The sequence below is a fragment of the Lissotriton helveticus genome, chromosome 2_1, assembly GCF_964261635.1.
Source record: "Lissotriton helveticus chromosome 2_1, aLisHel1.1, whole genome shotgun sequence".
Lineage (NCBI taxonomy): Eukaryota > Metazoa > Chordata > Amphibia > Caudata > Salamandridae > Lissotriton > Lissotriton helveticus.
Window position 1 is genome coordinate 2,033,389,803 of NC_136059.1, and position 72,089 is coordinate 2,033,461,891.

The following is a 72,089-nucleotide window of genomic DNA, read 5'->3' on the forward strand; positions in this document are numbered from 1 at the left end:
CAGAATGCGACGTATTTCATTCCTTCCTGGAAACTGTGTCTGGTGGTGTTGGGATCCTTGATGAGGGGGAGGATGAGCTGGGTGTCGTCGGCATAGGATACTATGTTCAGTACGTATTTTCTGATGATGGTAGCGAGGGGGACCGTTTAGATGTTGTTGAAGAGTGTGGGGCTGAGTGAGGATCCTTGGGGTACTCTGCAGCTGATCTCTGTGGGTTCTGAGAGGAAGGGCGGTAGCCTAATTCTTCGAGTTCAGCTAGTGAGGAAGGAGCGGATCCAGTCTAGGGCAGGTCCCTGTATGCTGGTGTCGTGGAGTCTGGCAGTTAGTGTGCATAGGGAGATGGCATAGAAGGCCGCTGAAAGGTGTAGTAGAATGAGTGCAGACGTGTGGCATTGGTCGAGGAGAGTGCGGACGTCGTTTGTGAAGTATAGGAGGGCGGCCTCAGTGCTGTAGTTGCTGCGGAATCCAGATTGGGAAGTGTTGAGGATCGAGTTGGATTATATGAAGTTTGTGACCTGGTAGTTGATGATCTTCTCAGTGACTTCGGCTGCAAGGGGGTGGAGAGAGATGGGGTCTGTAGTTCTTGAGGTCTGTAGGGTCAGCGGAGGGCTTCTTGTGGAGGGGATTGACTTCTCAGCTCTCATCACCTTTGGACCTCTCTGAATCTATTTTATCTGAGCTATCATTAGCTATTGTTTAAGTTTTTTGCATAAGCATCTTGTCATCTTCACATGTTGCAGATTTTCATCCATGGATTTGCTCTACCAATAGAGAATCTGTTGCTGTATTCCCTCAGAAATTTCTTGTCTCAACCCCATGACAAATTTGTAAAAAAAAATTGCCCTGCATCTCTCTCAGCAATTCTCTCTGCATCACTTTACTATTTGAAAATCCACACCAACCTCTCATAGTAAGCATTTACTGACTCATTGATTATTGGGTCGTTCTGTTAATTTGTAACCAATCGATCTCTTTAGGAGATACTCTTGTTTTCCAATACATCATTACTTGCTGGTACTTTCTTAATATCTGGTGATCAGACTCATGTTCTAGGATCCCTTGGAGGTTCTCCCTTCAGCCATACCATTGTGATTGTACACTCTGCCCACAAATCTGCAGGAACAACAATTTCAAACAATGTATTTAAGTCAATCTACAGAACCTTGGTAATCTTCACAAACCTTTCAACTTGCCTTTACCATTCCACTGACTTTTCTCTGAGTCTCGGAAAATAGTTTGTAAATGACAAAATATCTAGTCTATTCCAGGAAACATGACATAGCCCCCTCCCACTTCTCTCACAGGGAGCATATGTACATTTCCTATACAATCTGCTAACACAAATGGAGAAGCTTGTTCCTGTACTTTTTAACTGTCTTCTTCTTTGACCACCTGCCTTACCTTTTTTCTCAATCTTCCCATTTTCTCAATCTTCCCATTTTCTAATCAATCCCATTAATTACTTTATTTGCTGTTTCTTTTCTGGTGGTTTCATGTTTTCAATGTCTTTGTCAGTAAAAGACATTCTACAGGATCTCTGCAAATTATTTGAAGTTTGCATATGTATGCCATTTTTGCTCTCCTCATAAAATCTTTACAAATGAACAGTAGCTAACTATTTTTTGTAACACTCTAGTCTCGATGGATGAAGTGTCCCTGGAAATAATTCCTCTAATTCTACTTTTAGCCTGTTCACATTTAAGAAAATATTTTTCTCTGGTGTAGCATTTACTTTACAACTAGGACCTGCAAACAATTCTGAAGAACCATTTGGATTAGGAATTGCAGTCGGGAATGAAACCAAGTCCTCAAATTCTGATTATTTGCAATGATACTATGTCCCAGCCATTGATCAAATTCTTGTGTAGTTATCTCTACTAATTCTCCTGCATTACTCTCATTCTGTGACCCATTTATGATATCTGCACTCGTTCCATGCTGAACATTCAAACTAGTGGATTCTGAAGCTGGAAAACTCAATTATAACATTTGGTCATTCACATTAGTATTCTGGTTAATTAATTTAATTGGCTTTGGACAATAAAAACTATTTGGAATTCCATACATTTTTCTCTGTACTGACTCAGTCACATTTTGATTCTGCACCACATTCATATTTACAATATATGATCAGTCTGCATTGGAAACATAGGTGTAGGAACTAAATGAGTTGAGAAATGTGGCATATTTCCACATACTGTATGTAGCCCAGTAGGTGCAGTCAGGTAATGAACCATTTCCAGATTTGTAAGTGGGCATAACAGGCTGTATCATTAGAGACACAGACAAAGCATCTGGTGAGTCTGAATCAATAAATTTCACAGTACCTGGTATTTCTGTTCTCCAAATTACAGGAAGGAAACTTATTTCTTCTCTTGATATCTCAGGTATTACTGCAGCATTGGTCTTAAAGGGGTGCTCATTGGTACTACATCCCTTCCTGCGGCTTCATTAATAAGGAAGTGGATGATTCAGTAACATCTCATTCAATGGATCATAATCTATGTCTTCCTCTTCCTTGTCTTTCTTTTCACCCTTTCTATCTGAGTCCAAATATTTCTTTTTCTCTCTCCTCTTCCCTGTCATCTCATCATCTGCTTCTAGTTCTGCTTTCTATAATTTCTGTTGAGTATCCCATCTAGCTTCTGCATAATGATTCATTGTCCTCTTGTATCTACCTTGGTATTTTTCTCTATCCTTTTATTGTGCTCTATTGTTAGAACTGGGGGTCTCTAGTTGGCACAGGTAGGTACTTGTGACAAATAGGAACCCTCTCCTCTAGTCAGAGTAAGGGGGAATACACTCCTAAAATAACCCCTGCTCACCCTCTAGGCAGCGTGGCGCGAGCAGTCAAGACTTATTTCAGAGGCATTGTAAGTTAAGCATTTGTGACCACATACAGTAACCCAGTGACAACACTACAAATGGACACCACACAAGGTTTTACATCAAAAATATGTATACTTTATATAGAGATACCACAAGACCAATAAATGACAAAAAGAATCCACAGTACGATTAGATTTCAAGAGTTCTGGTTAAAAAAACTTAAATCAAGGTTCTGTGCGAGTCGGTAACCCAGACGGGCTACAGCGTCGTTGAAAATAACAGAGTCTAGAATCCAGCGTCGGTACGGGCCCACTCAAGTGTCGACAGACTCAGTCACAGTACCTTTTACTTGGGGCGGCCGGAACGGATGTGCGAGCAGGTTCTGGTGATCTTCCCGGTGCAGAAAGGAAGCGTTGCAGGACGCGTTGTACCTCGATGCGGTGCAGGCAGCGGCGGTCACATCCTAATTGCACTGGAGGGACTGCCGCTGCCCCTGCGGATGGTCCCTCCTCCTCTAGGGTGGCGGATGGACGCAGGTCCGTCTGCCATCCTAATGAGCCCCTACGTTAGCCTGGTGATAATGGTAACTATGCTACCATCACCTGCCTCCTAATGTTGTGCAGTGCCCTAAAAGAGTTACTTGGTTAGTTCTGGCTTGCACGTTGTGTTCTTTCAGGCTTGTGCCAGCATTGAGAAATGAAAAATGGATTCTATTTTTTCCAGGAGTGCGATGTCAGAGTATCTGTCTCCTTGGCAATCATGCTTCATCTACCCCCAGAGGAGGGCATGTAACAGAGCTGCCTGTCACGCTCCAGAAGGAGTTAATTCAGCAGAGCTACCTCTTTTGTCTGATGTTGTCTGAGCCAGCCCTATTACTGGAGAGAAATGCTGTTTGTAAACCCCCTCTGGAGAGGAGGCTGTCAGTGAATTCACAATGTGCATGTTGGCAGAGCCTGAGAAAGTTGTTTACTGACTGAAACAAGCTCTCGTTGCTAGACTCCATGTAACACCGCAGCACAGCTCTTTTAATCCCTCTCCTTGGCATTTTGGAGGCGGACATATTTGTTTGAAATACTCCACTGTGTAAGCCAAGATCCCTAAAGCCGGGGCTTTGCTTGTTTGAAATGCCTTTTCGAAAGTATAGCTCAACTAAAGCCTCCCTAATGAGCTGGAAACACGCACTTTGAAAGATAAAGTGTTTGCATTTTTTCAAGCAATATGTTGCACAGGATTCATCTGCATTTCTTTCTTGAACTGTTTGCTACCAGTTTTCACCCCGACACTGTTTCTCAATTTGACAACTGAAAGATCAGCGTTCTTGATTATCTGTAAATCACAAATCCACATCTTGGCAGTCTTTATTCTTTCTACAGTCTTCCACCGCCTCGGCAGCTTTTTACACTCTGACACCCGAGAGCGCTGCTTCATTTTGTATCCGATGTGGTTCAGTAATGTGGAACCAGGCAGTTGAGTTGGCTGCTCTTTAGGCAACCTAAGCATCTCATTTTCCACGCTGTCTGATTTCTCACTATGTCACTCTGGTAAATTCTCTCCTGTTCTATCCTCCCTTGACAGCCAATGGCAAAGGCTGAAACAATTGGGCTGATTGACAAACGTGTTTGAGTACGAAAAGTAGTACTATACGAGCATTCTTCTGTCCTCTTACACGCCAGCGTGAAATGACCCTGACACTTTCAAATCATTATTAAAAGTGCAAAGAGGCACAGTTTTTCTAATTGTAACAACTGTTTTCGAATATTCGCTGAAAATTCTCATTTTAAAAGTTTAGGTGCCAATTCACAAAGCCATGTAAGACTATGAGTATTACAGGAGAAATACTTCACTTGACACCCAGGAATTGGCAAGTTGAGAGTTGCGAGGAGCTGTTTATGTTACAGTCAAGGGAGTGCACAGTAGAGTATCTACTGTGATGATGATGCTATTTTCATTTCGATATTGAGTGTCTCCTACTCCTGGTTTCAATGATTTGAGGTTGGCTTTAAACTTTAAATGATTAATCTTTTCCCCACTAGATGATCCCATCGGCGTCTTTTACTGATTCTTGCAGGACACAATTCCGTGACTGGTGTGGGCTTCCTGCACTCAAATTTGAATTTGTTTATTGTTTCAATTAATTAAAATTGTTAACAAAAGAAAAAGGCTGGTTGGAGAACACTCCTTCCAGACACTTTTTTGAAGATAAATAAAACATGATCATTTCATTTAACGAAACTGTTAGGAGTCCTAACTTTACGACTCCTAAACTGAGAAAAATCCTAACTTTAAGACTTTCGGTATTCACAGAAGGCATTTAGGAGTCCTAAAGTTAGGAGTCCTAACTTTACTACTCCTAAACTGAGAAAAATCCTAACTTTAAGACTTTCGGTATTCACAGAAGGCATTTAGGAGTCCTAAAGTTAGGAGTCCTAACTTTACTACTCCTAAACTGAGAAAAATCCTAACTTTAAGACTTTCGGTATTCACAGAAGGCATTTAGGAGTCCTAAAGTTAGGACTCCTAACTTCTGTGAATACCGAAATGAGTAAGTGCCTTCTGTGAATACCAAAAGGAGTAAGTTCCTTCTGTGAATACCAAAATGGTAGTAAGTTTAGGATTTTGTCTTAAGTTTGTTCTGTGAATCGGGCCCATGCAGTGTATAGTCTATAGTTCCATTTTAATGTGTTAAGTTTTTATAGTTTGTGATCTATCTACAGGTGGATGACCGGCAACAATTTCACATAAATATTTGTTGCTGGCCTTAAAGAACAAGGCATTTATATATTAATTTGTAAATGTTTCTGGGATTTGAATATTTAAAAGGTGGTTTCATTTTGCATCACTAGTGCATTTTAAACTAAAATATTGTTGCACAACTATTGCCAAATATGAACTGCTAAAATGCTTCAACAAAGTACAGCAAAGGTCAGATGGTGCACCATTGTGTTCTCTACTAAGTGTTAATGTATTAAGTATAATGTTGGATATCTAATTCAGAAAACTCAGAGCCTTTTAGACTATGTTGTTATTTCTTATCAAATGTTCGACAATCTATTCGTCCTTCCGTTCGGTATGGAGCGACCAAAGTGTAATGGGTATGACAGTAGCTTTTGATCTACCTGGTTTGGATCCAGGGAACTTGGGCCCGGGAAAATTGTTTTTAATAAAGCAAATGGATGTTCTTTTTGGACGCTAAAAACTATTTCTGAAGCATGTGCGATAGTGAAGAGGGCTTATGTAGAACAGCAATGTTATGCACACACTAATATTATACCGTTTTTTGAGGCCCAAATGGAAGAGATATGTAATTTAAGCTCTAAATCTGCTGAACCCCATTTGCCTAAACAGGGTATGTCCTTCCTGAAAATACTAAATCAAGAAATTAATCAACTAGTTCGAAAACAGTATATACAATTCTCTATGGGTAAACATCAGGAAATCAATCACCTTAAGTGAGTAAGAAGCCATCGTAAACTTAGTGAAAAGAGAAGGGAGTTTGACGCTAAGTGGATTGGGCTGAGTGAAGCTGCAAGGGTCCAAGATTCAAGATAGTACTGACACTTGATTGCGTAATATTGTGATTCAAGGCATAGGGCTCTGCCTATACCAATCCCAGAAAAGGAGTGGGTGACTATATCTCCCTAATATATAAAAACAACAGCCCAGTAATTCCTGTGACATTGGGTGTGGTGGAGTCTTCTCTTCTTGAATTTGGCATCCCATCAGGGGATGAAGTATTAGGTTTTATAAAGAACGCCAGAACCTCAGTTGCACAAGGGCCGGATGGAATTCCGATTGTGCTAATCAAAAAGTCAGCTGCATGGCGAGCTCTTTTAGCACCTCTGTTTAATTTCTGTTTTTGAACGAGTAATATTCCCCCCTCTTGGAAGGGGGTATTATAATCCCTTTGTATAAAATGGGCCCAAAATCTTTGCCAGCTAGTTCAGACAGATTGCACCGTTGGATGCTTCAGGCAAATTATTTGCAAAAAGTATACTGTGTCATCTGCAGCAATGGGCCCATGACCAGAATATCTTACCACCAGAACAAGCTCGTTTTAGAAAGAACCATCGTACTATCGGGGTCGTCCAGACCATTGTAGAGAAATATGTTTTTTCACGAAGTAAGCCAGTTTATACGCCATTTATTGATTTCTCAATGTCGTTTGACAAAGTGGATTACCAAACGCTGTAGAGACAGCTCTCCCATCTTGGTATACCACATCATCTTTTGGGTCTCATTATAGAATTACATACAGACACCTGGTGCCAAGTTCTGATGAGAGGTTCACTTGGATTATCATGCAAGATCAAAACATATAAATGGCTCAAGCAAGGTTGCCTGCTGGCCCCTCTTTTGTTTTATTTAAATGTATCTTATCACCCCAACACTTTGAACTCAGTGAGGGGGGATGCCCCTTGAATTGGTCCAATGTCTGTTGGTTCTTTATTATATGCGGACGACTTGGCAATTTTTGATTTAACGCCCATCGGTCTACAACGTCGTCTGGATGCCCTAACTAAATATGCAGAAGACCACTTCTTGAAATTAATATTGCTAAAAGCGAAATCTTGGTTTTCCGCAAGAAAGTGCTTAGAATAAAGAGATGTTTTAAGTGGTCGTTGGGGCTTGGAGAACTGGAAATAGTTGATTTGTACTTATATTTGGTGAAGTGTTTTTCGAAAACAGGGCATATCAAATGTTGTGCTAGTAAGGCTCTCTCACAGGCTGAAGCTTTAAACAGATTTTATAAAACTTGTGGGAGACGCCACTTCAGTCATGTTTTGTCAGTTTTTAAGGTTCAAATTCCCCCTGCATTAACATACGCTGCTGAGGTATTTGATATGAATCAATGGCTCTCTTTTGATAAGGCTGTAGGCTGAATCCTGCACCAAATCTATAATCTAAATTCTTTGGCTGCCCCACATGTTTTACGTCTGGAATTTGGTTTAGTCTCTACATACATTTTATCCTTGCCAGCGCTCCTGAGGTGGGGTAACTCCCTCTGCTGGGGGTTGAGGGCACCCTTAGGGATGCTTTGACAATAGAAATCTTTTATAAATTGAAAGTAAAATCAATATTCCTCAGGTCCTTTGCACAAGCAAATGATTTGTTTGGGCTTAGCCTGAATATTGACTCCCCTATGCCAGAGTCTGCACTGAAGCTGTTTATAAAGAAGTTTGCAACCTCTATCAGTTTGGCTAGAGACATTGCTTTAAGTCAGTCCAAGTCTCATAATGAGCTGGTCTGTGGCAGTCCTTTGGGGGATGTATGACAATACAATGCATGCTTTTACCACGCATGCCTTTACAACGCTGTTTTTACCTCGCATACCAATACAACGCATAGTGCTTTTGGGTGTTGGATAGTGAATTATTTAATTTACTATTCCAACTCCAGTCCCCGTGGATAGTAGGGAAGGTGTTGGATAGTAAATTATTCCCTATCCTAGAGCGCCCCCCAGCGCAATGCGTTGTAATGGTTTGCATTGTAAAAGTTGCATCGTAAAGGCACTGCGTGGTAAAAGTTGCGTTGTAAAGGTTGTTCACCTACTTGGGGGAATGGGCCACAGCTTTATTTAACTTGGAACCTTCCTCACGGGATTAGAAGGATGATACTCCTTTTGAGAATTAACTTGTTGCCCCTAAGAGAAGTTACTGGTATGTGGGACGAAATACCAAGAGAGGAGAGAAACTGTGAAATGTGTCAATTACAAATTCAAGAACTTAATCTTGTGCTATTTGTGTGTACAGAGCTACAAAGGGCCAGGCATATGTTTTTAAGATCATTACTTATTCAATTTAATATCCATTCTGCCCAGGAGGCCCGTTCATTTGTTTTGTCCCCACCAAATGAAATGGTTTGCTATATGATATATCAGTTTTTTAACGTTTCTGGTTACTTATTAGGACATTTTTAATTCTATTTTGTATGTTGTAATATCTAATGGTTGGATATTGAAGAATTTTGTATTGTATATAAAGTACTCCTTTTTTATCTATTTGTGGACTTTTGTGGACTTCTGTTGGAGTTCCATATCAAAATAAATTGAGAAAGAGAACTTATGGAAACAATTTCTCAAATAATGTATGGAGTGATTTCTACGTTATATAACACTTGTGGTATGCTCTTGTCTAGTCAATCCCTTATTTAAGGTCGAGCCTGGGAAGGCATGCTCTGTATTCAGTATATAGGCTTTAAACATGCCCTGCGCTTTTGGTTGGTTTGTTGGTTGGCCTGCCTTTCAAAATTCCTTTCATCTGGTTGGTCAATAGGTGCAATCTGTCCCGCCTTTGGGTGCTTGGTTCCTTCCCACTGGGCATCAATGATTGATTCTTTTGATTGGCCAGTTCTAGATATCTGTTGCCTCCTCGCTCGCACCCACTCCCTGCCTCCGTCTCATCATTCTTACCGTCAATTATTATGCTAAGTGCTATCCCCACACCACAACCTCTTATCATCGCAGCTCCAGCCTTTTCTTAGTGCACAGCATAAAACGTACACGGGCACAGCGCTTCTTTTTTTTTTCTTCAAGCAGTGTGGCATGCCACACTTTATCTTAAACAAAAACAAAGAACCTTCGTCAAATTCTATCTCTCTCTAAAGATGAAAACAATCAATCAATGCAAAATTAATCTTAACTTATATCCAAACCAAAAAAACTCATGAATTCTATTTTATGAAAATGTTCCTTTATTTTTAAGAAAGGTTAGTGCAAACAATTTAAATACATATATACACACACACACACACACACACACAGAGAACGCTTCCCGTTCAGCTGTTCAGGAGGAGAGCAATACCCAAGAAGTATCCAAAGATGATTATTAGCCTTGGATACAACTGCGAGGTTCAATTGTGGAGGCGGAAGGAACGTAAAAGTCACCTTCTTTTTCCCAAGAGATTTATCCATGGAGCCCCATGTGCCAGACGCTGGAGGAATTCCTTTCCCAGAGTAATCTTTTTCAAAGTGCAGGGCGTGCTACGAAATTCGTTTTATTAATTAAATTGTTTACTTACCTTCAATTATCCATACTCCGGTTTTTAGCATCCTCAACCCCGCCTCTCTGCCCCACAGAAACACCCTCCACCGGCCGCGGCTAGTCATGAATGAACCTCTAAGGAATAGATGTTCATGCATAATAAATGAGCTCTTGGAGAAATCAATATCCAGGCAAGGGGATGTCCCTGACGGTTTAAGGATCTGGTTTTCCAAGAAATCATTGTGACGTAGATGAACGGATGTAAGTAGCCATGCCTGTATTTGGGTAGCATGGACTATGCCTAAATAAGGACTGGATTTCAATGCCTATATAAGGGCAATGTGGATTGTACCTTTATAAGGGCATGAATCAGGAAATTCATACAGAATCTAAATCGATACACAACACCCACTCCACTTTCATATGTACGACATTACTAAATTCTAAACATGATAACATATCTAAAAATGTATCTACACACGAAGTGCTAAAAGCATGTTACAAACACATTGTAAATAATGTATTCAAACTATCACATTGGTGCTGTACACATTAAAGCAAGTATTCATTCATAGTATTTTTTCGACATTTTGAAATGCAAACATGAATGAATCATAAAAATATACATTTAAGAAATGGCTCGTTGATACAGAAGAAAAAAGGCCGAAACCATTTCATGTCAGATTACATAAAACTGTTCGTTTGTGGACAAGGTCATATATTGTCTCTGGAAGTATTCAAAGAATTCTTGTTCTCTATGAATAGTTCTACTGTAAGCAGATTACGTGTGCCAAAAAATTAAAAATACAAATTTGGAGAAAAAAAATTTATCATAGGAAAAAGTTCCAAAGTTAGTACCTTGTTTTTGAAAAATGAAGGTCAAATTCAAAGTCTCTCAGAACACTGTGTGCCAAAATCAAAAGTTAGTGTTAGGGCTTGGAGAAAACATGAAATCTTCTATGTCTGTAGGCAAAATGTTGTCTACCATTGTAGGCGAAAGTTGGATTACCTTGTTTAGAAGATTAATCGCACTTAGATGAGAAGCATGTCCTTCAGCATTGGTCGCATCATCAATGTTCAAATTGGATGGTACCTGCGCGCCTGATGTTTCCTCTCGTACCTTAGCATCAGCATCTTGCGTCTGTGAGATCTCAATGAATGCTGTCATCAGAATTGGTAGACGCGGACAACACAGAGCATGGGCCGTTACGCGGTCCAGCAAAGTATCAACATCCGTTGGCATGGCTGATGGGATGACTGCTGAGAGTGTTAGACAGGTGTCTAGCACACATTCTTCTCCGCATAGCAGGCTGCATAGAACAGGTAAGATGCAATCTTGCTAGATTGATTAATTCTCGTAGATGAGGTAACCCCAAAATGTGGAAGATGCACTCACGACACTTCATCGCCAGTAGAGTTGTCTCCATGGAGAACTGGGTGTCGTTGGTGATTTGGCTTGCCATATCGTAGCAGTAGGAGCAAAAATAGTAGCCCAGCAGTGAGTCCCAAAAGTAGGGGCAGTCCACCAAATACAGAGTGCACGAAGTTTGGAATGATTCCAAGGACTGCTTGAAAAGGTGCTAACAGTCCTGAATACACATTCTTAAATAGATGTACAATATAGCTCGTATCAGACATGTTTAAGATATGACTTAACATTTCTGAGTAATGCGTAGGGCAGTTTGTATTCAAAAGGGCATGTATCGCGGCAGAAGTCCTTGCGACTTGTAGATCATAGGTTTCTTTGGCCGAGGTCAGTGGCACCGTTTTTTTTCAAAAGAATGGCTTTCATTCTGCTTAGAGTAACAATTTGTATAGAAGACATGTTCAGTGAAGGCCATAGTGGGACTCCCTGACTGTCTTGGTTTTTTTAAACAATACTTGCATACACCAAGTGACCCTGGATGACACAGTTACTAGATATGGTATACCTGGCAACATGCCACAGCAGCTGTGGTCGTTCAACATGAGGTAACTCCCATTTAAAAGTTGTCCAAAAATTGGATCAATCACTGCAGCTGGTGAACCTTGCAGGTGACAGGATAAGTTGTTAGAGGAACCATCACAATTAATACGCTGACAACGGAGAGAACCACTTAGTGCATTTTCACAGTTTGAACCGCTAAGAAACACTTCATGCCCCCCACTCAAAATATCTGTAATGTATGGTAAATTCCAGGATGTCTTCTTCACCCAACCTTTCATATTGGCCTGCTGGTATATGTTTTATGCAATACTGAAAATGGAAAATTGTAACAGGCAGAGTGATTGTTCCATGTATTATCCATTCAGTAGCGTTTTTTTTCTGCTACCGTAAATGGCAATCTTTCCATTTTTTCAATGCTCAGCACCGTATAGTATGCTACCCTTTGTGCCAATTTGATCTGTTTATCAATGAGATTGAATTCTGAATACAGTGACATAGTGTTGATTAAACGCCAAGACACATAGCCTGCATGAAGGTTTTGTAACTTCCAGCCTAATAACATGATACAATGTAGTTGCTACTGACCATGTTGCAACATGACCAAGTCCTGTTCCATGATGTCTATGGCAGAAGACACTATGCTGTCCAATGAATATATCCTGGACGACAGAGTCGTTAACCCATTGTCAACCACAGAGAGAGATTTCCCTAAATTAATACGATCAATTTCTTGTATTCGATCTGCAGTCTCTGCTTGTGTAATCTTCCATATTTCGTTAAATGCATCATATATACCGGCATATATGAAACATTTTTGACGCAGTTTTCTTGGTCCTAGCAAGAATTCCCTAAGGTCAGCACCATCTTTAAGTAAAGATAAGTGTTGCTGTACATCCTTAAGTGTAGATCTTTGTAGCCAATCAAGGCAGAGCTTCCCTACACTGTATGTTGTTACTATTCCAGGATGCTGTCTTTGAACATATCTTGGGTCAGGCCTATTGCTTTTAACCCCTTCCATGCTCATGACGAGCTCAGCTCGTCATGCAGTACAGTGCTCCTGTGCTCATGACGAGCTGAGCTCGTCATAACCACACCCGTTTTTTTTGCTGTCCAGCACAGCAGAGGAATATGTGCAGCATCCATGTGGTTAAACCCTTGTGTTTTGTTCAGAAATCTATTTTGACCGTTGTTTGTGTCTGTGGGCCAGATCAACCATTTATTCCAATCTGGATCTGGTCTGTTGTGATGCAAAATAATATGTACGTCGACCTCCCCCTCAGAAGTGTTATCACTCTCAGGTGTAGGTGTAGGTGTAGGTATGGACGGAATGTTCATGTCTTTGATCTTGGCTAACCCAAGGCAAGACGTCTGTTAGACAGTGCCATTCAAAAATATAATTTGCTCAGGGATGATACAGGCTCTAAACATAGCTTCTACCCCCTGTACCTGCCAATCTTTCGTACCCCAGACAGTTTTTGTCTCAATGTTGTCTTTCCAAAAGTTGAAACCTAGTCTAGACAGTTGGGCATAAAAGGCTGCAGAATAAATCTTTTTGGTATTGGTTAACATACTTTTCAGTCCTGTTTTGTTCACATTCTTAAAGTAAAATGATTCTGGATTGGATACATTGAACACTGAAAAATATGGAAACTTATTCGCAAAAGTTTTTGAGCTACCCTTTGGAGGCGTAGGACAATGTTCCCATAGGTTATATATTAATACACTTCTGGGACTTGCAGATTTGTGCAAGAAATGATGACCATAATGGTTGTAACAATACATTTGTTCATAGTCTGAAGAACCTTCTAAATATTCATGATGTGTGAATACTGCTGACATTTCTAGATCTGACATCATATTATTAACAGTCTCGAAGTCCCAATCATCAGAAAAGGTACTCAATGAAATCTTGAATAATTGAGGAATCTTCAACAGCTCCGATGGGGCAAAAATGTTATATTCTGTTTTATCCCAAGCTATACCATCAGGTATAGGAACGTCTGTGATGTTCACTGCTGACAAGTCTCTTTGTTCACGATGAGATGATTCATGTGGCTAAGTTGATGTTCTTACTTGCTGTGTCCATTTTGACATATTTTCCATTTATCAGCATACCCGGAGTTATTACCAGAGATAACCAAAGTAGAAGAAAAAATATTCCCAACACAATTCAAAGTTCAATCCATGGTGAAACCCGATAAGTCTTATCCAGGTGATGAAAAAAGTCAGTTGCTTGTTCTTTGAAAGTTCTTTTCGCTGGCGTCATTTCAGGTTCACTGGGATCCTCAGAAATTGTATCAAAGTTAATGAGAGCCAGAGACAGTTCTGTCAATGGTTGGAATTGCATCCGGATTTGTTGAAGTTACTGGAACCCCTTGATCACTTGTTACTTCGTTGTAGACAGGTTTTTCATGACCAACTGTTATTTGGGTTTCAAGAGGTACAAGTTCCATAGCTTTGTTGCATAGTCCTTCTTTTTTCACTGCAGATTCCTCAATGGTGATGAATCTCTCAGTTTGAACCTCTTGGATTGTAGCTAGAGGAGAGCGTCTGCTACATTGTTGGAGTGCACTTGGCCTACTGCTTAGTATTGGCCACATAATGTGGTTTGATCAGGTCGATAGACACAAACTTGCTCTCCTTTTTACCAGCAAGGGGCGGCAGACAAACTGTTCTTGATCCGTGGATTGCTAGGACAGGTACTCTGACTAGATCACCAAGCTTTGGGATCCAGATAGGTCTTGCTGGGATGGTTGGGGTTTCCCCAGTGGTGGGTGGCTTCAGAAACATGTTGCTTTGTTTCGTTCTTAGATCATTTAAGTCCTGTAAAACAGCCAAACGATATTTGATATCAAATTTCTTTTGTTCCACCACTGATGTGTGACAATCAAGGTCCGAGACCAACATTCTTGTCCCAAGAAGGACCTCATATGGAGTGATACCCCATAGAGAACTTCTTGACAAGTTGTTAAGGCTACGTTGGACACTTATTAGATGTTTGACCCACCTGTCATCCGAACCTAATACCCCAGCTGTTATAGATTGCTTTATGTCCCATTTTTTTCTCTCCACAACCGAATATCCCTCTGGATGAAATGGACTAGAATATCGCAATGCAATAACCAAACTCGCCATGGCTTCTTTGTAAGCTCTAGAGCTAAACGCAGGACCCTGGTCAGAATGTAGCGTGCCAATTGTGTATGTGCCGATAAAGACTCTCAAATCTTTTATAACAGTTCGAGAGTCAGACGAGCACTGAGGCCACATCCAAAGGAACCTTGTCTTAATATATTTGTGGGACCACATTTGTCCACAAGGACATCTGCGTGTAGAAAGTCTAATGCTGTCTAACAAACGTATCTGTACTGGGCTGGCTGTGCTATAGTCAGGTATTTGGCAGCGTTCTGTGCTGCGATCTCTATTGCAGTCTATGCAGTCAATGACAAACATGTGAATGTGAGCATTTATTCCTGGCCACCAGCACATCTCTTTTACAGTTAATATTGTTTTAGAAATCCCTTGATGTATCAGACCCTCTCCCAAATTAACTTCGTATATCAAAACTACTCTAAGTTCACTGTTTGGAATTACCCTATCACTCACGCCAGGGATTCGAGCAAACGTAACGCTGTTCACATCAATTAGATATGAGTGGAAACTTTTTAAGTAAAACAGCACCGCTGCCTTTGCTAGTAGCATTGACAGCCAGCATTATTTTACTGTCTATTTTCATTTTTGAACAAGGGATTGTCGCTACGGAAGCCGATTGCACAGCCTCCTTTGTGGATTCATCAGCCAATGAATTCCCTTCAACGTGAACACCATCACGTTGATGACTCGGTGTATGTATCACGTGAGTGTTTTTCTAGTCCTTTTCGTAACTGAACTACTTGTTCCCAAAGCGTTTTATGCTTGATTGTGCCACCTGTTGCATCTTTGAAACCGTTTTGAAGCAATTCTGTAAGTACTTATTGTAGGATTGGACACAATAGAAAGATTTGCGATCCCTATTTTCAAGTGCCATTTTGAATGCTTGTAGTTCAGCTCGCTGAGCTGTACAATCTCCTAGAGATTGCGTTTTTGTGACCATAGGTCTGAATTTGCCATCGCACATATGACCTTTGACGATCGCAGGTTGTGCTGATCCGTCAGTATAAATTATACATTCATACTGGTTTAGAGGGAGAGGACATTCTTGTTCGTATTGTAGAAATGCTTGTGTTTTCAAATAAGGATCAAAAACGTATTCAACCTCAGTTGCAGTAAGAGAATTAACCCATTGTATCCATCTCGGATGTAAAGTTTTAGCATTTGGAATGCTTGCTTTTGTCACTGCCTCTAAGGCAGGTACAGGAGTTACGACTATAATGAGTCTCCCCGGTGCTAGAGCTCTTTGTCTTGCTGCAGCGGTTTGAACAGCTGTCAGAATTTTTTCTGTAGAAGTGAATTTCATTTCTGTTTGTGTGTACAAATGTGATTTGTATGCAATTGGTGCTTTTTCATGCACCTTCACTTCACTTCACTTCACTTTTGTTAAAAGTGAAGTAGGTGAATCCGCATTGACCCAGAATGATTTGAATCACTAGATTGCGTACGTTTACGCTTGTTTGTAAATGTTTGGTTGCTAACATGTCTGTTTGGAGTGAACGCAAAATTTCTGTGTGTTCTTTTTTCCAATGAATGATTTTGAAATCAGGTTTGATTAATTCGTAGAGAGGTTTAACCCTTTCTGTGTAGTTTAGAATGTAAGTACTTCCAAAATTTAGGAAACCTAGAATCAACTGTACGTTTTTCAGCATTTTTGGAAGTTGGAGCAGCGCACACTTATCTAAAAAGTTGGCTGCCAGGCTTTTGCCTTTACTTGATAGTTCATATCCTAGAAAAAGGACGTTGAGATGGGCAATTCTAGATTTTTTAAAATTTAACTTATACCCTTCTGAGGCAAATCCAAGTATAATGGTGTTTACCCTGTTCAAGTGCCTATCCAGGTCATCGTCTGTCAGATATATATCATCAACATATGACAATGCCTCGTCATCATAAATTTGTAGTAACTCTGTTACCCGTGCTGAGAATAACCCAGGACTATTCTTGAATCCTTGAGGGAGACGACAGAACTGACGCTGTATCCCCATCATTGAGAAAGCGGGCAAATACCTACTTTCTGGTGCAATGTTTTGACAAAAGAAACCATTTGAAATGTCTAATGTGGTTTTATATTTTCTACGCACAATGTTATTCATTAATGCTGTATATGTGCATTTTGCACTGCAAATGTTTTACAACAAGAGTTTAGATGCCTGTAATCCAATACTAGACGATATGTATTGTCTGGTTTGGAGACAGGAAACAAAGGATTGTTCATTGATGAGGTGCACGTTTCAATCACCCCTTGATATTCAAGTTTATCTAAGATCTCCCTGACCTGTATTTTAGCTTCTTTCTTAACTGGGTACTGCCTTTGTGCAGTTGGTTGCGTTTTCAACTGGATTTTGGGGTGAGGTGAGTCCTCATCCTATCCTACATGATTTGTGTGTAATGCTGGGGCTTGGGCAAATGCCCATTTCCTGGCATAAGTATTTTGTAAATGTATTGGAATATGATTAGAGAAGGCCGGCATAATGATGCCTTCACCATGTGGGCACTCCCTGACAAATTCTGGGGGCCATTCTTGTTCAGCCAGAAGTAGATTGTAACCCTTAGAAAGTCACTCTCAAAAGAGTGCTTTCACTTTTCTTTGTATGTCTCCCTCCATCCAGAGTGTTATTTCATATAACCTATGTGGAGAGCTAACCCTGGTATCTGCAGTTTCAACTTCAATGTCCTCATTCAAGTCCACTGTCTCCAGAAGTCCCTTCAGGTTCTGCCGAGCTATAGTTACTTCTGCTGCGCTGCCCAGCATTGTCTGAGTCCATTCTCCGTTCTTGAGTTGTGTCCTCAAGATCCTCGGCATGTCTGATTTTTAGACCTGCTACCTTCTTTTTGGTGAATTGAGGTTTTTTATTTTTCTGAACGTGTTGATCATCTTTGGATTTCACGTGTTCTTCCTTGTTTTCTGACCGTCCTCTTCTTTCGGACTTCTGTAACGAAGCCTGAAAGGTACGAGAGGAACATGTATCAGTATCTTGATATCTATCAGGTTTTCTTTAATTATACCTTATTGCTGAGGTTGTACCTCCTTTCAGAGGGTTCTTTTTGAGGAGACCTACCTCGGAAATGAGAACACTTCTCCTGAGAAGTTTGTTTGCTATTTTCCCACTTTTTGAGAAGGAGTAGGAGTGTTTCTAGTAAAGACCTTTTCAGGACTTTCAGACAGTTGTGGTTTCACTGGTTTCCCACCCAAACTGTCTCTGCCTAATTCTTCATAGGAATTTTCAATTATTCTTGCTAGTTGTTGTGGTTGCTCTGTTACATCAAGTTCCCTCAACTTCTGGCAGATCGCCACTGATGCTGCTTCTCCTTTAATATTAGATAAGATTATTGTAGAGACCTGCTTTAAATCTTTCAGTAGTTTCATACCTAAATTTAGAGCAGGCTCTGACCCATATTCATTTTGAATCTGTTTCAGGACATCAGGTATTACCGCCATAAGGGGAACACCATGTGTTTTAGTGTAGATTGCAGCGAAGACTGTACCACAAGTGGTTCAGTCCTCCAGATGTGGTGTGATCCCCATTGGTGAACAGATTGTTAAAATTCTGTGCTTTTCATGAGGGCTAGTATTAGGAAATACTGCTTCGATCTTAGTAATTTTTTGAGCTATCCAGAATGGAATTTGTTCACGTTTTGTGGGTAATTTACCCATGACTCCATGTAAAGTCTGTGGTGTCATTTTTAGTGTATTCCCCTGGTGAGATGTTTGTTGTGGAATAACTATTGTAGGTTGGACTGTAAGTGTCCGCATGACATATTGGACCAATTGTTAGTAGATTTTGATTGATTCTTTGAGTTGAGCTAGTAACTCTACATCTGACATGTTGTTAATGTGAGGATGTGGTGTATCTTAAAACCGGCCATGTTGCTCCTGGTCTACCTAGTGGACCAAGCCTGGTAATGTGATTTAAATGTTTTAGGGCACCGTTAAACCAGAGCTCATGCTCCTGGTATGTGAGTGGAATTTCAATATCCTCCAAAGGAATATATTCCTTTGGTGGATCATCTTCTTTGTAGACGTGAAACATATGTGTTACTGGATTCGCTTCAGGGAAGATTATCCATGAATAGAATACCTCTGTCTGACGATATTCATGTGCGTCTATCACAAAACTGCACTACCACCTCTTGATGATAGGCCATGTTTTATTAGTTTAATAGTGATGGCTTTCTTTGAATTTTGAAGAATGATTATAGCATTCGCATTGGTTTCTTGGAAACCTGTAAAGATAAAAGCTTCTTTGGCGTCGTTGCCTGCAGCTCCGCCGGTTTCGGTGTTGTTGTTTCTGTTTAGGGACATTTTTTTTTTTTGTTTAATGAAAACTGCAGAGCAAGTTTCAAGGAAACAAAGATAAGGTGCCCAATATTTTGGAACACTGTATCCTTCAATGTTGAACAAGCCAAAAAGCTAATACATAGGATTTTCCGTCCTACTCAGCTGTGGTGGATTTTATTAGGGGTGCGCGGAATTTGAGTAATCGCAAGAATCACAACAATATAAGTTAAGATTCAATTTTCATTGATTGATTGTTCTCATCTTTAGAGAGAGATAGAATTGGACAACGTTCTTTGTTTTAAGTCTAAGTGTGGCAGAACCACTGTTCTCTTAAAGTACTTAATACCCAGGTTCTGCACTATACTGGGCTACCCCATTGTTCCATACTGATCATCTTAAACAAAGGCGATTGCGCGCCCCTCTTTTATTTTTAAGCATCACGGCATGCAGCGCTTCATCTTAAACAATGGTGGCTGCGGATCTTTATTTTCTTCTGCATGGCTCGGCAAACTCTATTTTTTAATATTGCAGACTATTCATCTTTCCCCTTTTTTTGGAGCATTTTCATAGTGCAGTCTCCACAGATAACGTCCCTGCCACTCTGTGACCTCTTCATTAAGGATGGCAGCTGTGATAGAGCTCTCCTGACCTGACCCCACACAGGGGCAGCTTGCAGGTTACAGGAGGATGTTGCCATAGGGTGAAAGGCATGCATTTAGATGCCATAACTAAAAAACTTTATCATTTGCAATGCCACTAACGCTAACTTTCAATAATGCGAGATCGATTGTTTCTTTATCTTTCAATTTTCCTTGTGTGCTTACCTACCTTTGTCTTATAGCCCCTTTATTTGGTAAAAGTTGATAATAGAGTACTACATATGAGAACATGTATTGTATATGATTATGGCATAAATTTCCATATCTTTGCTGCATACCCTATTCCAACTATGTGATGTTAAAGTACAATGTGTGTAGTTTTTTATTCAAGCTCGAGATGTATTAACGGTACATTTCTGTGTAACTTTGTTTATAGTTTCCTAAAAGTATAACACTAAAGATAAAAAATAAAATAAAAATGTTGCCTTCGCAAACCATTTTTTTTGCTGTTACATCAGCCAGGCTATGAACAAGCTTGCGACTAGATCCTGGAAGAACCTCCATCTTCACCTCTGGACCTCACCCTCTATGCTGGAATTCAGGAAAGAACTCAAGACCTGGCTGTTCGACTGAAACTCTGCAGGAATATCCCAGCCCCTCGGCATCCTCACGGGTGATTGGTCGCGCTGGTTGATTGATTGATTGAGTGATGAAACTTTTCACTATTTCATGCCATTCTACTTACCTGAGGAGGGTTTCCAAAGGACACTTGATTGTTCGGGAGATTCTGGTCCTGATTTAGAGTTTGGTGGACCGGGTTACACATGACGGATATCCTGTCCGCCGTGTTACAAGTGCCATAGGATATAATGGACTTGGAATACAGCGAACGGGAAATGCCTCACGTTTGTGACAGAGTAATCTAGTCTGCCAAACTCTAAATCAGGCCCACAGTCTGTCTCCAACTGAGAAGAAGAAATGAATGTTCTTTTCTGTGTCCCTTCCCCAAAAGAGAGTGCTTATTTCAGTAACAGGTGTGGAGCGGTTGAAAGTTACCAGAAAAGGTTCAGTATGTTTTGTTTGATTGAAAAGTTTTGGCAGAAACTGGGTTTCAGCATTTGTTGACCATCAATGGTTGATTGCTTTTTTGGCATCGAGTATGAAGCTTTCTTCTGTGTCCAAAGGTAGTTTTCTCAGAGTGGAGTGCATCAACATCCTGAAAGGAGACTCACAAGACCTCTGGCAGTGCAATTTGCGAACCAGATGTGTAACGCTCCTGTTTATGTCACATAGTTTATTTTACAGACCATTCCAAGTTTGGTGTCGATGTCTTGCACTCTAATTCATTTTTGTATGTGTCTGATTATTTTTTTCTCCAAATAATTCACTAATATTTTGCACGTTGTGATTTGTTTTGCTGGTGTCCGATCACAGAGGTTCAATATTCTACTTATTATGCCCCCACATGTAAAGCCTACGTGTAAGACTGGGACAAGAAAGAGTCGAAAAACAGGTAATGTGAGGTAATGTCCTGGTTACTCATGGTAATATCCAAATACCATTACCTCAATTTCTGCTTCTCCCGTCAAAATACAGTAACATCGTTCAGAAAATAGGGTTTTTCTTTGTACAGATGTTGCTAAACAAAATCTAGAAAATGAAATAATCGCATTCAGAGCAGCACTATTCAAAATCACTTTTTCTTTGCGAACATTACTGATTAAATGTCATCACTGGGGGCTGGGGGTAGTATACCCTGGCTGTCCTTTGTTAAGGATTCTTTCCGTGCAATGGGAAGTGAGGATCTATGGACCACTCCTGAAGAATCCTGCGTAGCTATTTCTAAAAAAACTTTGCCAAATGCAGTGAAAGAGTACAAATTGATTAGAATTCTACAGGTAGTTATACCCACGAGCCTAACATATGGGTTTTTTGGATTTTAAGTCACAGTATAAATTTGAGCATGTGTTAGATTCAATACAACCGCCATTAGCAAAGAAGGTGTTTCTGCAACTTAGATACGGGACGCTCCCGCTTCACGCTATAACTAATAAGTAGACGGGCATCAACCCACCGCCTATGCCCTGGATGCCTAAAGGAGGAAGAAACAGTAATTCATGTATTGTTCTTCTGCTCAGCATATAAACAGGCTAGGTCTAAATGGGTTATACAACTATGTAGAAACTTGGGCATTAGGAACTATCGTGAATTCTTTAGGATCCTAAAATCTGATACCGACCCAGTTTATGTCGGTGTAATTTCGAAATTTCTCTTTACTATGTGGTCCAAACGAAGGTATTTACTAAAATCTGATCTGATTATTAGTAACACTATGGGCCCGATGTAGGTTGCCAATTACCTGTCGGTAACGGCCGATTTCGGCCGTTACCGACCGGTATTTGTGATTTGACATGTAGGTAGGCCTAATTTACAGAATCGGTATATTTACCAATTCGGTAAATTTACCGATTCTGTAAAATTCCGAATCTGTAAATTTACCGAATCGGTAAATACAGATGTAGGTGGCACTGAAAACAGTGCCACAGGCCATTACTGATTTGTTATTTACCATGTAACACTATTACATGGTAAATAACGAATTCCAGTGTACATGCACATCTGTGCATGTACACCTGTGCCATGTGGCACACAGACATGCCCTAAGGGCATGTCTGTGTGTCACATGGCAAACAAGCCAGAAACAGGGGTGCAACAGGGTGTCAAAGTGACACCCTGTACCCCTTGTAAATTCGGTAATTTTACCGATTCGGTAATTACCGAATCAGTATTTGCTATTGAATCCTATGGGCTTCAAGGCCCATAGGAATCAATAGCAAATACTGATTCGGTAATTACCGAATCGGTAATTACCGAATCTTACCGAATCGTTTTTTCCTACATAGCAATTACCGATTAGTAAATACCGAATCAGTAAAATTCGGTATTTACCATTAGATAATTTGCTATTACCTACATCTAGCCCTTAGTTCCTTCTTTTTTACCTGCTGTGATCACTCATTTTGTAACAATTAAGCCTGTAGCTAGGCATTGGGAGCTAAATCTATGTGAGAGATAGAACTACCTGTCTGCTGGCTGGTATATCGATTCTGGGCTTTTTAAAAGATATTGGATGTGTTTAATTACTTTTTTATTTATTTTTAGCATGAATTATATACTTAATGTATGTTTTAATTCTATGAATTTCCCACAAATGATGATTTTGTACTTCCCAACTTTTATAGTGGCTTGCTTACTTTTACATGTTTACACTCCAGTGTTCCCTACGAGCTTGTATCCTTTCCTTTTGGCATGGATTTTAATATGTTGCAAATTTAAATATGCTTTTATGGCTGTAATAGCCGAAATAACGTTTTTTGATGATTTCAGTTAACATGTGTGGAGTGGTTGAAAGTTACTAGAAAAGGTTCAGTATGTTTTGTTTGATAGCAAAGTTTTGGCAGAAACTGGGTTTCAGCATTCGTTGACCATCAGTGGTTGATTGCTTTTTTGGCATCGAGTATGTAGCTTTCTTCTGTGTCCAAAGGCACTTTTCTCAGAGTAAAGTGCATCAACATCCTGAAAGGAGACTCACAAGACCTCTGGCAGTGCAGTTTGCGAACCAGATGTGTAACGTTCCTGTTTATGTCACATAGTTTATTTTACAGACCTTTCCAAGTTTGGTGTCGATGTCTTACACTCTAGTTCATTTTTGTATGTGTCTGATAATTTTTTTCTTTCCAAATAATTCACTAATATTTTGCACGTTGTGATTTGTTTTGCTGATGTTAGGTCGCAGAGGTTCAATATGCTACTTATTATGCCGCCACATGTAAAGCCTATGTGTAAGACTGGGACAAGAAAGAGTGGACAAAAAGGTAATGTGAGGTAATGTCCTGGTTACTCATGGTAATATCCAAATACCATTACCTCAACTTCTGCTTCTCCCTTCAAAATACAGTAACATCGTTCAGATAAAAGCGTTTTTCTTTGTACAGTTGTTGCTAAACAAAATCTAGAAAATGAAATAATCGCATTCAGAGCAGCACTATTCAAAATGACTTTTTCTTTGCGAACATTACTGATTAAATTCACAAGGTATAACAATATTCTAGGCATTTTGAAAGTCAAAACATAATTCATATTGTGTCTTGCAATTTTTCTTTGCATTTCTGCAACATACAAGCCATTTCATTTTCTTCATACGCCTCACAGGCGACTGTTATAGCCGCCAGGGGGCTTCATTGTGCCTGGTTTTAATTTCGCGAGGTGCATATTTGCTCTTTGTAAGCTTTTCTGAATCCAAGGACCCGCTCTTTATTGACAGAGAATGTAAAAACGCACTTATGTTACAGCAAATTATAGATTTATGCATGGCTTAGTTATGCATACCTCATTTGCATCTACAGCGGTAAAACACTGTCTTTAACATAATTGGATTCATACCTCATCAAGAGTTTATTAAGGAAAAATAAGAAGGATATCAAAGGTTCAGAACAATTGGGTAAACAGCTTGTCTAAAGATGCAATCTACATAACAGACACGTGTTTGGCAGAGGCTGGCAATCTACCTTAAACACACTGAAAATTGCAAGCGCCTAGTTAATACAGGGCATTGTCAGTTTTGCGAACCCTATGTTATGATGTAATCTCACTGCATGTATTTATCCCCTTGCATATTTGTTAAACGCCTTTGCTTGTCATTTCTACGCATGAAATAACAGCATGACATAGCTCAAATAAAGATATGTTTTGGACAATGTGACATTATTTCTATCTTTGATATGAGCGAGGAGGTTATGTAGGAGAGAAAAAGACTAGCGCCCCAACCCTCTTCAAACATTCACTAATATAACATACCTTACAAGACAGTATAGTTAAGTTATTAAACAAAAAAAAAACCTCTGCAGCTGACATTATGGCCAGTCACTATTGGAATCATAATGCTCCCACGGACAGGCTATCATGAAAGTAAGCATTTGAGGTGCTTTATGGGCAAGGGGAGATTCTGGTGACCAGAATTTGTCAATTTCAAAGCTTTCTGGCCTTTACAATTTAGCAGTACACATCTTGAATGTAAGTTATATATAAAAAGTGCACCGTTGTTCATACAGAGATTATCTTTCTCTACCAGCAGAAACGTTATAATACTTTTGTTACTTTATAAAAACTAACAAATAAATACATAAACATTTGTTGGGGTTGTAAAATATATACTTACCTGTTTTAACACGTTTGCCTTTCGCTATCTTGTTTTAGACATACGAATAAGTATAGAAACCCACCTGGCATTGTAAGAATAAACATTTTGTGTTAGATATGCTCGAAGTCGAGCACCCTGCTTGTTCTTTCCAATTGGAATCGTGTCATGACTATGCAGGATTACGTGCTGACGAGGACCAATGATTCGTACGTGAACATGATTTCCCTGCCCATGAGTCATGGGCATAACGAACCGTCTCAAGTACTAAAGTGCTGTGCAAAAGTCCTCAGTTGACTACTTGTCTCGCTTTATTTTGTATTTATATGAAAACATCACGTGTATCTCAAAGGGGATCTTAAATAGGGAAGGCAGACAACGAACCACGGGGCACATGCATCAATATTGCATTTTGCGAATCCTTAATTGCGAAAAATAAGGAATCGCAATTAAGGAATTGCAAACTGCAATGCATCAAGAAATCGCTATAAAAATAGCGATTTCTTAAAATTCCTTAATTGCGATTCACTAATTTAGATTCGCAATTAAGGAATACCTCCCCATCCATTCCTATGGGCCTAGAGGTCCATAGGAATGAATGGAAAGACATTCACCTTTAGAAATTCGCAAATTAAGAATGCAATGTCAAGGGTGCAGGGGTGTCTAAAGGACACCCTGTTGCACCCCTGAAATCTGCTTAGAAGTACATGTTGCACACTCACATGCCCCAAGTGCATGTGTGTGTGTAAAATGGAACTTTGAAAAATGCACTTTAGTGCATTTTTCAAAGTTTTCGTAAATTACCATGAAGGTCAACTTCATGGTAATTTGCTCCCCACATTGGCGAATTCGCACATTTTTAGAGTTTGATGCATTGCATTTAAGGAATCTCAATTTGAGATTCCTTAAAAGCAAACGCAATTTAAGAAATCGCAATTTTGTGATTTCTTAAATTGCGAAAATTACAAAAATGTTAATACATCCCAAAAATGGGAATTGCATTCGCAAACGGCCGAATTTTGCGATTCACACCATTTGCGAATGCAATTTCCTTTGATGCATGTGCCCCCACAGCTGTAGACTTTGCGATCTCAGATGGTGAAATGGGTCTAAAGGGAGAACAATTTCACCCATACACATTTTTAATATAATGATACTACACCTTTGAGGCTGGTTAACGAGACCGTGAAAATTCACCTTTGCATTTATCATTAATTATCATTAATTGTTCAATACAAATAAAAAAGGGGCTTTGTCTTTACATCACACTGTTGAACACATCTCTTAATGTGGTTCCGGCATGGCTCCATTTCGTAACCAGGCAGAGTTGTAAGGTGGCCTGTTGGGGTTTGGATATACACTGAGAGTGATATGTGAGGAAATGGCTAAAGAAGACAGAGTTCTGGAACTTTAAGTGGATCAATTGGGAACCTGAATCTATAAAGAAGTCACAGACACACCCTTAATTAATGTGCGCTCACCCCCTGGTAGCTTGGCACAGAGTCACCAGGCTTAACTTAAGTGGCAATGTGGAAAATATTTGTCCAACACTTCAAACACTAAAACAGTGATAACACTACACAAAAAGGTATCATACCTTGTTAGAAAAATAGATCTTGACTTAATGAACAAAACAAAACTAAACAATAAATATCCAATAAGTTGAACCAGCGTTATGAATTTATAAAGAATAAACTGAAATGCACTTAAAAGCATAAAGTGCCAACCAGGACTATCAAATTCAAAAGTTTAGGCCAACTGTGGTGGAGTGCGGGTCAGATACAGGGACCAACGTTGGCCCTCGGCAAAGCTCCTTGGTTGCATCATCGTCATTGAAGACAAAATGTTGATTGCAGCAGAGTTGAAGCGTTATCATCGGTCCAAAAAGAAAAGTGGTTCTGAACAACGCAATGGCGGTGATGCATCGAGAATAGAGTCGATACGGCGTGCAGTCAGTAATGCGTCAGAGTTAATCCTTGAAATGATGGCGATGTGTCTGCAGTGGAGGAGATGTGCTGGTTCAAGTCCTTGCATTAACGGTGATGCGTATAGCAGTACCCCAAACCCTCTTCCAAGGAGTCCAGGTACTGTAGCAGGTGAGTTGAAAGTATTTTATGTCCCTGAAACTTCAACCAGGAGGCAAGTCCTTGGAGTCACTCTGGTTCTGGGTTACAGTGATGTGGGCCCAGTCCTTTTCAGTTCAGCAAATAGGACCACAGGCACCAGGTCAGCTCAGCAAGAAAGCAGAGGTCCAAAAGTGTACTGAAGGGGTAGAATCAGAAGTCCAGTCATCCACAAAAGGTAAATACACATATTGTTCTATAAACTTGAATATGGTCTATCTCTTATTTTTTAATGATGTTTCCACCCTAATGTTGGATACTAGGGTCTCATCAGTACTTAAAAGTCGACCCGGGGGATTAAGAGGGTAGGAGAAGGTTAGTGGTAGGACTGAATAGGAAATTGGTGCATCTAGAATCATATACGAGTAAATACTGGTTGTATCCCTGGGGAAAGACAGTTTCAATAGTAGTCGGCCAAGGTAAGGAGGTATCGGGTGCCATGTTGGACCACTAGGCCACATCCCTTTAATCATGCCTTTGTGGGTCTTGTTGAAACTCTCAACAAGCCCATTCCTTTGTGGATGGTAGAGGGTGGATAACTTATGAGTAACTCTACACTCCTTCCACATAGATGACATATATGCAGACATGAAGTTGGTGCCCCTGTCAGGCACCACTCCCTTGGGGAAACCCACTATGATGAAAATCCCTATTAGGGCCTTAGCTACAGGAGGTGTAGTTAAGGTCCTCAGAGATATGGCCTCTCAGTATCTTGTGGCATGGTCGAACAGTACCAGGATAAACCTGTTGCCAGAGGCTGTCTGGGGTTCTATGGGCTATACAATGTTCATGCTTACCCTTTCAAAGTGGGTGTCAATGGCAAGCAAGGAATTCAGAGGAGCTTTCAGCTTCTGCCCGGTCTTCTCACTGGCCTGGCAGGACAAGCAAGACCTACAGAATGTATCTGAGGAAATCTTCATCCAGGGCCAGAAGAAGTGGGGGACAAGCTTGGCAAAGGTTTGTCCTGCCCCAGATGCCCTGACAGAAGTTCTGCATGAGCCAGTTCCAGCAGAAAGGCCCAGTAGCATTAAGGAACTACCAATGGCTTTGTTGCCCCATGCACAGATGCCTTAGGCTCACTATACAGGAGGTTACCCTCCCAGCAAATGCAATGACTACTCTAGCCAACACTAGCTGCCTGGGCTTCAGCCTGTTACCTCATGCCCTCCAGGGTTTGTCACTCTCTCTGGGCCCTGCAGAACTCCTACCTGGTGGGTCTCTCCTCTACATGCTATCCAGCAAATTCAGGCAGGCCACCAAGAAAGCCAATGGGCTCCCGGCAACCTCCTCTGGCACCCCATCCACCTCTGTTGGGAGACATTTAGGGGCTGGTTTCCCATGCCCCTTGCCCTTCCCTCTCTTGGCATGTGTCTGGGTGACTTTTCCAGGCTTCAGACTTCCTTGTCTCCCTTCCTGGGCAGCCATGGACCTGTTGGTTGCACATATCCACTCAGGCAACCCCAGCATTTCCAGGTGTGATCTGAGCTCCAGTTCCCTCCAGGTAGGGTGCTTAAGGTCATTCCTTAATAAATAGTTCACAGGCATAATAGGTCAACAGCAACTTTACAAAGACCTGAGACCCTCCCACTCAAATGGAACAAGGGGCACTGGGTAGTGACTCTCATGGTTGTCAGCTACTACAACCTGGTGGATATATATTGGGTAAAATCTGCCCACTAATGGTGACCAACTGCCCATGCTTTGCAGTGTTGGAAGGAATATGGACTTTAGACACAATCTCCACGTCACCCAGGGACACTAGGCTAACCTCACTGACTCTTCCCCACCCACTGACTGAGACAATCTCCTCCCCATGAACTGCACCTGCCAACCCTGGTGTTTTCCCTCCAGTGGTAGTACCCTCTTGGGAAATTTGCCACCACCCTTGTAATCTCCATACTCATAGTACTCAGAGCACTTGGAGGTTTTCTTCTGATTCTTATCAGGGAAGCTCTTTTTCTGGTGGCCAGATTGGGGCTGGGACCCTTTCTACTGAAAACTGTTTTGGGGACTTTTTGAGAACTCCTTTTTATGTCTCCTTCCTTCCGGTGAGATCCTTTGCCACACTTTTGGTAGTCCCCACAGATGCCTTCTTAGACACTCTGGTGCTGACCTAGAGGTCCGCCTCCTCAAAAGGCTTCTGGAGTCAGTCAGCTTGCTATTAACCAGGTGCTGGTACAGCTCTGCAAACAAATGTCAAGCATGTGCTCCTTTAAAAACAGGTTGATCAGCCCAGTATATTCTTCTCCCTTGCTGCCCTTCACCCAGCCCTTGAGTGCCTTGCTGTATTAATATAGGAAATCCACCCAGATCTGTGTAGGGAGTTTTAGACTGCCCCTGTACTTCTGCCTGAATCTCTCAGGGGCCAACCCAAATTTCTTGACAAGAATGGCCTTCATAGGAGTGTACTGTGTCTTATCCTCTACCTTTTGTGTTAGGTGAGCATCCCTCCCCACTGTGGGCATGTACCTCCACAAGCTACCCCCCCCCCCCAGTCCTCCTCATGGACTCTGTGCACCCTTAGACCTACTTCATAAGATGAGAACCATTTGTCAATGTCATTTTCCACCACATAATTGGGCACCAAATCCTTTGCTATGTGGACACTACAGGTATGCTGCCACCATTGCTACTGGACTCCATCTGTTTGGCTTGGATGTCAAGCTCCATAAGTGTAAGCAAGCTCATGTGCCATCCTTTTCTCATCCATATCTAATTTGGCTAGCTCCAGCTCCCGCGTGAGATTGCTCTCCTCCCCTCTGTCCTCCAGCTCTTATGGGGACAAGCCTCTGGCAGATACACTACTCCCTATTCCATCTTGAGCAAAGCGATATCCCTGTCATCTGCTGGGGTAGAGTCGGGCTCTCCTGGGAGCTCAAGACACTGGTCCGGGTACTCCTCCTCCACCTCTGATAGTGCTCCCTTCTTTTTATTGTCCACCACACCATCATCTTCTGACGTGGCCTCCATCTTTGCACCTCCACAAAGGTCCTGTCGGCTACCTGGTGATCCAGTTTGGTGATCCAGTTTGTCTGCTCTCAATCCCTTATGTGTGCTGTGTTTCAGCAGCTCAGGCCTGCTGAGAGTGTTGAAATTGCAGGAATCCATGGTGCAAAAAAGGAAGTTAAGGCACTTAAATTTTGAAAAGGGGAAAAACAGCTGATTAAAAAAAGAATAAGGGGTATAAATATTTATAATGGTCTTTATATGTAGAACAGTAGTGTACACAAAGTAATTGTAGGCACTGCATCATCACAAATCCCACCCTCACCGCTGATCACCAATGTTAGAAATTGGGTTTCAGGTTAGCAGAGGTATACACCCTGTCCAAGTGCCCAACCACAATCCTAGTCAGGGTAAGTCAAAAACACACCCTAAATTAACCTGTGCTCAACCCCTGGTAGCTTGGCACAGAGCAGTCAGGCTTAACTTAAGCGGCAATGTGTGCAGTATTTGTGCAACACTTCAAACAGTAAAACAATGAAAACACCACACAACATGATATCACACCAGGCTAGATAAATAGATCTTGATTTAATGAACAAAACAAGGCCAAAATGACAAATGTCCAACACGTAGATCTGGAGTCATGAATTTTTAAAGAATAAACTGAAAGGAAGTGTTTAAAAGCATAAAGTGCGAACCGGAACTATCTGGTCACGCTAGACCGGGTCGAATCCAGAAGCTCAGGCCAACAGCGATGGATTGTGAGTTGAATACAAGGACTAGCATTGGCCCACTTCAAAGTACTCTGGTTGTGTCTTTATGAAAGACAAGATGTGGGATGCATTATCGTCAGTCCACAAAGGAAGGCAATGTGTCACTTCTGAGCCATGCAACGATGATGATGCATAATAAATGGAGTCGATGCGCCCTGCAGTTCGCGATGTGTCACTTGATCCTCGCAACAGCGTTTATGTATCCACTGTGGAGGAGATGCACTAGTTATGGGTCCTTGTGTAAACGGCGATGCTTGGATTCTGTTGGAGCAGCACTTAAATCCACTTCCATGGGTCAGGACTAGGTTGGCACCACTTGGCAGGGCAGACTCACAGATGGCAGAGGTCAGGATGTGTAGCAGGTGAGTTGGAAGTCTTTTATGGGCCTGAGACTTCAATCAGGTTGTATGTAAGCAAGCCCTTGGTGTCACTCTGGTTCTGGGTTCAAGTGATATGGGCCAAGGCCTTCTCATCCAGGCAAGTAAAGTAGAAGGTCAGCACAACAAGAAAGCAGTTCTTTCAGTGCAGCAGTCCAGCAGAGTGGCAACCCTTCAGCTGCACAGGCGTCCTTCTAACTGGCAGAGAATCCAGAGGTCAGAATTGTACTCAAGTGGTAAGGTCAGAAGTCCATTTCTTATTCCCAGTGGTGCCTTTGAAGTGAAGGAGACTTCAAAGAAGGCCTTTGAGGTGCACAGAGGTTGTCCCTTTATGCCCATGCTCCAGACTCACTACAGGGGCTATGCAACCCTTTGTGTGGAGACGGTACACTATCTATTTAGGTGTAAGTGTGAGGTTGTTCCCAGCTCATCCCGCCCATTCTTCTAGGATGGCCCATTAAGTCACACTTAAGCTCCCATTGTGTGTGGCTGTCTAGAGGGAATGCACAAAGCTCAGCTGTCCCCAGCTCCAGATGGGTATTGGAGACATGCTGCAGGTGCACAGGACTTAGAGAAGAAAAATGCAATTTTTCTAAAAGTTTGAAAAACAAAGGGAGTTAAGCTCAATGGACAAGGATTAGGCAGGGCGGTTGTACTAAGTTAGAACAACTGAGAATAAGCCAATACCTCGAATTTTTTGAAAAGCATAAGAACCTTCTGCTTTATAGACAAACACCTTGTGCTTATGTTTATCTCGGTATTTTGATTTTTACCATTTACTTATATCTTTAGTTTTTGAACTTCATACGTTAGCACATGTAGAATGAAAACAGTGTCTTTTCAAAATCATATAGCAAAATATTTCAGAAAACATCTAAAATTTACAAGTGCTCTACAAAAAACATCACACAACTCTTTGACCTTCAATTGTGAAAAAACAATATCACAATAAAACCCAACAAACAACAGTTACTTATGTCGTGTCTCACTAATTGTGTGCAAAAGAAAGACAATCGTCTTATGCCTTCCTTTAGTGTCTAAACTTAATATCCGTCCAATTTTTACAAATAGGCAATAAAGTTTGAAAAAGAAATTTAGTCTTTAGTTGTAAAGTGGAATTTAACACAAATCCTCAACAATTTATCTGGGGGTGGATGTGCCGAAGAGTTTCGAGTACTGATATTTTCTTCACAGGACCCTCATCAGGGCTTTCTCTTTCTCATCTGTAATACATTTTTGTGACATCAAAACATGTATTAGTTTCTCCCTCGATTAAGCATTCTTCTCTACATTTGCTTGTCTGTAAGCCATTGTACCTGAGTGATGTAGTTTCACTCTACCAAATTTCAGCTGGCTGTTCAACCGGTGTAATGTTGATTCAGAGGCCTCTCAGTTTTGTAGAAACAACAGTGTGGACTTTTTAGCAATAAGCATAATTTAAAGTTATAATCGCAGTCGCGATTTTGGACAATTTTGCATACCTCATAAATTGCAGCTGTAGGTTCTGTAGTCTCTTTGTGAACGAATTAATTGGCCCCTGCAAAATATGTGCATAGCTCTTTCTATTAGTCAATACAAGCTTGAATCTTCACTTTCAACGACAGTTTAGGTAAACAATGTTTGCGACCTTGTTAAAAAGCACTCTATCCAGCCGAATTTAGTCTATATCGGTTTTCCTGCGGATGCCTCGTGTCCTCGGGAAGAAATCGTTCTGTTTACAATCTGAGCATGCAACATTCTATTTAGCGGTTACAGTGTTGCAAAAAGCTACCTTCTAACTCAGTTCACACGGAAGGCGCCGCTTTCCGATCCTCGCACTTTCCTCGTCACATTTCACTTGTCACACTCGCATTTGCCTGCAATTAAATATGCGAGCCTAGTTACATATCGAGTTTCCCTATTCTATAATCTTGGCATTATTGTGAGCTTTTTCACTAGGTATTCACCATTAAACAAGGTATTTCTCAGTAAATATCAGAGCTTCAATATGCCTTTGGCGATGACAGCCATTCTGTACCCTTGCTTTGCTAAATCAAGAATTGGTGGAGGTTTCCAAATGTATCCACCAATCACGGCTATACCTGTTCTGTTCACCAAAATGGTGCATTTTAGGTTATGAAGTCTCATATTCTATTTAGCTCACTCATGCTGTTTAGTCCTGTGACAGTGCTATTGGACCTCATTATCAGATAGGCAGCTCATTGTCCAATCCACTATACTATCGCGCCTGGACTATGCCAGTGTGCTACTTTTAGGGGCAAACAAAGCTGAGATACAGTGACTCCAACAAGTCCAAAACTCGGCAGCAAGAACTCTGGTTGGACTTCCTCATCGGTGCTCGGCTAGAGCCACGATCAGAAGGCTGCAGTGCCGTCATATCAATGCCCGGATCCAGTTCAAAGCTCTTTGTCTGGCGTTTAAGATTCTAAAAGCCTGGAGTCCGGAACTTTTGCACCCACTTCTGATCCCGTATGTTCCCCAGTGAAGTTTGCGCTCACTGGGACAACACTTGGTAATCGTACCACGGACCAAACTCTGCCGAATCGGTTGTCGTTCTTTTTGGGTCATGACAGCCAAGCTGTGGAATTCCTTGCCGGTCCATATTCGCGGACTGAAGGATTTGCTTGCCTTCCGGAAATCCATTTAAACCTTCCTCTTTCCGTTAACATAGTGTTTGCGACCATGGTAGGCTAGTCTTCAGTTGTTTCTGTACCATTCAGATTTAGCAGCGCTGGGACGCCTCTCTGCTGGGGCAGCTGTTGCGCTTCAGAAAACACTTAACATAACAACATAACAAATCAATTGATCTATTAGCCACAATAATTGTCACTGAAATAGTCCATTGAAAATCATTTTCACCATGAGATTTTTTGAGGAAATGTTCAACCATTGGTTACCTTCTTTTTGATTCTTGATCTGTGCTGTGTAATTCTGGTATTTGCTGCTGGTTTGCCTTACCTATATACACTTTTTTGCAGGGGCACAATAAAGCATAAATTACGTTTCTTGTTTTGCAATTAGTAAAGTCAGTGTGTTCCCACTTTACCCCATTGTGGTTGAATTCTGTGCCTTCAATCGTGCTATTGCAAGCCACGCAATTGCCGCACCTATGGTGGCCCTGTACTGGTTTCAAGTTCCATCTAGACAATACGTCGCTTTTTGGTTTCGGTAAAGAAATGTCTGCTCGTATTATCTGTTGTTCAATACTTTGGTTTTTTTCATAGCGAATATTGGCTTTTAAAAAGGATATTCAAGAGTTTCAAGGAGGTGCCAATTTTTAAGTATAATCTGTCTGAATTTGTTAGCCTCTGGGCCAAATGTAATAACACAAACAAACTTCTCAAGTTCTTTCTTCTCTTTCACCTGTAAAAGGTTTTCGCGGGGTGTAAACCTCGCTCTTTTTGTAGAGTGCTTGTGTAATTTTTTAGGGTAGCCTCTTTTCGCCAATTCTTTACAAAAGGACGCTGCATGTACCTGAAAGTCTGAAACCTCAGTGCTGTTTCTCCTGATCCTTAATAACTGCCTGTATGGGAGATTTTCTTTCAGACTTTTCAGATGCGCACTTTGGTAATGCAAGATTGTATTCTTATCTGTATCTTTCTTATACAGCGATGTTCTCAATTGCTTTGATTCAATGCTGATCTCAACATCTAGAAAGGTCATTCTAGTTCTACTTGATTGAACGGAGAACTTGATATCAGTGTGGCCGGTATTTAGCCAGTCATAGAACAGGTTCAATTCCATCTGGCTCCCCTGCCACAGGAGCCAGATATCATCGATATATCTTAGCCACTGCGTTATTTTATCTCTGAAAGGGTTGTTCTTCTCAATGAATCGTTCCTCATATTTGGCCATGTACAAAACTGCCATTTTCGGTGCATATGGACAACCCATAGCAGTACCTTTGACTTGTACAAAGAACTGGTCCTCAACTTTAAAAACATTTTTTTTAGGGCTACCTCTGCCAGTTGTAAAATAAATTAAGTTCTCTGTGATCCAAGTAAAGTTCCATAACTTCTAGAGCCTCATCTTGAGGTATCTGTGTATAAAGCGACGTGACATCAAGGGGATTCCGATCCTGGTAAAAATACCGCCGTACGATTCGTATTCGTAGCCGATTCCGTACGAATTGAAAATTTCCCTCCGAACTGCGAAGTACGATCCATTTCCGTCTTTCTCCCTACGATTCTCAGGGATCCGTACGAACCGCAGTCGGAGACCCGTACGAATAAGCGTCGGGAATCAAACCGTATGATTCCTAAAGCTGCTGTACAAACTGACAAGTACGATGCACTGCGGCAACCCAGTACGCGATTTGTACAGACCAAAGTAGTCGCGCATGAAGATTGATTCGTACGGAAAATATCTCATAACAGCAAGCCGCATCAACATATACGAACCGTTTACCCTTCGATCAAGCGTACGTGAACCCCCCACCCCCCAACGGCCCGTATAAGTCACACGCACCAACAAATACGAACCGCACCCCCCCCGATCAAGCGTACATGACCCGCCCCCAACGGCCCGTATAAGTTATACGCACCAACAAATACGACCCGCACCCCCCCCGATCAAGCGTACACGAACCCCCCCACCGGCCCGTATAAATCACACGCACCAACAAATACGACCCGCACCCCCCCGATCAAGCGTACATGAACCCCCCAACGGCCCGTATAAGTCACACGCACCAACAAATACGACCCGCACCCCCCGATCAAGCGTACATGAACCCCCCAACGGCCCGTATAAGTCACATGCACCAACAAATACGACCCGCACACCCCCCATCAAGCATACACGAACCCCCCCACCGGCCAACGGCCCATATAAGTCACACGCACCAACAAGTACGACCCGCACCCCCCCCAATCAAGCGTACACGAACCCCCCCACCGGCCACGGGCCCGTATAAGTCACACGCACCAACAAATACGACCCGCGCACCTCCCCGATCAAGCGCACACAAACCCCCCCAACGGCCCGTATAAGTCACACGCACCAACAAATACGACCCGCACACCCCCCATCAAGCGTACACGAACCCCCCACCAGCCAACGGCCCGTATAAGTCACATGCACCAACAAATACGACCCGCACCCCCCCGATCAAGCATACACAAACCCCCCCACCGGCCAACGGCCCGTATAAGTCACACGCATCAACAAGTACGACCCGCACCCCCCGATCAAGCGTACACGAACCCCCCCACCGGCCAACGGCCCGTATAAGTCACACGCACCAACAAATACGACCCGCACCCCCCCGATCAAGCATACACAACCCCCCCAACGACCCATATAAGTCACACGCACCAACAAATATGACCCGCACACCCCCCATCAAGCGTACATGAACCCCCCCACCGGCAAACGGCCCGTATAAGTCACACACACCAACAAGTACGACCCGCACCCCCCCCGATCAAGCGTACACGAACATCCCCACCGGCCAACAGCCCGTATAAGTCACACGCACCAAAAAGTACAACCCGCACCCCCCCAATCAAGCGTACACGAACCCCCCCACCGGCCAATGGCCCGTATAAGTCACACGCACCAACAAATATGACCCGCACACCCCCCCGATCAAGCGTACACGACCCCCCCAACGGCCTATATAAGTCACATGCACCAACAAATACGACCCGCGCACCCCCCTGATCAAGCGTACACAAACCCCCCCCAACGGCCCGTATAAGTCACATGCACCAACAAATACGACCCGCACACCCCCATCAAGCTTACACGAACCCCCCCACCGGCCAACGGCCCATATAAGTCACACGCACCAACAAGTACGACCCGCATACCCCCGATCAAGCGTACACGGACCCCCCCACCGGCCAACGGCCCGTATAAGTCACACGCACCAACAAATACGACCCGCACACCCCTCCGATCAAGCGTACACAAACCCCCCCACCGGCCAACGGCCCGTATAAGTCACACGCACCAACAAGTACGACCCGCACCCCCCGATCAAGCATACACAAACCCCCCCACCGGCCAACGGCCCGTATAAGTCACACGCACCAACAAATACGACCCGCACCCTCCCCCCCGATCAAGCATACACAACCCCCCCCAACGGCCCGTATAAGTCACATGCACCAACAAATACGACCCGCACCCCCCCATCAAGCGTACACGAACCCCCCCTCCGGCAAACGGCCCGTATAAGTCACACGCACCAACAAGTACGACCCGCACACCCCCGATCAAGCGTACACGAACCTCCCTACCGGCCAACAGCCCATATAAGTCACACGCTCCAACAAGTACGACCCGCACCCTCCCGATCAAGCATAGACGAACCCCCCACCGGCCAATGGCCCGTATAAGTCACACGCACCAACAAATACGACCCGCACACCCCCCGATCAAGCGTACCTGACCCCCCAACGGCCTATATAAGTCACACGCACCAACATGTACGACCCGCACACATAACAATTATAAAGCGCACGTGAACCCCGAAACCTGCCCAAGGTGTCCGCAAACGAGTCGCACAACACAAAACATGTCTCCTTTGTACACACCATTGTGAAACAATGTCCTGGCCACATACAAACAGGCAGAGGGCCCAAGTAACACCCACCCCATATAACACACCCACCACTAATACAAAATAAACCACACCCACAAATTGACTAATAAAAGGGTCCACACATACAACCGATCATCCTTTGCAACATACCTATTTGCAAAAAGAAGACACTGCCAGCACATCAACAACTGCACCCAGTAACCCTCACACATACATGCTATCTCATCTACACCCACAACACCCCCTTCACAATCAAACCCACACACCCCCATCCATACACACCATCACCCCCTCAATCACATACACCACACACCATGACCACACCAAAGAATCCAAAGTTCACTAACCCGGAGATGGAGGTCCTTACAGATGAAGTCATCAGAGTGGAGCCACAGCTGTTTGGCGCATTGGTCAGACAGACCAGCATAGCTCAGAAAACACACCTGTGGGAGAGGATCGCAGACCGGGTCAATGCTGTTGCACCCATCAGGCGCACCAGGCAGGAATGTCAGGCCATGTGGTATGATCTGCGGAGGATGGTCAAGAAGAAGATGGACCAGGACTACGCCTGTGCACACCACACTGGAGGTGGTGGTCCCCGCAGACCTCCACAATTCCAGCCCTGGGAGGAGAAAGTCATGGCCCTGCTACCACCGGTGGGAGTTCACGGAATACAAGGAGCTGTTGAGCCTGGTGAGTATACAAACAACTCATGTAATATGGGGGGACTCCCACCAGTGCCCAACAGTATGGGGGTGGGGTGGATATGAGTCCCAGCAGTGCCCAACGGTATTGGGGTGGGGTGGATATGAGTCCCAGCAATGCCCAACGTTATGGGGGTGGGGTGGATATGAGTCCCAGCAGTGCCAACGGTATGGGGGTGGGGTGGATATGAGTCTCAGCAGTGCCCAACAGTATGGGGGTGGTTGTAAGGGGGAGGGTGATAGTGTGGAAGTTGTAGGGTAGGAGGCTGCCCTCATCCCATATGTACCAGGTACACACCCAAGCACCATGCCCAATGCACAGGGAGTGTGAAATTACGCATATGATAGCAGACAATGGGCGCTGGTGTAGGCAGCACAAGGCCCTCCTGTGACCAGTGCTAACACAAACACCAGGACAAGGTCAGACATCCTGTGCAGGAACCCACAACCACGATCATGGCTGCATGCTACATGGGGGCACAGCCAAACCACGAAGGATGGACGCTTGCAAATCACACTCAAACAACTAGCATGGCCTGTCACACACACCCCTTACAGAAACTCATCCCCTGGGACAGGCAATGGAGTGCAACACTGTCACAATTGTCATGTAAGAACAAAACAATCACTGATATGATTACGCATACAAAATTAACATGCACAGTGCTGATTCTCAAGTCCACTGTGCCTCTCACACAATGCACTTGACCCATCTCATGAACATTGTGGATGCACTAAACTTGCACCATGGACATGGGTATTGACAAGGTGATGCATCCTGGAGAAGTGCCACGTTCTAAAGCCATGAGCCAGAAGTGGGTGTACAGGTCCAGGGGGTTTGGCATCGTTTGGCCATCATGGAACAGCAACACCTATCAAAAGTAGCTGATTAGAATCTGAACAATTCGGCTCTGTCTCTTACAGTAACATGGCATCCCCCCCCCCAGTACTCCTGCTGGTTTGCACTACTGATGTCTGGACTGGCGCTAATGCCCTCATGGCTCCCCTAATCTCAGCAAGGACTGACCCCGCCGGGTCTACCGGGGCGCTCCTCCCTCTAATCCCCTGTTCTGCCAACGGTGCCGGGGGGGCGGCCCTACCACTTGGGGCGGGGGGGTTATGGGACCTACTGGACTCGCATCCCCAGCTCCTGGTCCCTGTGCTCTGTCCTTCTTTCTACTAGCCCCCCTTCACCTTGCGTTGTACCTTAGGCTACTTTACCAAAGGGGGGAAGGCTGCTCTGGGTGGTACTCCCTCCCTGCATGGGCGATCCCCCAAACCCCCTGGCACTGGTTCCTCCTCGGTCACCGTCTCCTCATCACTACTCTCGTCACTGTTATTGCCCAGCTTTGCCAGCACCAACTTAAGGAGCTGGGCAATCTCAGGGCCCTTGTCTTTTCTCTTATGGCTCACTTTCTTAGCTGGCATGATAGCTCTGTCCTCCCGCTTTTCTAGCGCTGTAATTCACTGCCCTGGCGCCTATCGCGTTACTGAGCTGCTTATCAAGCTTTGTTTCTATCCCTTGGCACCAAAATGACCGAAAATAACCTCTCTCAACAGCCCCGTGCTATATATGCCCTATGCGCCTCTGCCTGTTCCCTTCCGGCGTGTCCCGCGCTAAACAAACTCTGAAATGTCCGAGCGCTGCTGCCTCGCAATGATGCTGCACCGCATCCACAGCCTGCGCCCGGCCCCTCCCAGACTCGCCGCTTAGCTCGGCAAGGACTCAGCGCACCCGGGGACCCGCCAGCAGCCGCCAAGGACCCAACAGATACCCTACCAATAATACCCTGCCCGCTCCTCACGGCTGCCCACTGGCCCCCCAGCACACACAACTCCTCACCTTGCAAGTTGGACGGTCACGCCGCGCTTCTCACCGCTGCCTCCTTCGTTCGTGGACTCAGCTGTACGGGCTCGTCGCTCGCTCGCACTCCGCCGCTCACAGGGACAGGGACAAGTTAAAGTTAAATTACACTTTCTAGGGATGGGGTGTGGGCCGCACCACGAGCGAGCACAGCCGTTCCAGAGTAGGAGGGGGACAAAGAGACCCGGGCTACAGTGACCGGAACCTAAATAGGCCCCGGTCTTCGCCCCCTCCCACCTGGAAGTGCATCATTAGACCCGGAAGCAATTGGCCGAGCCGGGGGCCTCCAGGGCCCCCCGCCCACACACCTGATTACTTATGAAGGGACGGATGCCGGGGGGCCGGGCCCTGTGGGTGCAATCCTCTAGCATCGTGCTCCTCAAACCCTGTGCATGCTTGACGCTGGCATAAGGATTGACACTGTATTGTGAATATTGCATCAAACCAAGCACTGCTGTATCTGTGTCGTGCCGGCAACACAAGCCACCGCAATGGCTGTGTCAGTCATTCTCAAGAAAATGGAACATGGCTAATACCCCTGAGCACCTGTTAATTGGATCCCACTACATACACATACACAAGTGAACAATGCCAACAATATTAAGCAGGTTGAACTGTGATGCTGACAATGGAGAACAAAAAAATATGTGTCATGATAGTGCATTAACAGTGTCTGTCTCTCACACCCACAGGGCAACGTGTGAAAACCACCCCCAACCAGGGGGGAGAAGGATCCCAGTCCCAGGCTCAGCAGGACCCTGAGCTCACCGACAGCGATGCCTCACAACACACTGTGGATGACCCCAACCAAAATGGCCACTCTGGATCCCAAACCCCTGCAGTAACTGGATCAGATACATCTGTGCCAACCACCATACCCATTCCCACCACTTCCCAGCAGACAGGTCAGAGCCCTGCCCATGATCCACCAGAGAGCCAGTCTGAAAATGAGGGACACCCTTCGGCGTGCACCCTGGAGGTGGCAGACAACATCCACCCTGCCAACACTCGGGGGTCCCGTCGATCCGATGTGCCCACAAGCGCAGGCCGTGCTCATGTGGGTCAGGGTGGTGGGAGTGGCGCAAGGCGGAGGCGAGATTCTGGCTAGGAAGCTGCAGGCACCGGTATGGCTCAACTGAGTACCATCCTGGAGGTATACCGGCGGGACACCAGGGAGGTCAGCCAGGTAGTGGAGGCCCTCAACGAACTGAAACAACAGCAGGCCGAGCAACATACAAGGCAAGTACGACATCATGGACGGGTAGAGGCAACACTGGCTGAGCTCTTGACGGTGCATCGGGATATGAGCCAATCTCTCCGTCAGATGTCTGCCAACATGCAGCACCCTCCCTGTGTCACCAGGCCACAAACCTCAAGGCAAAGTTCCACTCCAGCCACAGGGAGGGAGGAGGAGGAGGAACTGTCTGACGGAGCGTCCCATACATCGTCAAGGCCTGCATGTGAGGGTCCCCTAAGGAAGGTGGGTCGTCCACGGCGAAGACGTTGAGAGGCAATGGGCCATGCACAGCTCCCAGGACACCTGCCTGGCATATTGTCCTTGGATGCAACAGCATCACCTATTTGACTCTCCCACATGGACTTGCTGGTCACAGTCTGCCCAATGACGCCACGCACTGTGGCCTTGACTCTGTTGACTGAAACTGTAAGGCATCTCAACTCCAGCTATGAACTTTGGATTCCCCCATTTTTGTACAGCACCTACTCACGTTTCCTGCACAAGATCACCAAATAAATCTGTGAAACATCATACGCATTGGTGTAGTAATCTTGTACCCAGAGTCAGAAACATATGTGTGTGGAAATGTATGAAATGCTAGACAAATTAACAAACCGCAGCCATCCACACACTTGGATCTGAGTCCAGTTGAGGACACACATAGGTCAAATTTTTCAAATAACAAGATACATGGATGGCAATACACACCCGTGATGGTTACTAAGTACTGTAGGGGGGTTTGGCGTGAAAAACTGCAATTACAGACAGGCACAGGAGAGTCACTTGTAGGTGTATAGATCAGGGTTAAAATGTAGGTGTCCACGTAGGGAGTACCAACATCTGTGTCCTGATGTATGAGAACTATCATCAGCATGCAGCTGAACTGTGGATGTGATGAATGGTGCACAGGCCAAGGGTGGCAGGACAAACTGTGGGCAATGGCCTGTTGCACTCTCTACAAGCTCACCTGTTCACGTGACCGCCCCCTATGCAGCTACAACAACCAAACCCATGTGACGGGTGCTACGCATCCAGAACGCCTTGCCACGTCTGAGAAGTCTCTTCACCAGACCGGCCACATCACACCACACCCAAGAGACGTGGTTTTGGTGTGTGTTCCCGGTGGCTATTTGACTGTCTGTGACGGACATGTTGAAGTGGTGTGCTGAGGTTGCGTACTGCCACGTTACTGTAAGGAAGGCGAGGTGTGCTTCTATGGTGTTGACAAGGTAACACAGTACAATATTGTGCAGATGGAAGTTGTGTGCGCGCTGTACGAGGCACATTGCCTGGTTGTACGTAGACACACTGTCATGTGGGGCAACTTAGTCTTGCCAGTATGTGTTGCACACACAGGGAGAGAAGCTGTGATTGGTGAGTTTGAGGTATCGTGATACCAGGTGGATGAATGTCTGGTGTTCTCTGTGTGTAGGCTGGCAGGAGCATGCTCTACAAATGGATGGAAGGAGGAGTATCCTGTAGGTGTGCAGTGTCAAGGATCTGGCCACTCGGTGCTGCATTGTGGCTGTGGATGTGTCCGGGTGACTCTGGGTCACTGCAAGCTAAATGGCAGAGTAATCACCAAATATCACGGTCACAGGATCAGGCCCCTTGGGGGCAAGTGGGGCACAGGACACACAGCATCAGCAGATGTAGTCTGCATGTAGTGGGTAGCAATGTAAACAGCACTTACACAGCCATCTACCTCATGCACAATATTGAACATTTGTCTTTACCAACACAATGCATGTTGTCACTGTACACGTATCCACATATGAACTCTTAATTTACATTAGGCCATATTGAATACATGCACATTAGAAAGACATGTGCATTGACACCAAGGAGGCACAAAGTTCAGTGGAAATCACACGTCATACACAACATGATGAATTCCTTGGGAGGCCATGCAGCATTATCCAATGTACATGGCCATTAGCATTGCCCTGAACACAATAACAGTCATGCAATGATGTCACCTGTAATGCTGCATAAAGATTCTCCACACAACTGCCAGGGACTGTCCGTACCTTCGATCATCAGAGTGGTGCGATGCTGAAAGTGTTCCACCTCCAAATAGCCCCTTGGTCTGAGTACAAATGACAGACCCAAAAGGGTGATCAGGCGAGGGAAGGAGAGGATGGGAACTGCAGGGAGGGAGATCTGAAACAGAGGCAAACAAGCATTAGGATAGCATTTATATGTCACTGATTCAACAAATACCTCATGAGATACACTGTACCAGTCACACCTGTGAAGAGTAACCACTGTACCCTATTTGAGATCACACATAATGCTATGACATACGATCAGATGCATGTACACAGACACATGAAATATAGTCCAGTGTGTCACCTATTAGATTCTTGTGTAACGCTCACAAGTCTGCTACTTTGCAATGAGATCCATGTTGACAAAAATTAAGTCACAGTGTATGATGATGTGTCCCAAAACAAGACATCACATTATATGGCAGTGCTACTTACGCAAAGTCAAATATTTGTATTTGGCCCTGTGTATCCGTAAGGGCCATGAAGGCAAACTTGACATCACTCACAACAGCTGTAATGATGAGTAAGATAATGACCTAAATCCAATGAAGCCCCTCTGGAGCCAGACTGTTGCTCTTGCAAATGAGCCTCACTGTGTTAAACATGACAAGCAGGTGGAAATTAAGTCAACAGCAAGTAATGAGGAGCTAGGCCACAGAAAGAACCCTACCGTCACCATGAGATGCTGCACGGGACTAGAGAATCATGTGATTGACCTCACTCCACTGGTGCCACGGAATAATTTACATGTGAATCAGCCCACCATTCTAATGTCATCAGCCCAACATACCTGGCATCATGGGAATGGAAAGTGAACTTCAACTCACTGTGAAAGCAAGCGTAGCAGTATTCTCAACCTGCACTGAGGTAACGGCATGACAGTGACATGACATACTGGCACAAGGGGCAATGCATCCATGGATACAGACTCACACAACAGTTGTCTTAACATGAGGGACATACACCAGCCCACACCTACACGACATGGTATTTGGGAAACCAAAGTGTACTGGCCCACAGGGTTGAGGGGATGATCCAGACACATCCTGCTGCACACAGTGAGGCTGCAATCCCCCACAGAGTCCATGGTTGTGATCTCCCACACAATATCCAACAATGGTATATGCAATGTTTCAGTGTCAATGTTTACACACATTGATGCATTCACCAGAGTCAAAACTCAACAACAGATGACTGTCAGATAGGGTGACTATCCTGTCATGGGAGTGGGGCTACATGGAATTGGAAACCTGATGTTGTTGCATGTACGCATGGTCCAACAACTTGCGCATGAACATGTACCACACAATTGAAACCATACCAACGCAAAAAAGCCTTATATGAGTCCTTACCCAAACTGACATTTCCACATGTCCGTGCATGGTCCGTTGATTTGGCTGACGTTGCTATCATCATGAGCAATAGCAGGCTGACCAAGATGACACCAATGGACAACAGGCAGGGTGACCTGGGAATGAGAGGCACACAAGGGGTCAAGTACAGAATAATTTCATTCAGACATGGTCATGTTGAAAAGACTAAGGTTGTACTACACTTGTACATTCCAAGTTCACACATAGCACGTCTGTGTGTGGCATTACATCTGCACCTGTGTGACACTGCACAACAAACATCAACGTGACATTGCATACAGTCAGCTGGACACACAGCATGCTACCCATTCAACTCTATGGTACATGCGTGAACAATATGCACCTAGGACTCACCATTATGAAAAGAAGTTACAGATGAGCTGACTCCGGATATCATCTTCAACCTCCTCGTCACTGGCATCCTGGCCAAGTCCTTCATCCTCCACAGGCGGATGTTCCAGCTCATCAGGATCTAGGATGAGTGGCACGGCCTCCTCCACTGCCATGTTGTGTAGCATGCAGCACACGGTGAAGATGTCACACACCTTGAGTGGGGTGTATGGGAGGGCTCCGCCTGTCTTGTTGAGGCACCTGAACCGGCTCTTCAGGAGTCCAAATGTTCGCTCTATCACCCGCCTGGTCTGCCCATGAGCATTGTTGTACCGCTGGTCTGCAGCCGTTCTGGGGTTGCGTAGCGGAGTCATGAGCCACGGCATGTTTGGATATCCTGCGTCTCCTGCAAATTGACATCATTGAAATGAGTGTGTAATATGATGCAGTTAAGGAAATAATGACATACAGACATACATGAGTAACAGACTTTACCCACCAACAAGACATGCCCAATGGTTGCGTAGCTGCAGCATCATCTGTGGTACCCTGCCACGCCTCATGAAGAATGCATCGTGGCACGATCCTGGAAAACATGCACAAACATGGGAGATCAGCATGTTGGCAAGACACACCACGAGGGCATTTATCGAGTGGTAATGTTTCCTGTTGCGGAACGCTTGCTCCTGAGCCTGTGGTGCACCAGAGAAACATGTGTTCCATCAATAGCACCAATTACATGTGGCATGCGTCACAGGCCATAGAATTTCCCCTTGACATCTGTCAACTGTGCAGGAGTAGGGAATGTTATGAATTCATCTATGGTATGGAAAGGTAACGTACCCAGGCAAAAAACAAGTGTACTGGCAAGGTTCAGGCAATAACAAATTAAATAAAAAATGGTAACAAAAATGCAAGCACAAAAAATAGCATTTAAAGATTTAATTTGATAAAAGTGATAAAAGTAGTCATAAGGATAATCAATGACATAGACAAAAGTAACAAAGTACAATAAAAATATTTATCATTTCATTAGAAAGTCACTAGATATGCATTGTTGTGTGTACAGATGTTCCCAATGATCTGAGGGAGAGATGGTTTTCGTCTATGTGCACCAACATGGCTGCCAATACATCACGTAAAACCCTGCTGCACATTGTTTGGGACATCCCCCCACATCAGCTATGGTAAATTGGAACATACATGTGGCAAAGAAATGTAGTGCTGCCATCACCTTTACCTTGGGTGTCAGCGCAGTTGGATACCTGTGTCGTGGTTGGAGATGTGGTTCCAGCCTGTCCGTCAGGTCCTAAATCAACTTTCTTGTGGAGCGGTAACGCCGTATGCAATCACGTTCCTTCATGGCTTCCAAGTCTGGCAACGGCCTTGCCAGAGGGGATGCCCTCCACAACATATAAAGGAAAAAAAGGGTACAACTTTCAGACAAAGACAATGACAATGGACATGGCACATGCAACACTGCTTCAACGCATCTAATCATTTATGAGTCTGGTGTGGCCTACACATTGAGGACACATGTGCCATCTGGCTGCCACTCCTCCATGATAACTGATAGACCTGTTGTCTGTGGAATGGACATGACATGCATACAAATGATCTGCTGGGCTGGTCTGAGTGAGCAGGACCATGTTTCATGTCAGTGACACACGTCACGTGAACTGCATGAGGAGGTTGTCTGCACATCCAGACAGCTGACAGCAATGCACACACCCACATCACATGTGCCATCATTTGCACATATCAGACATATTATGCTTGAGGTGTGCATTTGCTACAACTACAACATGTACATTATCAGACTGCAGATATGTATATTTGGGGACAAATGGTCTATAATCCCATCACACATATGAGCGGATGATTTGCACCAGTGGCATGGTGTGCGTACATGTGTAACCCTGTCATCATGGCAAAGACCCATCATAGATGCTCCTACAGCAGATGAACTTGACAGTATACAACCAGCATGCACAATTTCGCACATGGCACACACATGACGTGGTCACACACTGTCATGCTGGGTGTCAATTTTACATCTGTGACAGTGGGCAGGTTGCTGTCATCATGTGACAGATGACTGTACTGAATGCTATACGCGAGCAATGCATACCCCAAGTGAACGTGCATTTGTACGGCTCGCTTCCCTATTGCATTGTAGCTATACGCGAGCAGAGCGTAACCCGATTGAACGTGCATGTGTACGGCTCGTTTCCCTATTGCATTGTAGCTATACGTGAGCAAGCGTACCTCAAGTGAACGTGCCTGTGTACGGCTCGTTTCCCTATTGCATTGTAGCTATACGCGAGCAGAGCATACCCCGATTGAACGTGCGTGTGTACGGCTCGTTTCCCTATTGCATTGTAGCTATACGCGAGCAATACGCACCCCAAGGGAACGTGCGCGTGAACGGCTCGTTTCCCTATTGCATTGTAGTTATACGCGAGCAGAGCTTACCCCGATTAAACGTGCGTGTGTACGGCTCGTTTCCCTATTGCATTGTAGCTATACGCGAGCAATGCATACCCCAAGTGAACGTGCGTGTTTACGGATCATTTCACCATTGAAGGAGTTGCATTTTAAGCATTGGGGGATTTTACGAATTGGCAATCCGCGAACTTGCGTATTTACGGATTCGCAATCCGCAAAATCCACGAACTCTCGCGAATTTGCAGATTTTTTTTTATGTTCGCAAGGATTTCTGCCAGTTCGCGAGGGTTCTGTACCAGTTCGCAATTGCGAACTTACTTGTCGGCTCGCAACGGCCGCGACTATGTTGTTTCTACATCTGGTTCATCATCACAGGTTCACAGCACCCTCTGTTTCACCACTGCCACCCTCTGGTACACCCATGCCACCCTCTGGTACATCACTGCCACCCTCTGGTTGGTTTATCACTGTAGATTATGGGGGTGAAAAAAAGCAAGCACACCTGCCCTGCTTCAACTGACATGAATTAATTTGGGGTTGATTAATGTGTCACTGAATTTAAACTTCCAGTCTGGCTGGCACCTGCTTCCTTATCTGTAATTTGCTGAACTCTGAAGGGGCCCCTCAGGAAGCACTACAGGGAATGGTTACTAATGATAAGATTGAACTTTTGCACCTGCTGAGTGCTTTCAGTATTGTCTGTAATTGCTTTCTGTTGCAGTGTAATTTTTTAACAGGACCTTTGTTGTATACTTGTAGCTATTCTCTGAGCCTGCTGTGAGGGTCAGAGCAGGGTCATAGAATAGTTGCAAGTAGGCAAATAAACTATGAAGCGGCCCCTCAGGAAGCACTACAGGGAATGGTTACTAATGATAAGATTGAACTTTTGCACCTGCTGAGTGCTTTCAGTATTGCAAATATCCAAATATCCAGCAGCATCCACAAAAGTAATCCTTCCAGGTCAAGATCCAAATCAAAGTGACCAGCACATGAAGAAAGCACTGGGAGGAGCCTGGTGGACAGGAACAGGAAGTTGGAGACTGTGGGGCACTTCCTTCCTCCCACCCCCACCCCCCAAAATGGACTCCTTGCAAAGAAAAAGTGCAGGCAAATGTCAACCTGAGGAGTTATTCTGATAAAAATCATAATTTTCAAGGTTTATGCTGCCTGCTGGTGGATTTCTTGTGCGAAATTGCAAATTTTGCAATCTCGCAATTGCGAGATTGTCGCTGCCCGCCGCATCTACGTGTTCGCAAGTATTTACTCCCGCGAAATTGTATAGTATTCTAGTTGGCAAGCAAAAAATCCGCTTTGCACGGATTTTACGAATTTTCGGCAAGTTCGCTAGAGTTCGCGGATTGCGAATTTACCGAAAATCCGCAAAATCCGCGAGCGGAACGGTTTTACGCCCATGCTTATTGCATTTGCGACGGCAATCGCACCGTACTTGTGTGGGGATTCCAGAACATACAAATAGGGAACATCTAGGGGAACAGTGGAATGGTTAGAATACATCCAGGTTGTCAAGGAAACAGAGATTTGAGAGTTTCCTACAGGTGTTCATGAAAATTCAGTTTGGCAAAACTATACAATGTTACAAATGTTGTTGTTGAGCTCAGGCTCAGTTTTCAAACCATGCAAATGTGTGTCATGGCCTTACGTGTCATGGTATTGGATGATACATAGGATGCAAACTATTCTGGCCTATCACACAGTACTCCTTGGACTCACAGACCCTCAGCAGCACAGATATAAGGCAGAATGTGGCTGTGAGAGGGCACTTGCCTGCACAACATTGGAGTGGACAACACAGCTGCTGTCTCTGTATCCTCTGGACCCTGATTAGCTGAGCATGGAGAGGGCACCTGCATTCAGTGAGGGGGAGAACAAGGCCCTGCTGGATGCCCTCCTGCCTAACTACAGCAAGCTGTATGGGAGACCAGAAGAGCAGGTGAATGATGTGTGCACTCCCTTGGGCTGTGCACCTGTTGTGTGTGTGACACTACAGCCATTGTGTATGTATTGTTAAGAGATGCTATGTTGTTTGGAGTGAGTGCCGGTGTGTACAGTGTGGTCTCTCACATGCAGTTAATGATGTGGTGTAATAGTGTTTACTAGTCCTCTGCATTGTGCTAACTGTGACATTAACTGCAATGTGAATCACACTTTCTGCTGTGCCACACCTTGCATGTTAATTTTGGATGTTTTCCTGGGCTCTTGCAGTGTTCCCCCACGAACGACAGATGAATGTACTCACTGTAGATGGATTTGTTCATGACATGTGTGCCTGTTGGACAAAAGCATGCTTTGAAGTGATGTACATTGAAGAGTGTGATAGATCTTTGTCACCTGGCAAATTGTGTTGGTGATGTTTTGCAAGACTGGTGCATGACGTATGCCGCAGCTATACCCATGTGATGAGACAAGTATGCTCCGCCATGTGCATGACTTGGACAGTTAGCTTGAGGCCTGTGTCACATCTTTTGCAGGTGTGACATGTGCTAAGTGATGTTGTATACACTGTTGACAATGACAAGCAGATGAGCTGTGCCAGGGTGTGCATGTGTGGTCTGAAGATGGTTATTTGGTGTACTGGGGTGTGTGACAGCATGTCACGTGCTGCAGTGCACCATGATGTAGCTTATATTGCTCAGTGTTTGCCATGCTCAGAGAGTGGTTTGCACCCCTTATGACATCTGTAGCCTTTATATGGCATGTAGTGCATTGTTGTTTGCTCACAGGCTACATACACATGGACAATGATGCAAGTGTGGTCAGCATCCTATGCCCTGTTTTCATTGTCTATTTGGTGCAAGTGTGTGTCTTTGGGACATGGACCAGGTGTACTGATGTTGTCTCACTTTATATTCGTGACAGGTATCTGCCTATGGGAAGGGTGACATCTGGCTGGACATCGCCAGGGCTGTCAGGAGTGAGGGGGGCCTCGCAGGAGGCTCAGTAACATCAGCAAGAGGTGGCAGGACATCCGGTGCTGGACCCGCCGCATCGCCAGGGTACAGCTCAAGCTGGAAGCTCCACACCGGCATGGGGGCACCCGCCACCTCAGCCCCCACATGCTCCGGGTCCTGGAAGTGGTGTTCCCAGACCTCCATAGGCAGTTGCAGGAGGGACAGCAGCAAGAAGGGGGTAGGTACATGTCTGTTTGTTGTCATGTGTGTCACATGCTACCTGCAGTGCTCCGAGGCATGGTAACACTCCCACAGTTGGAGTGGTGTGGTCAGACAGGCACTTTTCTGCATTGGCATAAGAATGGCCCAGTTTCAGCAGATGCTTCTTTACATGCCTTGCCCTACTGCACATTTGACCAGCACTTTGGCTATTTATTGTTTTTCACATGTACTCCTATGGTGCAATGTCTTAGTATGCATATTCCTTTGCACATCATCATGTTGGAGGGGGGTCTGTGACACCTGTTTGTACCTTACATGTAGCACCACATGTGCACTGTGTCTGCCCTTCTTCATATTTTGGCACTGATCAGGAGTCTCAACATGTGTTTTCTGCACGAGTCAGCCTCAGTGGCCTTTGTCCATGGTACACTTTCTAATTGTCATGTGTTAGCTACAGGTGCAGAGTGTACATGTGCACTAATTTTGGCTTGTGCATACTCACACGGGGCAGTGCATGTGTGCATATTCTAAAAATATGTTGCATGTTGTTTGGAAATAATATTGATGGTCAGCCACACAATGTGAGTTTGGGTATAGACACCTGTGATGCCAGTGTGAGGTGATGGAACACTTGGTTCAGGTCCCAGGATGGCATCACATGGCAGTTCGGGCGGGACTTTTCCCATGTGGCACAGGGTCAAAGCGAATCAAACATGACCAGGTCTGGATTTGGGTGGCAGGGTGGGCAAATGAACTGTGATTCATCATCAGCTGTCCTGTTGTCAGGCAGTGACTCATCATTGTGTCTCTCATACAAGTTTTTGCCTTGCCTGTTACTTGTATCCTACTATACATTGAGCGTTGTGTCTCTTACAATTGCCCAAGACTAGGCTTAGCATTGTGCAGAGTTCAGTGGCATGTGACTCATGATGCATGCCATGTTTAGAAATGTGTCCACATGATTTGTAGCTGATATGTCTGATGTGTACAGGTGACTGATATGTTTTTCTTCTTCTCCTTGCCAACAGCATCATCACCACAATCTGGAGGAGACACAGGCACGGACCAGGCAGAGGGACCCAGCGACAGTGCCACCTGCTTTGAGGAGTCAGAGGGAAGCAGTGACACGGAGGGTGAGGAGAGTCAGACGGCCGGACCTCATGAGCACGATACCTCCTACCATGCAGACGGCTCGGAATCAGACTCTCCGGAGGAGGGGGAATATGCAGCTATGCCATCTTCTACATCTTTGGCTATCCCCTCCTCCTCCAGTACCATCTCCACCCTCCCAGTTGTTAGGGTCACTAGGGTCCGTGCTAGCCCCCGTGTCTCCTTTGTTCCCGGCACTGCAGCCCCTGCCCCTGTCTCCCCTGCTGCCCTCAGTGCTGAGTCTGTGGACAGAATCTAGTAGGTCAGACATCCATGTTGACTGCCCTCCATGGACATACACGAATAATGACACAGTTGTTGTCGTTCATGGAGGGCATGTCATCTGCCATGTCTGATCTACGTCGGAGTGTGGCTGCCATAGAGTCATCACTGATGGCAGCACTGTCCACCCAGCAGCATCTGCCCCCCCTCCTTCAGACCCATCCACCTCCGCCTCTCCCATACCTTCCCCAACGTACACGCAGACACCACAGGTCAGACACAACAACAGACACACCCAGCACACCCACACGGCAGACAAAGCGCAAATCTCCACGCACCCAATCTCAAGGGATGTAGGCACACCCACAGGGAGAGGGGACACACGTCACACACGCATCCAGAGACCCACAACAACAGACTCACAGCCCTCTACCTCCACCCTCAATGTGTCCCCGAGTTCAGGTGGTAGTTTTTCTGAACTGGCTGAAGTGAGCAGCCAAGTATATGTAGCCACATTCGGCGAGGCACCGGCCAGTGTGGAGGGATCCACACCACCTGCACCCACTACACCTGTCCTTCCCTCTCCTGTCCCTGCGGTGCCGGAGGATTCCCCAGATGATGCCCCACTGTTTCCACAGACAATTGAACTTTATGTGCAGGCAAGTGTGGGTGTGACAACATCCAGGATGCCACAACCTTTTTTCAACTTTATTTGGACTGGCCATTGGCCTTCTATGAGCATGGACTCATATTTATGTTTTATCTTTGGATGCGGCTGAATAAAGCTTTTGATTTTTGGTTCAGTACTTTTGGTTTTCTGATAATGGCTTTGACTGCTGTGTGCCTGGGAGCTGGTGTGATGTTCACATTTGGGTATTGTTACATGTGTCTATTTCCTGATGGTAATGAGGTTAATCATGGTATGTTTCTGCTTTCACGGCTGGGCACTGCTAGGGGTCTTAGCCACACACACTGTATGCTGGTGGGCACTGCTGGGGGTCTTAGCCACACACACACTCTAATGCTGGGCACTGCTGGGCACTGCTGGGGGTCTTAGCCACACACACCCTATGCTTCTGGGCACTGCCGGGCACTGCTAGGGGTCTTAGCCACACACACACTCTAATGCTGGGCACTGCTGGGCACTGCTGGGGGTCTTAGCCACACACACACACTCTAATGCTGGGCACTGCTGGGTGTCTTAGCCACACACACCCTATGCTGGTGGGCACTGCTGGGCACTGCTGGGGATCTTAGCCACACACACTCTAATGCTGGGCACTGCTGGGCACTGCTGGGGGTCTTAGCCACACACACCCTATGCTGCTGGGCACTGCTGGGGGTCTTAGCCACACACACACTCTAATGCTGGGCACTTCTGGGCACTGCTGGGGGTCTTAGCCACACACACCCTTTGCTGGTGGGCACTGCTGGGCACTGCTGGGGGTCTAAGCCACACACACACTCTAATGCTGGGCACTGCTGGGCATTGCTGGGTGTCTTAGCCACACACACCCTATGCTGGTGGGCACTGCTGGGGATCTTAGCTACACACACTCTAATGCTGGGCACTGCTGGGCACTGCTGGGCGTCTTAGCCACACACACCCTATGCTGGTGGGCACTGCTGGGGGTCTTAGCCACACACACCGTATGCTGGTGGGCACTGCTGGGGGTCTTAGCCACACACGCACTCTAATGCTGGGTACTGATGGGCACTGCTGGGGGTCTTAGCCACACACACCCTATGCTGGTGGGCACTGCTGGGGGTCTTAGTCACACACACACTCTAATGCTGGGCACTGCTGGGGACTGCTGGGGGTCTTAGCTAAACACACCCTATGCTGGTGGGCACTGCTGGGCACTGCTGGGGGTCTTAGCCACACACACACTCTAATGCTGGGCACTGCTGGCCACTGCTGGGGGTCTTAGCCACACACACCCTATGCTGGTGGGCACTGCTGGGCACTGCTTGGGGTCTTAGCCACACACACCCTATGCTGGTGGGCACTGCTGGGGGTCTTATCCACACTAACACTCTAATGCTGGGCACTGCTGGGCACTGTTGGGGGTCTTAGCCACACACACCCTATGCTGGTGGGCACTCTTGGGGGTCTTATCCACACACACACTCCAATGCTGGGCACTGCTGGGCACTGCTGGGGGTCTTAGCCACACACACCCTATCATGCTGGGCAATGCTGGGTGTGTTTCACACACATCACTTGGATGTGACGCAACCTACACATACATTACTGACGTATGTCCCACACATCTCACTATTACACTGGTGATATGCGGTAGCGTACCGTACCCCGAGGTCGATGACGTAGGTGTGGCACGTCTCACTATTACAATGGTGATATGCGGTAGCGTACCGTACCCCGGGGTCGATGACGTAGGTGCGGCACGTCTCACTATTGCACTGGTGATATGCGGTAGCGTACCGTACCCCGAGGTTGATGACGTAGGTGCGGCACGTCTCACTATTGCACTGGTGATATGCGGTAGCGTACCGTACCCTGAGGTCAATGACGTAGGTGCGGCACGTCTCACTATTGCACTGGTAATATGCGGTAGCGTACCGTACCCCGAGGTCGATGACGTAGGTGCGGCACGTCTCACTATTGCACTGGTAATATGCGGTAGCGTACCTGTAGCGGGGTGGCGGGGACCAATACTAACAAAGACTGGTGGTCAGTTGACAATGATAACCCCTCTCTTTCATCGCTTCAGCACACCTGGGAAACGGAGTCCGAAGCGTGGTGGAGTCAAGTACAAGCACCCAAGGAGAACTGTACTTTTAAGGGCGCCGAGGATGAAAGAGAAAGCACTCCCATTATGACGCGTTGATATGCCGAGCGAGCCCATTGGAGGAGCCGTACATGCCCCCAAGTGACGAGTCATCCGGAGGAGTAAACAAAAAGCAGGAAGTAAAGAAGGCTGTGTGTCTCGACACCTGGAGGAACAGAGGAGAGCGAAGGGAGACTGCTGAGGACGGAGAAGGTTCGAGCAAGGATGTTGCGGAAGAGCGGAGAGCGGGAGTAGCTGTGCCTGGAGGTCACCGTTCCCAAGCACCGCCCAGCCACACCCACGAGGAGTGTGGCTCACACAGGTGCGTGACCGAGTATTGGGTTGGCTGGGTCGGTGTGGCAACGCCGTGTAAATACTGTAAATACCGACCCTTCTTTCCGTCCCTGTCTCTCCCACAAAACCCCCCTATCCTCCGAACCTCACCACGTTTTCCTTCGCCTTCCCTACACAAACTAAAGTATCGAGCACCAAAGTCACCGGTGTCCGCACTTCCCGAGGGTCCCAAGGGGAATCGTAAACCCTAGATCAGAGCGCTAAAGCCTTTCTTTCCCTCCCGCACGTGGCGCTGGGACTCGGCCCGAGATAGAAGCCTGGAAACCTCAGAGGAAGAGACAAGGCGGACCAGTCCTCGTAGATTCCGCGCCCTCGCTGACACCTTGGACCCTGCCACATTAGCACGTGAAAGATAGTCACAAAGAAAGAAAAAAACGTTTATAAAAATAAAACCTCACTTACCTAGCTCTGTTGTCCGAGTCCCTCCTTCTGAACTGCTACAACTGGTATCAGAAGTGGGATTAGAGCCGTCCATACTGTCTGCAGAGATGGATCAGTTGATAAACCATATAGTCAAAGGACAAGAAAAGCTTGAATGGGCGGTCGAACGCAGATGACGTCGGCGCAAGCCGACAGGGAAACGTTCAAGACAGCTATGACTGCCCAGATGGAGGGACTACAAAAAGCTCTGAAGGAACCAGGTAGTGTCCACCTGATGGACAGGAGAACTCCATTGCCACATCCCTCTGGGGTATCACTACAGAAATATAGTCCTGGAGAGGACCCCGATGCCTTCATGACAAACTTCGAGAGGGCAGCCAGAGCCTGCGGGTGGCTGGAAGACAAGTGGCCTTTCTTCTTGGCTCCTCTATTGTCAGGGGAAGCGCAGGTGGCGTACCAAGTAGCAAACTCCACCGGAACAATGCCCTATGCGCAAATAAAGAACAAAATCTTGGATCACCTGGGTCTCGACTCGGAGGCCTACCGAGTCCGCTTCCGCAAGGAAAAGGGAGTGACAGGTGAAAACCCTAAGACATTGTATTTTCACTTGAAACATGCATCCGATAAGTGGATTCAGCCTGAGAGTAAAACCAAGGAAGAGATTATGGACTGTATCTATCTAGAACAGTTTATGGAGGCGTTGCCCTATGGTACCCAGAGGTGGTTAAAACAACATGCAGGGTTAACCCCGGCTCAGGCGATTGAAATGGCCTCTACTTATAATAGGGCATGACCAAAGACTCACCCCTGGGAAACTGAAAAACTAAAAACCCCGATAACAAACAAGACAGAGAGAAGAGGGAAGCCTGTTCAGGAGCCCATAAAGCAAAAACCGCCTCGAGTTGAATATCCTGTGATGAGGGGCCCCAGTGTTTCGACTGTGGAGAGTGGGGCCACATAGCTCGGAGGTGCCCGAAAAAAAAACCTTCTGAAGAACCTATGGAAGTGGGCTATGCACCTAGAGCCGTCATGTATACAGCTGAAATGGGCCCCTCCTTTTTACGTAAGAGTCATGGTGAACCATAGGGGGGTTAGGGCGTTACTGGATTCGGGTTGCCGACAATCGGTCATGCAAAAATCCCTGGTTTTACCCCAACAGTATGTGACAGGTTCCCAGGTGTTTATCCGATGTGTCCATGGGGACGTGAAACCCTATGCTATGGCAGAGATGGTGATACATCCAGTAGGTTTGAATCCCTGTAAGGTGAGGGTAGGAGCTATAGAGACTCTTCCTGAAGACCTGATCCTCGGGGTTGACAACCCGGACTTTGTAGCTATGTTTTCAAAACGGGCCCAGAAACCAACCTCAAATACGCTCTTAACAGCCGAACCGTGGGCACTGGATCGGAACTTCAGGTTCGCCCATGCAAACGATGCCACACTATTCAATGCTTGGGAGGCGGCCCACTCAGGTCTGGGTAACCCAGGTTCATCATAGACAAGGACTTACTGTACAGGGAGGGAAAAAAAGGGGGTCCCAAACAATTGGTAGTCCCTAAAGACTTTCGAGAACAGGACCTCTATTATGCATACACCCACTTGACTGCAGGCCACATTGGGGCAGAAAAAACATTACAGAATATATTGAAGTGTTTTTTTGGCCTGGCCTGTACAAAGAAGCAACCTCCTTTTGCAGAACCTGTGAGGTGTGTCAGAAGAAAAACCTACAGAGACCCCCAGCTGTTCCCCTACAGCCAATGCCGATAATAGGCCAACCATTCGAAAGGGTGGGTATGGACCTCATTGGGCCCCTCCCACGTTCTTCCAAAGGGAACACCTACGCGCTAGTAATCGTTGATTACGCTACATGCTTCCCAGAAGCCTTCGCCCTAAAACCACCTACCACTAAGAACGTGGCCGAAAAGTTTCTGGAATTATTTGCTAGGGTAGGGTTCCCCAAAGAGGTCATAATGGACCAAGGGACCCCCTTCGTTTCCAAATTGATGAAAGAGGTCACCAAGTCACTGAATATCCAGCAAATCCGAACATCTGCGTATCACCTGCAGACAGACGGCTTGGTTGAGCGTTATAACCGATCCCTCAAAACCACCTTGAGGAAAATGCTGTCCCTAGAAAACCAAGATTGGGACCGCTTACTTCCCTTGGCTTTGTATGTCTGGCGAGCACAAGTGCAGAGTTCCACTGGATATTCCGCATTTGAACTGCTCTACGGGCAACAACCCAGGTCTCTGCTTGAAATTACTCGGGATGCCTGGAAAAGAGAGGAACAGGAGGTAACCCTGTCGCTTCTGGAATATACGCAGTCATTGCGTAGCAAAATAGGGAAATTGAGGGACCTGGCCTATTCAAACATTGAACGTAGCCAGATACGACAGAAAACATCCTATGACCAAGGGAAAAAGTGGAGAACACTAGATTTAGGGGATTGGGCATTGGTACTACTGCCAACCACAGCTCACAAATTTCAGAGGGAGTGGAAGGGTCCTTATCAGGTAGTTGAAGTACTTGGAACAACGACCTATCGACTCCAGATATCCCCAGACAGAAAACAATGCTTTCACATAAACTTGTTAAAAAAGTGGATAGGACCCACACCCCGAAACGCTCAATTCAGTCTACCATCACATGTGGATGTCACCACCCTAGCAGACCTCCCTATCAATGAGGAGATAAGTGCTGCCATGAAGCAGGAACTGCATGAGACCCTGCAACCTTCCGCTGATCTATTCTCGGATCAACCTGGTTGTACTTTGTTGATCGAACATAGAATTGAAACAGAGCCAGGGAAGATGGTAAAGCTATGGCCCTATAGGATCCCAGCAGCTAGAAGGGAGTCCGTAAGAAAAGAGGTACAGGACATGTTGCGCCTAGGAGTAATCAGACCATCACGGAGCAGCTGGTCATCCCCGATTGTAATGGTGCCTAAGCCAGACGGATCCACAAGGTTCTGCATGGACTTTAGGGCACTCAATGCTATTTCCTCCTTTGATGCGTACCCCATCCCGAGGGTAGATGAGTTAATTGAGCGTATCGGGGAAGCCCGTTTTATAACAACATTAGACCTAACAAAGGGCTATTGGCAAGTACCTCTACGGGAGGAGGACAGACACAAAACGGCCTTTTCTACTGATGAAGGACTCTTTGAATTTAACGTGCTGCCGTTCGGATTACATGGTGCGCCAGCCACGTTTCAGAGGTTAATGCACAAAGTCCTCCTTCCTTTTCGGGGGTTCTGCTCGGTGTGTCTGGACGACATCGTGATTTTCAGTGATACCTGGCAGAACCACCTAAAACATCTGCAAACCATACTACTAGCCTTAAGAGACGCCGGTTTGCACATAAATGCCAAGAAGTCCCAATCAGCCTACTCAAAGGTCAAATATTTGGGGTACATGTTAGGTGAGGGGTCTATAGCGCCACAAGAGGAGAAGGTAAAAGCCATACGAGATACGCCCTTTCCCAGCACAAAGAAAGAACTGAGGGCTTTTCTAGGCCTTATTGGATACTATCGTAGGTTTCTCGCCAAGTTTGCAGAGTTAGCAACTCCTTTGACTAATCTCCTCCAGAAGGGGGTAAGCCCAAAACAAATACAGTGTCCCCCTGAGGAGGCTAAGGCGGCATTCCAAAAGCTGAAAGAAGCCCTTACCACCAGTCCCATCTTAATAGCCCCAGATTTTGACAAGCCTTTTTTTGTTGCTATGGACGCCTCTGACAAAGGGATCAGGGCAGTCCTCTCTCAAATAGGAAAAGAAGGACTTTAGCACCCACTGCTGTATATAAGCAGGAAACTTCACCCCAGAGAAACAAAATACCCAACCATTGAACGAGAATGTTTAGCAATTCGCTGGGCTGTTGAGAAACTCAAATACTACCTCGAAGGAAAACACTTCACCCTTTTCACAGACCATGCCCCACTACAGTGGATGTACAGGCAGAAATCCCACAATCAGAGAGTCCTGAGGTGGTTTCTCTTCTTGCAGCCATACTCTTTCACCATCCAACATAGGAAGGGCAGAGACCATGGCAATGCTGATTTTCTTTCTAGACTGTGTTCTCTCCCCGAATGGGAGAATCTAAGGGGGGAGGAGTGTAGTGGGGTGGCGGGGACCGATACTAACAAAGACTGGTGGTCATTTGACAATGATGACCCCTCTCTTTCATCGCTTCAGGACACCTGGGAAACGGAGTCCGAAGCATGGTGGAGTCAAGTACAAGCACCCAAGGAGAACTGTACCTTTAAGGGCCCCGAGGATGAAAGAGAAAGCACTCCCCCTTATGACGCGCTGATATGCCGAGTGATCCCATTGGAGGAGCCGTACATGCCCCCAAGTGACGAGTCGTCCGGAGGAGTAAAGAAAAAGCAGAAGTAAAGAAGGCTGTGTGTCTCGACACCTGGAGGAACAGAGGAGAGCGAAGGGAGACTGCTGAGGACGGAGAAGGTTCGAGCGAGGACGTTGCGGAGGAGCGGAGAGCGGGAGTAGCTGTGCCTGGAGGGCACCGTTCCCAAGCACCTCCCAGACACACCCACGGAGGAGTGTGGCTCACACAGGTGCGTGACCGAGTATCGGGTTGGCTGGGTCAATCCGAAGATTCTAAACATGGCAGCTCTCGTCCCTTTTGTAAGATCCTAGATTGGTGAAAGGAACACACAAGGAGGCAGGTATGCAGGAGAAATTCAGGTTTATTTCTCTTAAGAAAAACCCATTCACAGCTCCAGATCCAGTCAAAACAACAGTCCGGGTCACTTGAAACGATACATTCCATCACCTGGGAAACCAGGATGACATCAGCAAAAGAGCCAGCTGCATGCTGCAGCATGCAGCATACCACACACCTTCCCTGTTAACAAAAAAAAAGAAAGAGAGAAAGAGAGAAAGAGAGCCAGAGAAGAGGGCAATAAAGAAAGAAGAACGTAGCATTCAAGATACAAAATCTTTTAAATAGCTTGGCCTTCTAACATTCCTAGAAGAGATGCGCGGAGAACCAGAAACAGTACCAGAATCTTTACAAATTACAGATTGATCACCACATTCTTTTTCTCCTTTGTGCAAACAGACTCTGTTTAAATTCCAAACCCCATGCTCTTGAGTTCTGACAGCATTTTTGGACACCTTGTATGGGCTTGGAAAACTTGATCTTTGTACCAAGGTGCTTGATGACAACCAAATCACCAACCGAGACCTTGGTTTCTTTAGTGGATTTCTTAGAGTCAAAGTATGACTTTCTGGATAAGCATTTAGCTTCTTCTCTTTTGCGCCAGTCAGAGATGGCTTTCTCAGATGAAGAGAGAGAGGCAGAACCTTCAAGGTGTCTAACCCAAGAGGGCTCAACTAACGTACAGGGAGGCCTACCTCTAAAAAGAGCAAAAGGCGACTTTCCTGTAGTGCTGTGTGGTGTCAGCATATAATTTTCAACTTTTTTAAGAACTTCTTCCTTCCAATTAAGACCGGCACTCTTAGCCCAAGAGATAGTTTCCTTCAACGCCCTATTGAGCCTTTCTACCATTCCATTTGTCTCTGGGTGATAAAGAGTACATCTCTTGTGCCTGATCCCACGATTTTTAAGAAATGCTTCTATTTCACGTGAAACTAATTGAACACCATTATCAGTAAGAATGGTTTCAGTATAACCCTCTTTGGTCATGAGAGATTCTAAGAATTTGATAACTCGTCTAGTCTCTATATTAACAGTAAAATGAACTTCAGGCCACCTAGAGAAAACATCCATCAGGACCAAAATAAACATTTGTTGACCGTTAGAGTGAATCTGCCCAAGTATATCCAATGCAACATCCTTCCAGGGCCCAGACGAAAGTTCTCTTACCACCATAGGTTAAACCCTTGTATTCTTTGACTTATCACTCATGGAACACACCCTAATAATTCTCTCAACATGTAAATCCAGTCCTGGCCACCAGTAGGAAGAACAAAGTATTTCCTTAGTTCCTGACATCTCAGCATATGACTTGTGTGCCAGGTCAATTAAAGCTTGACGACGTTGAAAAGGAGGAACACGTTTTGTACCACGTAGAAGAACCCCATCGCACATAGACATTTCATCTTTAAAACCCCAAAACTTGCTAGCCTCTCCAGATGCTTGCTTCTTGGAGTGCCAACCATTCTGAATGAGAGACACAACCTCAGAAAGGATGGGATCAGTGGATAGTTCTATACGCCACTGATGTTCATCAATAATCCCATCCTCAACAACACAAACTTGAACATCATTATCATCGAAATTCTCATCTTGTATGTCATTTTCAACCTTTTCTACAAGTCTAGAGAGGGTGTCAGCTATCAACAACAGAATAGGAAATGCCCGGTCAAAAAGAGAAAGTGTGCCCTCTCTACGTCTCCAAAAAAACAGGAATTATTCAGCCACCAATCGAGTACCACCTGGTTGAGAAAATCCCATCAGCCCACCCTTCTGGCGGAGCATCAACATGTGGGTTGTTGGTGATAAATCCAAATGGTCCGCCCAACCATCAGATGATGGTGCGGCAATGGATATCAACCGATAGACTCTTCCCAGGGTGTATCTCGAAATGTGCTGCTGAGGGTGTCAGCTATACTATTCTCTATGCCAGGAATGTATTTTATGTCAAAATCATACTCCTGAAGAGCTATGACCCACTTTGTTATTCTGCTAGACACCATATCTATCCCCCTCTTCTTAAAGGTTTCGCAGAGGGGCTTGTGATCAGTCCTTATCAAAAATGGTGTACCCCACAAAATCTTTTAAGTTTTTTTGAAGCCCAGAATACTGACAAGGCCTCCCGTTCGAGAACGGAATAGCGAAATTCAGCATCTTTGAGAAAACGAGAGAGAAACATAATGGTTTGCATTCCCCCTCACCTTCCTGCTGAAGAACAGCACCCAAACCTTTAGGACTGACATCCGTCGTGATCACAGAGGTTTTAGAGGGATCAAAACTTTTCAGTTTAGGGACACTACTGAGTTTTTTTATTTAGAGCCTCAAATTCAAGACCACACTCTTTAGACCACTTGAAATCTATCTCTTTCCTCAAAAGAGATCTCATACAAAAACTGTTTTCGGAAAAGTTCTCCATAAATTTATTATAATATTCAATCATACCAAAGAACTTTATGAGTTCCTCCCTAGAGGTAGGAGCAGACATGCGAGTGATGGTGTCAACAAGATTAGCCTTAGGGGCAATACCCTCACCTGAGACTGTATGCCCTAAATAGTAAATAGAAGAGGTTCCAAAGTGACACTTTTCTGCTTAAATAGTGAGGTTTGCTTAACTCAACTAAAAACGCTGAACAGATGATCCTCATGTTCCTTTTTATTTTTTTTTATTTTTTTTGTCCTCATACGCCAAAAAAGATATTTTTGGTATTGATTATACAGAGAATCTTTATGGAAGCTCTTTTTGCAGACACCCAATATGAATCTTATGATACCACCATGTCAATAATCAGCTCAGTCTTACACTTTACCAGACCCTTTGACTGATCTTAGGGTGGTTCGTTCCGCAAAAAGGCATAATCATTGGACAAAGTTGGTTCATAGTCCATCGAGCCAATTAATACAAGGAGTCCAAAAATGCTTTCTTCTCTTCCATACCACTTTATCTAAGCTAAGAGTGTGCCTGATTGCCCTAACCCAGTCTAAATATATTGGTGCGTTGGTACTCACCCACAATTTACATATTTCCCTACATGCTAAAATAATTAAGTATAAAAATAACTTATTACTGTCTTGAGATACTTCCTCGTAATTGGAGGGAATTCCAAAAAATACTTGTTGTGTACTAACCTGTATTTCATACCCAAAGAGGGCTTTCATACCTTCTTGTACTTCAAACCAAAATTGTGATAGTGCGGGGCAGGTCATAAACATATGGAGATCATCTGCATTTTCCAGATAGCACTTTGGACAGCAGGGAGTAGTCCCCTTGGAAATGTTAGCAATCCTGGCCGGAGACCAGTATACCCTATGGAGAGAAAACAAGTGGTTCCGCTTTAAATTGGCAGGTGAGACCGTAAGGTGTAATAAATCAAAGGATACTTGCCATAAGTTCTGCTAGTCGGCATCTGGGACTTGGTCTCTCCATAGATGTTCTGGAAGGTTGAACTCTCCATCCTTTCCTTCAAGTATTGTCCAATATAGAATCGATGTTTTGAGCAGAGTTGTTTTCTTCGTTAATAGTTCATCCAAGTTGGATTTAGCACCTTTGCCCTGATCCTCATGTTCCTTATGATAGTTTCCAAACACCAGGATATTGTCTTGGTAGACACGTACACCTTTGCCATCTCTAAGAATCTTGTCCATAACTCGATGAAAGATGGATGCCGCCGACACCAGACCAAACGGTTATAAATGCTGTATGGTCTCTTGAAGCTTCATCAAGTTGAATTTGGTGATAAGCCGAAGCTAAATCAGTGGGGCTGAAAACTTAGCTCCTGCCAATAATAACAACAGCTCAGAAATATTAGGTAGGGGATAACGATATACCACTACACATTTATTGAGCTGTCTTAAGTCTACACATAGACAAAGGGATCCATTGGCCTTGGGGGCTGCAACCACTGGAGCCAACCAATTCGTCCCCTCTACTTCCTCAATAATACCACCCTTCTTAAGTTTGTCTAATTCATCTCTCATTTCATCTCTCACCGACAACGGTACATTTCTCACCTTGCAACAAGAGGATTGAGAGTCAGAACGTAGATTTATGTTAAATTAAAACCCCTTGAGGCACCCAAGTTCATCTCTAAAAACAGTGGGAAAACTTTGTTTGATCTTATTTGCAATATCAAGACCAGGTTGTTCATACATCGCATTAACCCTTCCCTTAGGTTTTATGGGTCAACTACTGCTTGGATCCAACATGACGCCTAAATCTCCTTGATGGAACCAGCTAATTATGGTGTCCCCTTTTTCTGATACATATATTTTGCCAGCAGTGTACTGTCCTTGTACTCAATGAGTCCATTGAAGTATCCACACAATGGAATGGCTTCCCCACCATATTCTAAGGGGCGTACATCAGGCTTAAAAAGAGAGATTCTGAGAGCCAACTTGTCCTTATAGAAAATTCCAGAAACAATGGTGATCTTGGCACCAGAGTCGAATAAAACTCTGGTGGGTTCGCCTTCTACCATGATGTCATCGAGAGGACAAGACTTATGTTGGAAACCAGAATCTACTTGAACAACAATCTGACCACAAAGTCCTCTGCAGATATTTCAGCCACAACACTTTTAACATTAGAAGAGGGAATCTTGGTTTTACAAACAACAGAACGGTGCCCCTTTTTTTTACATTTAGAATAAATCATATTTAAAGCAGGACATTTTTTGTCATTAGGTAAATGTCCTAATTTATCAAATCTAAAACATTTGTATAAAACAGGTTTCTTTTTAGTTTTAGAGACACTATTAGGTTTAGACATGGCTTCTACTTCTTACTTAACCAGTTGAACAGTAGTTTGCTTATCTAGTATATTATATATAGGGTCAACGCACTTCATGGAATGTTTCACCCTTTTTGCCACTTGAATTACTTCATCTAATGAAGGTTAATCTCTCAGCCAAAGTTCATCATGAATCTTTTCATTACTGCAACCAAACATAAATTGGTCTCTAATCCTCACATCCAACAATCCTGCAAACTTGCAAGATGAAGCAAGCTTTCTAAATTGAGTGATGTAAGCCTCAACACTTTCACCTTCGTTTTGAGACATTTTGGCAAATTGATACCTCTCCAATATAGTGCTAACTTTAGGCAAGTAGTGTTTGTCCAGTTTTTTCATACATATCTCAAACTTATTCAAATCTCTCCCCTCTGCATCACTGAGTTCAGGGAGGTGATCAAACACATCTTGCCCCTCTGATCCCAAACAGTGAAGTAATAGAGACTATCTGCGTTCAGCGCTGAGACTGACTCCACAAACCTTGGCATAGCGCTCAAACACTTTTTTCCATTTCTGCCACTTAATTGGTGGTTCCCCAGGTGAAATGAGGAAGAAAGGAGGAGCTGTAACATTCTGCTTGGTGAAAGTTAAAACTGACGAGTCCAGAGTGAAATATGTGTGTGCCACTGAAGAGGCAAACTCTATAAAGTGACCTGTAAGAAAAGAATAACTTAAAGCAATGTTTCAACTGTGAGTATCACAAATTGTATATTCACGCAGAAGGAGAGAAATTACATTGTACCACAAAGATGTGTGTGTGTGTCACAGAAGTGGCACGCTGATCAAAACACAAAAGGCTATGAGTAATATAAATCTGCAATGTGTGCATGTCACAGAAGTGACAAACAGCCTTTCAATTTATGTAGTTGAAATCATCCGAAGTTAGCAAAATGACTTGTGGTTTTTCTCTCTATTTTGTGTGCGTATCACAGAAGTGGCACACTGAATACAACAATAGAATGCAACTAAATTAAAAGTTCAATATGTGTGTGCGTGTTGATCCAGCGGCCTATAGAAAATATATCATAAACAACGCTACCCTACTTCATAACCTATAAACAAAATTCTATACTAAATATGGACCCATTTATAAACCTGACATATTTTTGGGCCTACTGAATCAGGTGGTCAGATTAAATCTATATACACATTATCTATAAACTATATACATTTTATACATCTGCGAAAGGAATGTTGTCATTAGAATAAAACTTAACCATTTAAACGACCACCATTTGGCGACGTGATCTAGCTAATAGTAACCTACACTTCTGAATAACCAAGACCAGCTTGTTTGTCAAAAGTAAGATTTTATTTACTAAATTATGGTATATAAGTTGATAGTTTTATAAATGAATTTTATTTGCAATAAAGCAAGCATGATTGTAAAGAAATATGAGAAAATACAATTTAAGCAAGTAAATCAAAATCAAGTGAATATTTAAAGTTTAGCATTTCTAAAACCTAATTCCCTAACTAAGCTAAATAGATAGAAATTAAAGAAAAGTTCTTTGAGGATTCTTACGTGCTCCACGCAAAGTCCAACAGCACTTCACCCTCATCGGAAAGTCAGAAAGCAGCAGCCAGCCCATCCCTAGGGACATGACTTTTTATACCTTTCTATGCTAACTAAACTACGCAAAGGAAAGTTTTCAGAAATCTTCGACGTCCCATTGGCTGAGAGTGACAAGTGACATGTCACCCAGTTTTCAAAAAGTTCCACTAAATCATATTTCTTAGAGACCATTGTCTCTTCCACGTGAAGCCAGAAGCTTCCTCATATTGCAACAAATGTATAAAGTCATTCTCGCAGCGTCCATTGACTTTCATTAGACTTCCGCGGATGCCAAGTTAAGGCTGACAAAATGTTCACTTTTGACCTTGGCCATGTCCGACAGAATGATGACAGCACATTAGTTTTTTCTTTGTGAACGCAGCTTTTGATGAATTATTTATTTCAGAATGGGCGTCTCGTGACTTTCTGCAGAATTACATGTCAGCTCTTTTCTGCGACTCAAGTGACTAGGCCCAAAAGCAGGCAACTTATGATTTCTAATATAAAACAAACACAAGAAAAGTATTAATGTAAGAAATAATGTAGATTCTGTATCCACCCCTTGGTTGTCTAATTAATTAACCCACCCGATTAATCAAATGTTACCTAGCCAATGCAAACGAATAAAGCAGCGTTTATATCTACCAGTCTCCGTTATTCCATGAGACCCATATGCACCTAGAATAGTAGAAATGACATCACACAGACAAGGAAAAGCAAAACAAGCACATGCTTCTTTTAAGTTTGCAGCAGTTAGTAATGACAAAAACGAAAACAATAAATTATTTTATTATTTTGCACGAACAAAAAGATGCAACAATTATGCACGTTTATGAGCACACATGTTAGTCCCCCCATGTGTAAAGTTTAATCTAAGTTGTATTAGCACGACATATCACAAATCATTAATATTTTTATTCATGTTATGGAAATGTGACTTCGCGAGTTTAAACAAATTTTTGTTTTCTATCTCGCTCCATCAGTGTCACAGATGTTGACACACAGCAATGATCACCAAAACACTAGTGCGCATAAGTGAAACCAATTCAAATGTGTGCTTGTCACAGAAGTGGCAAGCCGCGTTTTAATATGTGGAAGAGGTGAATCCAAGATGGCGGTTATGCAGGGTCAAAGATGTGACTGCGTGCTTTCTGTGATGCGCATACGGGTTCCGTGGATGCACACACAATGGAGGCAGAGGGTCTGCAGGAAGGTGATTCCAACACAAAACTAGGATTCAGAAGCTTAGATGAGGAGAGGCTCTCGAGAGAACTGTGCAAGGTAAGACTTATTTTAAAAGTAAGCAGGCGCAGGGAAGCTCGTTATATCAATGATGTAGAAGTATCAATGTCCAAATACAAGACAAAAAGCCTCATAAAATAACGATTCTTCATTAGACTGAAGTCAGCCAGGTCAAATGCGCTCTTAACCCCTCAATTGCTAAGATTAAAACGAAATACAACGCAATAAAGTCAATGACCCCTTCAGGGAAAAGCAGGCGAAGAAGCCCAAATGCAGACAGGGCAGTACCCTCACGCACATCCAAAGATCAATGTGGATTTTCCCACTAAAGTCACAGTACGCATTAGAGACAAAGCAAGTGTCAAAGCAGGTAATCCAGACAATAAAAAAAACAGTGCCTGGGCTTTTGAGTAACAATGAGACCAAGTTACTCGCTTAAGTTGCAGTCCAATATTAAGACAAATAAGAGAACAGTACCTGAGGTAGACATACTACCATGTGAAGATCATTTAGAATTGAAGATGTAGTTGGGGGGCTTGTTGAGTTCTTCTTTTTTCTTTCCTTGGAGAATTTTTTTCATGTATCCTGTAGTGGACTACGCCAGTGTAAGAACCTGGATTGGCGAAAGGATCACGCAAGTAGGCAGGTATGCAGGAGAAATTCAGGTTTATTTCTCGTCAGAAGAACCCATCCACAGCTCCACATCCAGTCAAGACAACACTCCTGGTCACTTGAACGGATACATTCCATCAGCTGGGAAACCAGGATGACATCAGCAAAAGAACCAGCTGCATGCTGCAGCATGCAGCATACCACACCTGTCAATTGGGATTTACAGCGTATTAGATGTAACAAAGAATCTCCAATTTTAACCTATGGGAGGGATAGGCCTCACAGTAGAGAAAAACGAATTGGGAAGTTTTTCACCACCAGGACATGTAAAACTTAAATGTAGATGTCCTATTTTTTTTTATTACACAGCACCCTGCCCTACGGCTACATAGGTTTTACTCTAGCGGTGACTTATGTGTAATACCAGGTGAGTTTAAGGATTGGCAAAGTGTTTTAAATGCCAAGTCGACATGACAGTTTAAACTGTATACATAAGCTTTGCAGTGGCAAGCCTGAGACATGTTTGAAATACTACTTAAGTGGGTGGCACAATCAGTGCTGCAGGCCCATTAGTAGCATTTAATTTTCAGGCCCTGTCACATGTAATGCACTTTACTAGAGTCTTATAAGTAAATTAAATAGGCCAGTTAAGGGGACGTCAGTCAAACCTTGTTTAGGGGAGTGAGCACAAGCACTTTAGCATTGGTCAGCAGTGGTAAAGTGCAGAGTCCTGTGGCCAAAAAAAGGAGATCTGTAAAATTGAAGGCAAGCAGACAAAATGTTTGGGGGAAGACCACCCTAGGGCAGACAGGTCTAAAAAGGTAATTTGGTAAATGTGTAGTTTTTCTATTGTCTGAGTGGAGTTGGAGATGAATCAGCTAGAAAATGAAGTCACCAGCATATGTTTTGAAAGCTAGAGAGTTCTATAGAGTGAAAAAGTCAAGGTGCTATTGCATTGCTCCCTAAAGGAGAATATATGAGGTGGACAGCTCCTTTGGAGATGCACAAAGTGCTCAATCCGTTTACATACAGTTATTCAGTTGAGACATTTCTGGGGGCTGGTACATTTTTAGTGGATCGGAGATATCCATCCCAAAGATGGGCAGTGATGAGTGCAGTATCTACAATGTACAATATTTCTTTCAGTGGTTGCAAAGCCTTGGATTTTCCTGAGTTCTGCCATGAGTTGCTGGCCAGGTGCCCATATGGTTCCCTTCTACACTCCTAATTACTCTCTAACTCAGCATAAGGAGGGAAACATTTTTTAAATTAATTTTTAATTTGATCTGTCTCCGCTAGTGGTCTCTTGACTTGAACAGTGAATAATTTAAATCCACCAGTGTGGAATCTATTGAAGAAAGGATGCAATGTAATTACTTGTTCAATTTTAGATAATATCAAGCTCTGGCATACCCTCCTGGAATGAAAAAGGCTCTCTCTAGAACATCATCTAGAACTGACTGCTCTCTACTCTAGCAAATGGTCCATCAGGTGCAGGTGACAGGATGTAACAGGAGGTATAAGCAACCTGTGATCCTATTTCTCACTTGCATTCACTTTCACGCATAAATGCTCCTACAGAGTAATTGCAACTCAGTTGGAGTACACCTTAAACCTTACTTTTGACACCCAATGTACTACATGCAGGTCAACACAAACTAACACTCTACCATATATACAGCACCTCTACAAAGTTACTTACTCAACCATCCTGAAAACTCTTGGGACCTCATGAGAGGTATCAATCGCTGTACGAATGCTACAGTACAATAATATATAATAAAATACTTGTATTTTCTTCAATTCTACCAATTTAGGGAGATTACTTGAAAATTAAGTTGCATTTCTATGGAAGGAACTGGGGATAGGAAATTCAATCTGTGCATCCCTGAAATAAATAAGGAGACACAGCTTTAGGCTACATAAATATGGGTGCAAACCATGACTGGGAGACCGTGTATAGCTCACAGGCAGAGACATAGTCCAGCTTCATCAAGTCCTTGACTGATGTTATGTTCCACATAAAGATGTAGCTGTACAAGACAAAACTCAGGTATTCCATTACAATGAGGTAGTGTCTTAAGCCCTCACAAGTGACGCATAAACAACAGCATCAGTCACAGATTCGGCAAGTAACCACTGACCGATTCAGATCCAAATCTTAATGTCTTGTCTTTAATTCTTTGTTTCAAACCGAAAGAGCTCTTTGACATTGGCTCAATTTGGGTACCACATTCTATAGAAAAACCTTGTCAGGAGCCCTCAAAAGTTGAGCAGCACCCTGGGGTGGATGTATGACATTACAACGCATGCTTTTACCACGCATGCCTTTACAACACTGTTTTTACAACGCATGCCTTTACAACGCATAGTGCTTTGGGGTGCTGGATAGTGAATAGTTTAATTTACTATTCCAACTCCAGTCCCAGTGGATAGTAGGGAAGGTGTTGGATAGTAAATTATACCTATTCCCTATCCTAGAGCGCCCCCCAGCGCAATGCGTTGTAATGGTTTGCGTTGTAAAAGTTGCGTCGTAAAGGCACTGCGTGGTAAAAGTTGCGTTGTAAAGGATGTTTCCCCCCTGGGGTGGGCGTTAAACACCATAAAATGTGTGGCTAAATTGTGTGCTCTTGTGCCATCAATATTCTCGGGCTACTCCTGTTTCCAGATACTTACTAGAAGTTAATTAACATCTTATTGAGATTAAAAATGAACACTTTCTAGACACACTGTTGTGAAGCACTATATTTGCTTCTCAAGCACACGTGCTTTAGGAGAGGCCCACTGACGAAGGATCAGACACCTTGCAACTCATTCTTAGGATATTATTTATTGTTAAAAATACACACATTAAATTGATATTTTTATCTCTGTATAAAGCACAGTCATTCAGGATCGTAACCTCCATTGGAGCGGAGGAGCGTCACCCCACTTAAATTCCTAGCCACCAAAAGCCCCAGAGATGAGAAATAAAATGGTAGTTCATTACCATTTCAATTTTCATTTGTATCAGTAAACCTAAAAATCTGTTTCTGCATAATCTTTGCAATTAGCATAACGCTCTCTATGTAATTCCTGTAATTCAATCTCCCTTTCTTCTTCTTTTCTGAGCTTATAGATTCTTTTCTTTTCTTTCAACTGTTTCTTTCTTTTATGTAACAAACAACCTATTTTGGTCAAAATAAAAATGAATACTATTATAATCAAAGGTGCCAGAATCTTGCCAAGAATTGAACTTCCGATGTTATGAAACCAGTTTTTAATTGCTTGAAACCTTTTTGAAAGTTTCCCTGTAAAATCATCTTCTTCTAAAGGAATTATCTCTGAATGCATTTGAGTAATATTTTTAATATACATTTCAATATTCTTACTCTCATCAGGTATATATGTACAGCAATGTTGAACATGTAAAATGCCACAGACTCCTCCCTCTTTTGCTAGGAGTATGTCTAAA